The sequence below is a fragment of the Haemaphysalis longicornis genome, unplaced genomic scaffold, assembly GCF_048455015.1.
Source record: "Haemaphysalis longicornis isolate Haplotype H1 unplaced genomic scaffold, Haemaphysalis longicornis Haplotype H1 scaffold_5, whole genome shotgun sequence".
In the NCBI taxonomy this organism is placed as follows: domain Eukaryota; kingdom Metazoa; phylum Arthropoda; class Arachnida; order Ixodida; family Ixodidae; genus Haemaphysalis; species Haemaphysalis longicornis.
The window spans coordinates 113,060,441-113,132,529 of record NW_027526385.1 but is presented as its reverse complement, the minus strand read 5'-3'; the positions used below and the strand labels follow the sequence as shown (position 1 = coordinate 113,132,529).

At 45.5% G+C, this 72,089-nt stretch overlaps 6 non-coding genes across 6 annotated transcripts; all 6 read right to left on the bottom strand.

The window, feature by feature from the left end:
* Positions 1-33,872: 33,872 nt before the first annotated feature.
* On the bottom strand, positions 33,873-33,944 carry Trnag-ucc (transfer RNA glycine (anticodon UCC)). Its single transcript has one exon. It is a non-coding gene; the product is annotated as a tRNA-Gly (tRNA).
* Positions 33,945-34,831: 887 nt separating this feature from the next.
* Trnar-ucu (transfer RNA arginine (anticodon UCU)) lies at positions 34,832-34,903 on the bottom strand. The gene has a single exon. It is a non-coding gene; the product is annotated as a tRNA-Arg (tRNA).
* Positions 34,904-39,581: 4,678 nt separating this feature from the next.
* Positions 39,582-39,653, bottom strand: Trnag-ucc (transfer RNA glycine (anticodon UCC)). The gene has a single exon. It is a non-coding gene; the product is annotated as a tRNA-Gly (tRNA).
* Positions 39,654-40,540: 887 nt separating this feature from the next.
* On the bottom strand, positions 40,541-40,612 carry Trnar-ucu (transfer RNA arginine (anticodon UCU)). The gene has a single exon. It is a non-coding gene; the product is annotated as a tRNA-Arg (tRNA).
* A 1,362-nt stretch (positions 40,613-41,974) lies between these two features.
* Positions 41,975-42,046, bottom strand: Trnag-ucc (transfer RNA glycine (anticodon UCC)). Its single transcript has one exon. It is a non-coding gene; the product is annotated as a tRNA-Gly (tRNA).
* A 5,164-nt stretch (positions 42,047-47,210) lies between these two features.
* Trnar-ucu (transfer RNA arginine (anticodon UCU)) lies at positions 47,211-47,282 on the bottom strand. Its single transcript has one exon. It is a non-coding gene; the product is annotated as a tRNA-Arg (tRNA).
* Positions 47,283-72,089: the final 24,807 nt, after the last annotated feature.

Genomic DNA, 72,089 nt, shown 5'->3' with positions numbered 1-72,089 from the left:
TTATATATACTACAACTGTGTCTGACGCTTGAGGGTGGTAGCCAGCGCCACTCAGACTACACGGGGAGAAGGGGACCTTCTTTTCAACCCCCGGGGCGTGACGCGAACGTCTACAGCCTGTCATAAGCGGGTAACTGCCGGGAAACCCTCTTTTGCTACCTTGGCATCAAGGCTACCAGAACGGAGGGCCTCGCTAAGCTTTCGCATGATAATAGGGTTTGTAAGTGAGGGGCTCGTTAGAAAATACTGGAAGAAATGCCGGCAGTGTACAACACCAAACAAGGCATAGGGGAATGGTTAGAATATTTTTTACCGTTAGTGACGTTACATTAATATTTATTATTATTAATTACGTGAGAAAGAAAGAAAAAAAACACGCGCCTAGAGTGGGGACCGAACCCACGCCTTTCGATTAGATCTTCGAATGCCTTACCAATTCGGCTATCTGGGCGACCGTGTTCCGCTTCTATTTCTGTGGTATTTATATATACTACAACTGTATCTGACGCTTGCGGGTGGTAGCCAGCGCCACTCAGACTACACGGGGAGAAGGGGACCTTCTTTTCAACCCCCGGGGCGTGAAGCGAACGTCTACAGCCTGTCATAAGCGGGTAACTGGCGAAAACCCTCTTATGCTACCTTGGCATCAAGGCTGCCAGAACCGAGGCCCTCGCTAAGCTTTTGCATTATAATCGGGTTTGTAAATGAGGGGCTCGTAAGAAAATACTGGAAGAAATGCCGGCAGTCTACAACACCAAAGAAGCATAGGGGAATGGTTAGAATATTTTTTGCTGTTAGTTACGTTACATTAATATTTATTATTATTAATTACGTGAGAAAGAAAGACAGAAAAACACGCGCCCAGAGTGGGGACCGAACCCACGCCTTTCGATTAGATCTCGAATGCCTTACCAATTCGGCTATCTGGGCGACTGTGTTCCGCTTCACTTTCTGGGGTATTTATATATACTACAACTGTGTCTGACGCTTGAGGGTGGTAGCCAGCGCCACTCAGACGACACGGGGAGAAGGGGACCTTCTTTTCAACCCCCGGGGCGTGACGCGAACGTCTACAGCCTGTCATAAGCGGGTAACTGCCGGGAAACCCTCTTTTGCTACCTTGGCATCAAGGCTACCAGAACCGAGGGCCTCGCTAAGCTTTCGCATGATAATAGGGTTTGTAAATGAGGGGCTCGTTAGAAATTACTGGAAGAAATGCCGGCAGTGTACAACACCAAAGAAGGCATAGGGGAATGGTTAGAATATTTTTTACCGTTACTGACGTTACATTATTATTTATTATTATTAATTACGTGAGAAAGAAAGAAAGAAAAACACGCGCCCAGAGTGGGGACCGAACCCACGCCTTTCGATTAGATCTTCGAATGCCTTACCAATTCGGCTATCTGGGCGACTGTGTTCCGCTTCACTTTCTGTGGTATTTATATATACTACAACTGTATCTGACACTTGAGGGTGTTAGCCAGCGCCACTCAGACTACACGGGGAGAAGGGGACCTTCTTTGCAACCCCCGGGGCGTGACGCGAACGTCTACACCCTGTCATAAGCGGGTAACTGGCTAAAAACCCTCCTAGGCTACCTTGGCATCAAGGCTGCCACAACCGAGGCCCTCGCTAAGCTTTCGCATGATAATAGGTTTGTAAATGAGGGGCTCGTTAGAAAATACAGGAAGAAATGCCGGCAGTCTACAACAACAAAGAAGGCATAGGGGAATGGTTAGAATATTTTTACCATTAGTGACGTTACATTATTATTTATTATTAATAACTACGTGAGAAAGAAAGAAAGAAAAACACGCGCCCAGAGTGGGGACCGAACACACGCCTTTCGATTAGATCTCGAATGCCTTACCAATTCGGCTATCTGGGCGACTGTGTTCCGCTTCACTTTCTGGGGTATTTATATATACTACAACTGTGTCTGACGCTTGAGGGTGGTAGCCAGCGCCACTCAGACGACACGGGGAGAAGGGGACCTTCTTTTCAACCCCCGGGGCGTGACGCGAACGTCTACAGCCTGTCATAAGCGGGTAACTGCCGGGAAACCCTCTTTTGCTACCTTGGCATCAAGGCTACCAGAACCGAGGGCCTCGCTAAGCTTTCGCATGATAATAGGGTTTGTAAATGAGGGGCTCGTTAGAAATTACTGGAAGAAATGCCGGCAGTGTACAACACCAAAGAAGGCATAGGGGAATGGTTAGAATATTTTTTAACGTTAGTGACGTTACATTATTATTTATTATTATTAATTACATGAGAAAGAAAGAAAGAAAAACACGCCCCCAGAGTGGGGACCGAACCCACGCCTTTCGATTAGATCTTCGAATGCCTTACCAATTCGGCTATCTGGGCGACTGTGTTCCGCTTCACTTTCTGGGGTATTTATATATACTACAACTGTATCTGACGCTTGAGGGTGTAAGCCAGCGCCAATCAGACTATACGGGGAGAAGGGGACCTTCTTTTCAAACCCCGGGGCGTGAAGCGAACGTCTACAGCCTGTCATAAGCGGGTAACTGGCGGGAAACCCTCTTATGCTACCTTGGCATCAAGGCTGCCAGAACCGAGGCCCTCGCTAAGCTTTCGCATTATAATCGGGTTTGTAAATGAGGGGCTCGTTAGAAAATACTGGAAGAAATGCCGGCAGTCTACAACACCAAAGAAGGCATAGGGGAATGGTTAGAATATTTTTTACTGTTAGTGACGTTACATTAATATTTATTATTATTAATTGCGTGAGAAAGAAAGACAGAAAAACACGCGCCCAGAGTGGGGACCGAACCCACGCCTTTCGATTAGATCTCGAATGCCTTACCAATTCGGCTATCTGGGCGACTGTGTTCCGCTTCACTTTCTGGGGTATTTATATATACTACAACTGTATCTGACGCTTGAGAGTGGTAGCCAGCGCCACTAAGACTACATGGGGAGACGGGGACCTTCTTTTCAACCCCCGGGGCGTGACGCGAACGTCTACAGCCTGTCATAAGCGGGTAACTGGCGGGAAACCCTCTTATGCTACCTTGGCATCAAGGCTGCCAGAACCGAGGCCCTCGCTAAGCTTTCGCATGATAATAGGGTTTGTAAATAAGGGGCTCACTAGAAAATACAGGAAGAAATGCCGGCAGTCTACAACACCAAAGAAGGCATAGGGGAATGGTTAGAATATTTTTTACCGTTAGTGACGTTACATTATTATTTATTATTATTAATGACGTGAGAAAGAAAGAAAAAAAACACGCGCCTTGAGTGGGGACCGAACCCACGCCTTTCGATTAGATCTCGAATTTCTTACCAATTCGGCTATCTGGGCGACCGTGTTCCGCTTCACTTTCTGTGGTATTTATATATACTACAACTGTATCTGACGCTTGCGGGTGGTAGCCAGCGCCACTCAGACTACACGGGGAGAAGGGGACCTTCTTTTCAACCTTCGGGGCGTGAAGCGAACGTCTACAGCCTGTCATAAGCGGGTAACTGGCGAAAACCCTCTTATGCTACCTTGGCATCAAGGCTGCCAGAACCGAGGCCCTCGCTAAGCTTTTGCATTATAATCGGGTTTGTAAATGAGGGGCTCGTTAGAAAATACTGGAAGAAATGCCGGCAGTCTACAACACCAAAGAAGCATAGGGGAATGGTTAGAATATTTTTTGCTGTTAGTGACGTTACATAATTATTTATTATTATTAATTACGTGAGAAAGAAAGACAGAAAAACACGCGCCCAGAGTGGGGACCGAACCCACGCCTTTCGATTAGATCTCGAATGCCTTACCAATTCGGCTATCTCGGCGACTGTGTTCCGCTTCACTTTCTGGGGTATTTATATATACTACAACTGTATCTGACGCTTGAGGGTGTTAGCCAGCGCCACTCAGACTACACGGGGAGAAGTGGACCTTCTTTTCAACCCCCGGGGTGTGACGCGAACGTCTACAGCCTGTCATAAGCGGGTAACTGGCGGGAAACCCCCTTATGCTACCTTGGCATCAAGGCTGCCAGAACCGAGGCCCTCGCTAAGCTTTCGCATGATAATAGGGTTTGTAAATAAGGGGCTCATTAGAAAATACAGGAAGAAATGCCGGCAGTCTACAACACCAAAGAAGGCATAGGGGAATGGTTAGAATATTTTTTACCGTTAGTGACGTTACATTATCATTTGTTATTATTCTTACGTGAGAAAGAAAGAAAAAAACACGCGCCTAGAGTGGGGACCGAACCCACGCCTTTCGATTAGATCTCGAATGCCTTACCAATTCGGCTATCTGGGCGACCGTGTTCCGCTTCACTTTCTGTGGTATTTATATATACTACAACTGTATCTGACGCTTGCAGGGTGGTAGCCAGCGCCACTCAGACTACACGGGGAGAAGGGGACCTTCTTTTCAAACCCCGGGGCGTGAAGCGAACGTCTACAGCCTGTCATAAGCGGGTAACTGGCGGGAAACCCTCTTATGCTACCTTGGCATCAAGGCTGCCAGAACCGAGGCCCTCGCTAAGCTTTCGCATTATAATCGGGTTTGTAAATGAGGGGCTCGTTAGAAAATACTGGAAGAAATGCCGGCAGTCTACAACACCAAAGAAGGCATACGGGAATGGTTAGAATATTTTTTACTGTTAGTGACGTTACATTAATATTTATTATTATTAATTACGTGAGAAAGAAAGACAGAAAAACACGCGCCCAGAGTGGGGACCGAACCCACGCCTTTCGATTAGATCTCGAATGCCTTACCAATTCGGCTATCTGGGCGACTGTGTTCCGCTTCACTTTCTGTGGTATTTATATATACTACAACTGTATCTGACGCTTGAGGGTGGTAGCCAGCGCCACTCAGACTACACGGGGAGAAATGGACCTTCTTTTCAACCCCCGGGGCGTGAAGCGAACGTCTACAGCCTGTCATAAGCGGGTAACTGGCGGGAAACCCTCTTATGCTACCTTGGCATCAAGGCTGCCAGAACCGAGGCCCTCGCTAAGCTTTCGCATGATAATAGGGTTTGTAAATGAGGGGCTCGTTAGAAAATACAGGAAGAAATGCCGGCAGTCTACAACACCAAAGAAGGCATAAGGGAATGGTTAGAATATTTTTTACCGTTAGTGACGTTACATTATTTTTTATTATTAATATTACGTGAGAAAGAAAAACACGCGCCTAGAGTGGGGACCGAACCCACGCCTTTCGATTACATCTAGAATGCCTTACCAATTCGGCTATCTGGGCGACTGTGTTCCGCTTCACTTTCTGGGGTATTTACATATACTACAACTGTGTCTGACGCTTGAGGGTGGTAGCCAGCGCCACTCAGACTACACGGGGAGAAGGGGACCTTCTTTTCAACCCCCGGGGCGTGACGCGAACGTCTACAGCCTGTCATAAGCGGGTAACTGGCGGGAAACCCTCTTTTCTACCTTGGCATCAAGGCTGCCAGAACCGAGGCCCTCGCTATGCTTTCGCATGATAATAGGGTTTGTAAATGAGGGGCTCGTTAGAAAATACAGGAAGAAATGCCGGCAGTCTACAACACCAAAGAAGGCATAGGGGAATGGTTAGAATATTTTTTACCTTTAGTGACGTTACATTATTATTTATTATTATTAATTACGTGAGAAAGAAAGAAAGAAAAACACGCGCCCAGAGTGGGGACCGAACCAACGCCTTTCGATTAGATCTCGAATGCCTTACCAATTCGGCTATCTGGGCGACTGTGTTCTGCTTCACTTTCTGGGGTATTTATATATACTACAACCGTATCTGATGCTTGAGGGTGGTAGCCAGCGCCACTCAGACTTCACGGGGAGAAGGGGATCTTCTTTTCCACCCCCGGGGCCTGACGCGAACGTGTACAGCCTGTCATAAGCGGGTAACTGACGGGAAACCCTCTTATGCTACCTTGGCATCAAGGCTGCCAGAACCGAGGCCCTCGCTAAGCTTTCGCATGATAATAGGGTTTGTAAATGAGGGGCTCGTTAGAAAATACTGGAAGAAATGCCGGCAGTGTACAACACCAAAGAAGGCATAGGGGAATGGTTAGAATATTTTTTACCGTTAGTGACGTTACATTATTATTTATTATTATTTATTACGTGAGAAAGAAAGAAAGAAAAACGCGCCCAGAGTGGGGACCGAACCCACGCCTTTCGATTAGATCTCGAATGCCTTACCAATTCGGCTATCTGGGCGACTGTGTTCCGCTTCACTTTCTGGGGTATTTATATATATACTACAACTGTATCTGACGCTTGAGGGTGTTAGCCAGCGCCACTCAGACTACACGGGGATAAGTGGACCTTCTTTTCAACCCCCGGGGCGTGACGCGAACGTCTACAGCCTATCATAAGCGGGTAACTGGCGGGAAACCCTCTTATGCTACCTTGGCATCAATGCTGCCAGAACCGAGGCCCTCGCTAAGCTTTCGCATTATAATAGGGTTTGTAAATGAGGGGCTCGTTAGAAAATACTGGAAGAAATGCCGGCAGTCTACAACACCAAAGAAGGCATAGGGGAATGGTTAGAATATTTTTTACCATTAGTGACGTTACATTATTAAGAAAGAAAGAAAAACACGCGCCCAGAGTGGGGACCGAACCCACGCCTTTCGATTACATCTCGAATGCCTTACCAATTTGGCTATCTGGGCGACTTTGTTCCGCTTCACTTTCTGGGGTATTTATATATACTACAACTGTATCTGACGCTTGAGGGTGATAGCCAGCGCCACTCACACTACACGGGGAGAAGGGGACCTTCTTTTCAACCCCCGTCGCGTGACGCGAACGTCTACACCCGGTCATAAGCGGGTAACTGGCGAGAAACCCTCTTATGCTACCTTTGCATCAAGGCTGCCAGAACCGAGGCCCTCGCTAAGCTTTCGCATGATAATAGGTTTGTAAATGAGGGGCTCGTTATAAAATACAGGAAGAAATGCGGCAGTCTACAACACCAAAGAAGGCATAGGGGAATGGTTAGAATATTTTTTACCGTTAGTGACGTTACATTATTATTTATTATTATTAATTACGTGAGAAAGAAAGAAAGAAAAACACGCGCCCAGAGTGGGGACCGAACCCACGCCTTTCGATTAGATCTCGAATGCCTTACCAATTCGGCTATCTGGGCGACTGTGTTCCGCTTCACTTTCTGTGGTATTTATATATACTACAACTGTATCTGACGCTTTAGGGTGGTAGCCCGCGCCACTCAGACTACACGGGGAGAAGGGGACCTTCTTTTCAACCCCCGGGGCGTGAAGCGAACGTCTACAGCCTGTCATAAGCGGGTAACTGGCGGGAAACCCTCTTATGCTACCTTGGCATCAAGGCTGCCAGAACCGAGGCCCTCGCTAAGCTTTCGCATTATATTAGGGTTTGTAAATGAGGGGCTCGTTAGAAAATACTGGAAGAAATGCTGGCAGCCTACAACACCAAAGAAGGCATAGGGGAATGTTTAGAATATTTTTTACTGTTAGTAACGTTACATTATTATTTATTATTAATAATTACGTGAGAATGAAAGAAAGAAAAACACGCGCCCAGAGTGGGGACCGATCCCCCGCCTTTCGATTAGACCTCGAATGCCTTACCAATTCGGCTATCTGGGCGACTGTGTTCCGCTTCACTTTCTGGGGTATTTATATATACTACAACTGTATCTGACGCTTGAGAGTGGTAGCCAGCGCCACTAAGACTACACGGGGAGACGGGGACCTTCTTTTCAACCCCCGGGGCGTGACGCGAACGTCTACAGCCTGTCATAAGCGGGTAACTGGCGGGAAACCCTCTTATGCTACTTTGGCATCAAGGCTGCCAGAACCGAGGCCCTCGCTAAGCTTTCGCATGATAATAGGGTTTGTAAATAAGGGGCTCATTAGAAAATACAGGAAGAAATGCCGGCAGTCTACAACACCAAAGAAGGCATAGGGGAATGGTTAGAATATTTTTTACCGTTAGTGACGTTACATTATTATTTATTATTAATAATGACGTGAGAAAGAAAGAAAAAAAACACGCGCCTAGAGTGGGGACCGAACCCACGCCTTTCGATTAGATCTCGAATTTCTTACCAATTCAGCTATCTGGGCGACCGTGTTCCGCTTCACTTTCTGTGGTATTTATATATACTACAACTGTATCTGACGCTTGCGGGTGGTAGCCAGCGCCACTCAGACTACACGGGGAGAAGGGGACCTTCTTTTCAACCTTCGGGGCGTGAAGCGAACGTCTACAGCCTGTCATAAGCGGGTAACTGGCGAAAACCCTCTTATGCTACCTTGGCATCAAGGCTGCCAGAGTCGAGGCCCTCGCTAAGCTTTTGCATTATAATCGGGTTTGTAAATGAGGGGCTCGTTAGAAAATACTGGAAGAAATGCCGGCAGTCTACAACACCAAAGAAGCATAGGGGAATGGTTAGAATATTTTTTGCTGTTAGTGACGTTACATTAATATTTATTATTATTAATTACGTGAGAAAGAAAGACAGAAAAACACGCGCCCAGAGTGGGGACCGAACCCACGCCTTTCGATTAGATCTCGAATGCCTTACCAATTCGGCTATCTGGGCGACTGTGTTCCGCTTCACTTTCTGGGGTATTTATATATACTACAACTGTATCTGAAGCTTGAGGGTGGTAGCCAGCGCCACTCAGACTACACGGGGAGAAGGGGACCTTATTTTCAACCCCCGGGGCGTGACGCGAACGTCTACAGCCTGTCATTAGCGGGTAACTGGCGGGAAACCCTCTTATGCTACCTTTGCATCAAGGCTGCCAGAACCGAGGCCCTCGCTAAGCTTTCGCATGATAATAGGTTTGTAAATGAGGGGCTCGTTATAAAATACAGGAAGAAATGCGGCAGTCTACAACACCAAAGAAGGCATAGGGGAATGGTTAGAATATTTTTTACCGTTAGTGACGATACATTATTATTTATTATTATTAATTACGTGAGAAAGAAAGAAAGAAAAACACGCGCCCAGAGTGGGGACCGAACCCACGCCTTTCGATTAGATCTCGAATGCCTTACCAATTCGGCTATCTGGGCGACTGTGTTCCGCTTCACTTTCTGTGGTATTTATATATACTACAACTGTATCTGACGCTTTAGGGTGGTAGCCCGCGCCACTCAGACTACACGGGGAGAAGGGGACCTTCTTTTCAACCCCCGGGGCGTGAAGCGAACGTCTACAGCCTGTCATAAGCGGGTAACTGGCGGGAAACCCTCTTATGCTACCTTGGCATCAAGGCTGCCAGAACCGAGGCCCTCGCTAAGCTTTCGCATTATATTAGGGTTTGTAAATGAGGGGCTCGTTAGAAAATACTGGAAGAAATGCCGGCAGCCTACAACACCAAAGAAGGCATAGGGGAATGTTTAGAATATTTTTTACTGTTAGTGACGTTACATTATTATTTATTATTAATAATTACGTGAGAATGAAAGAAAGAAAAACACGCGCCCAGAGTGGGGACCGAACCCACGCCTTTCGATTAGACCTCGAATGCCTTACCAATTCGGCTATCTGGGCGACTGTGTTCCGCTTCACTTTCTGTGGTATTTATATATACTACAACTGTATCTGACGCTTGAGAGTGGTAGCCAGCGCCACTAAGACTACACGGGGAGACGGGGACCTTCTTTTCAACCCCCGGGGCGTGACGCGAACGTCTACAGCCTGTCATAAGCGGGTAACTGGCGGGAAACCCTCTTATGCTACCTTGGCATCAAGGCTGCCAGAACCGAGGCCCTCGCTAAGCTTTCGCATGATAATAGGGTTTGTAAATAAGGGGCTCATTAGAAAATACAGGAAGAAATGCCGGCAGTCTACAACACCAAAGAAGGCATAGGGGAATGGTTAGAATATTTTTTACCGTTAGTGACGTTACATTATTATTTATTATTAATAATGACGTGAGAAAGAAAGAAAAAAAAACACGCGCCTAGAGTGGGGACCGAACCCACGCCTTTCGATTAGATCTCGAATTTCTTACCAATTCGGCTATCTGGGCGACCGTGTTCCGCTTCACTTTCTGTGGTATTTATATATACTACAACTGTATCTGACGCTTGCGGGTGGTAGCCAGCGCCACTCAGACTACACGGGGAGAAGGGGACCTTCTTTTCAACCTTCGGGGCGTGAAGCGAACGTCTACAGCCTGTCATAAGCGGGTAACTGGCGAAAACCCTCTTATGCTACCTTGGCATCAAGGCTGCCAGAACCGAGGCCCTCGCTAAGCTTTTGCATTATAATCGGGTTTGTAAATGAGGGGCTCGTTAGAAAATACTGGAAGAAATGCCGGCAGTCTACAACACCAAAGAAGCATAGGGGAATGGTTAGAATATTTTTTGCTGTTAGTGACGTTACATTAATATTTATTATTATTAATTACGTGAGAAAGAAAGACAGAAAAACACGCGCCCAGAGTGGGGACCGAACCCACGCCTTTCGATTAGATCTCGAATGCCTTACCAATTCGGCTATCTGGGCGACTGTGTTCCGCTTCACTTTCTGGGGTATTTATATATACTACAACTGTATCTGACGCTTGAGGGTGGTAGCCAGCGCCACTCAAACTACACGGGGAGAAGGGGACCTTCTTTTCAACCCCCGGGGCGTGACGCGAACGTCTACAGCCTGTCATTAGCGGGTAACTGGCGGGAAACCCTCTTATGCTACCTTGGCATCAAGGCTGCCAGAACCGAGGCCCTCGCTAAGCTTTCGCATGATAATAGGGTTTGTAAATGAGGGGCTCGTTAGAAAATACAGGAAGAAATGCCGGCAGTCTACAACAACAAAAAGGCATAGGGGAATGATTAGAATATTTTTACCGTTAGTGACGTTACATTATTATTTATTATTATTAACTACGTGAGAAAGAAAGAAAGAAAAACACGCGCCCAGAGTGGGGACCGAACCCACGCCTTTCGATTAGACCTCGAATGCCTTACCAATTCGGCTATCTGGGCAACTGTGTTCCGCTTCACTTTCTGGGGTATTTATATATACTACAACTGTATCTGACGCTTGAGAGTGGTAGCCAGCGCCACTAAGACTACACGGGGAGAAGGAGACCTTCTTTTCAACCCCCGGGGCGTGACACGAACGTCTACAGCCTGTCATAAGCGGGTAACTGGCGGGAAACCCTCTTATGCTACCTTGGCATCAAGGCTGCCAGAACCGAGGCCCTCGCTAAGCTTTCGCATGATTATAGGGTTTGTAAATGAGGGGCTCGTTAGAAAATACAGGAAGAAATGCCGGCAGTCTACAACACCAAAGAAGGCATAGGGGAGTGGTTAGAATATTTTTTACCATTAGTGACGTTACATTATTATATATTATTATTAATTACGTCAGAAAGAAAGAAAGAAAAACACGCGCCCAGAGTGGGGACCGAACCCACGCCTTTCGATTAGATCTCGAATGCCTTACCAATTCGGCTATCTGGGCGACTGTGTTCCGCTTCACTTTCTGGGGTATTTATATATACTACAACTGTATCTGACGCTTGAGAGTGGTAGCCAGCGCCACTAAGACTACACGGGGAGACGGGGACCTTCTTTTCAACCCCCGGGGCGTGACGCGAACGTCTACAGCCTGTCATAAGCGGGTAACTGGCGGGAAACCCTCTTATGCTACTTTGGCATCAAGGCTGCCAGAACCGAGGCCCTCGCTAAGCTTTCGCATGATAATAGGGTTTGTAAATAAGGGGCTCATTAGAAAATACAGGAAGAAATGCCGGCAGTCTACAACACCAAAGAAGGCATAGGGGAATGGTTAGAATATTTTTTACCGTTAGTGACGTTACATTATTATTTATTATTAATAATGACGTGAGAAAGAAAGAAAAAAAACACGCGCCTAGAGTGGGGACCGAACCCACGCCTTTCGATTAGATCTCGAATTTCTTACCAATTCAGCTATCTGGGCGACCGTGTTCCGCTTCACTTTCTGTGGTATTTATATATACTACAACTGTATCTGACGCTTGCGGGTGGTAGCCAGCGCCACTCAGACTACACGGGGAGAAGGGGACCTTCTTTTCAACCTTCGGGGCGTGGAGCGAACGTCTACAGCCTGTCATAAGCGGGTAACTGGCGAAAACCCTCTTATGCTACCTTGGCATCAAGGCTGCCAGAGTCGAGGCCCTCGCTAAGCTTTTGCATTATAATCGGGTTTGTAAATGAGGGGCTCGTTAGAAAATACTGGAAGAAATGCCGGCAGTCTACAACACCAAAGAAGCATAGGGGAATGGTTAGAATATTTTTTGCTGTTAGTGACGTTACATTAATATTTATTATTATTAATTACGTGAGAAAGAAAGACAGAAAAACACGCGCCCAGAGTGGGGACCGAACCCACGCCTTTCGATTAGATCTCGAATGCCTTACCAATTCGGCTATCTGGGCGACTGTGTTCCGCTTCACTTTCTGGGGTATTTATATATACTACAACTGTATCTGAAGCTTGAGGGTGGTAGCCAGCGCCACTCAGACTACACGGGGAGAAGGGGACCTTATTTTCAACCCCCGGGGCGTGACGCGAACGTCTACAGCCTGTCATTAGCGGGTAACTGGCGGGAAACCCTCTTATGCTACCTTTGCATCAAGGCTGCCAGAACCGAGGCCCTCGCTAAGCTTTCGCATGATAATAGGTTTGTAAATGAGGGGCTCGTTATAAAATACAGGAAGAAATGCGGCAGTCTACAACACCAAAGAAGGCATAGGGGAATGGTTAGAATATTTTTTACCGTTAGTGACGATACATTATTATTTATTATTATTAATTACGTGAGAAAGAAAGAAAGAAAAACACGCGCCCAGAGTGGGGACCGAACCCACGCCTTTCGATTAGATCTCGAATGCCTTACCAATTCGGCTATCTGGGCGACTGTGTTCCGCTTCACTTTCTGTGGTATTTATATATACTACAACTGTATCTGACGCTTTAGGGTGGTAGCCCGCGCCACTCAGACTACACGGGGAGAAGGGGACCTTCTTTTCAACCCCCGGGGCGTGAAGCGAACGTCTACAGCCTGTCATAAGCGGGTAACTGGCGGGAAACCCTCTTATGCTACCTTGGCATCAAGGCTGCCAGAACCGAGGCCCTCGCTAAGCTTTCGCATTATATTAGGGTTTGTAAATGAGGGGCTCGTTAGAAAATACTGGAAGAAATGCCGGCAGCCTACAACACCAAAGAAGGCATAGGGGAATGTTTAGAATATTTTTTACTGTTAGTGACGTTACATTATTATTTATTATTAATAATTACGTGAGAATGAAAGAAAGAAAAACACGCGCCCAGAGTGGGGACCGAACCCACGCCTTTCGATTAGACCTCGAATGCCTTACCAATTCGGCTATCTGGGCGACTGTGTTCCGCTTCACTTTCTGTGGTATTTATATATACTACAACTGTATCTGACGCTTGAGAGTGGTAGCCAGCGCCACTAAGACTACACGGGGAGACGGGGACCTTCTTTTCAACCCCCGGGGCGTGACGCGAACGTCTACAGCCTGTCATAAGCGGGTAACTGGCGGGAAACCCTCTTATGCTACCTTGGCATCAAGGCTGCCAGAACCGAGGCCCTCGCTAAGCTTTCGCATGATAATAGGGTTTGTAAATAAGGGGCTCATTAGAAAATACAGGAAGAAATGCCGGCAGTCTACAACACCAAAGAAGGCATAGGGGAATGGTTAGAATATTTTTTACCGTTAGTGACGTTACATTATTATTTATTATTAATAATGACGTGAGAAAGAAAGAAAAAAAACACGCGCCTAGAGTGGGGACCGAACCCACGCCTTTCGATTAGATCTCGAATTTCTTACCAATTCGGCTATCTGGGCGACCGTGTTCCGCTTCACTTTCTGTGGTATTTATATATACTACAACTGTATCTGACGCTTGCGGGTGGTAGCCAGCGCCACTCAGACTACACGGGGAGAAGGGGACCTTCTTTTCAACCTTCGGGGCGTGAAGCGAACGTCTACAGCCTGTCATAAGCGGGTAACTGGCGAAAACCCTCTTATGCTACCTTGGCATCAAGGCTGCCAGAACCGAGGCCCTCGCTAAGCTTTTGCATTATAATCGGGTTTGTAAATGAGGGGCTCGTTAGAAAATACTGGAAGAAATGCCGGCAGTCTACAACACCAAAGAAGCATAGGGGAATGGTTAGAATATTTTTTGCTGTTAGTGACGTTACATTAATATTTATTATTATTAATTACGTGAGAAAGAAAGACAGAAAAACACGCGCCCAGAGTGGGGACCGAACCCACGCCTTTCGATTAGATCTCGAATGCCTTACCAATTCGGCTATCTGGGCGACTGTGTTCCGCTTCACTTTCTGGGGTATTTATATATACTACAACTGTATCTGACGCTTGAGGGTGGTAGCCAGCGCCACTCAAACTACACGGGGAGAAGGGGACCTTCTTTTCAACCTCCGGGGCGTGACGCGAACGTCTACAGCCTGTCATTAGCGGGTAACTGGCGGGAAACCCTCTTATGCTACCTTGGCATCAAGGCTGCCAGAACCGAGGCCCTCGCTAAGCTTTCGCATGATAATAGGGTTTGTAAATGAGGGGCTCGTTAGAAAATACAGGAAGAAATGCCAGCAGTCTACAACAACAAAAAGGCATAGGGGAATGATTAGAATATTTTTACCGTTAGTGACGTTACATTATTATTTATTATTATTAACTACGTGAGAAAGAAAGAAAGAAAAACACGCGCCCAGAGTGGGGACCGAACCCACGCCTTTCGATTAGACCTCGAATGCCTTACCAATTCGGCTATCTGGGCAACTGTGTTCCGCTTCACTTTCTGGGGTATTTATATATACTACAACTGTATCTGACGCTTGAGAGTGGTAGCCAGCGCCACTAAGACTACACGGGGAGAAGGAGACCTTCTTTTCAACCCCCGGGGCGTGACACGAACGTCTACAGCCTGTCATAAGCGGGTAACTGGCGGGAAACCCTCTTATGCTACCTTGGCATCAAGGCTGCCAGAACCGAGGCCCTCGCTAAGCTTTCGCATGATTATAGGGTTTGTAAATGAGGGGCTCGTTAGAAAATACAGGAAGAAATGCCGGCAGTCTACAACACCAAAGAAGGCATAGGGGAGTGGTTAGAATATTTTTTACCATTAGTGACGTTACATTATTAAATATTATTATTAATTACGTGAGAAAGAAAGAAAGAAAAACACGCGCCCAGAGTGGGGACCGAACCCACGCCTTTCGATTAGATCTCGAATGCCTTACCAATTCGGCTATCTGGGCGACTGTGTTCCGCTTCACTTTCTGGGGTATTTATATATACTACAACTGTATCTGACGCTTGAGGGTGCTAGCCAGCGCCACTCAGACTACACGGGGAGAAGTGGACCTTCTTTTCAACCCCCGGGGTGTGACGCGAACGTCTACAGCCTGTCATAAGCAGGTAACTGGCGGGAAACCCCCTTATGCTACCTTGGCATCAAGGCTGCCAGAACCGAGGCCCTCGCTAAGCTTTCGCATGATAATAGGGTTTGTAAATGAGGGGCTCGTTAGAAAATACTGGAAGAAATGCCGGCAGTCTACAACACCAAAGAAGGCATAGGGGAATGGTTAGAATATTTTTTACTGTTAGTGACGTTACATTAATATTTATTATTATTAATTACGTGAGAAAGAAAGACAGAAAAACACGCGCCCAGAGTGGGGACCGAACCCACGCCTTTCGATTAGATCTCGAATGCCTTACCAATTCGGCTATCTGGGCGACTGTGTTCCGCTTCACTTTCTGTGGTATTTATATATACTACAACTGTATCTGACGCTTGAGGATGGTAGCCAGCGCCACTCAGACTACACGGGGAGAAATGGACCTTCTTTTCAACCCCCGGGGCGTGAAGCGAACGTCTACAGCCTGTCATAAGCGGGTAACTGGCGGGAAACCCTCTTATGCTACCTTGGCATCAAGGCTGCCAGAACCGAGGCCCTCGCTAAGCTTTCGCATGATAATAGGGTTTGTAAATGAGGGGCTCTTTAGAAAATACAGGAAGAAATGCCGGCAGTCTACAACACCAAAGAAGGCATAAGGGAATGGTTAGAATATTTTTTACCGTTAGTGACGTTACATTATTTTTTCTTATTAATATTACGTGAGAAAGAAAGAAAGAAAAACACGCGCCTAGAGTGGGGACCGAACCCACGCCTTTCGATTACATCTCGAATGCCTTACCAATTCGGCTATCTGGGCGACTGTGTTCCGCTTCACTTTCTGGGGTATTTATATATACTACAACTGTGTCTGACGCTTGAGGGTGGTAGCCAGCGCCACTCAGACTACACGGGGAGAAGGGGACCTTCTTTTCAACCCCCGGGGCGTGACGCGAACGTCTACAGCCTGTCATAAGCGGGTAACTGGCGGGAAACCCTCTTTTCTACCTTGGCATCAAGGCTGCCAGAACCGAGGCCCTCGCTATGCTTTCGCATGATAATAGGGTTTGTAAATGAGGGGCTCGTTAGAAAATACAGGAAGAAATGCCGGCAGTCTACAACACCAAAGAAGGCATAGGGGAATGGTTAGAATATTTTTTACCTTTAGTGACGTTACATTATTATTTATTATTAATAATTACGTGAGAAAGAAAGAAAGAAAAACACGCGCCCAGAGTGGGGACCGAACCAACGCCTTTCGATTAGATCTCGAATGCCTTACCAATTCGGCTATCTGGGCGACTGTGTTCCGCTTCACTTTCTGGGGTATTTATATATACTACAACCGTATCTGATGCTTGAGGGTGGTAGCCAGCACCACTCGGACTTCACGGGGAGAAGGGGATCTTCTTTTCCACCCACGGGGCCTGACGCGAACGTGTACAGCCTGTCATAAGCGGGTAACTGACGGGAAACCCTCTTATGCTACCTTGGCTGCCAGAACCGAGGCCCTCGCTAAGCTTTCGCATGATAATAGGGTTTGTAAATGAGGGGCTCGTTAGAAAATACAGGAAGAAATGCCGGCAGTCTACAACACCAAGAAAAGCATAGGGGAATGGTTAGGATATTTTTTACCGTTAGTGGCGTTACATTATTATTTATTATAATAATTACGTGAGAAAGAAAGAAAACACGCGCCCAGAGTGGGGACCGAACCCACGCCTTTCGATTAGACCTCGAATGCCTTACCAATTCGGCTATCTGGGCGACTGTGTTCCGCTTCACTATCTGGGGTATTTATATATACTACAACTGTATCTGACGCTTGAGGGTGGTAGCCAGTGCCACTCAGACTACACGGGGAGAAGAGGACCTTCTTTTCAACCCCCGGGCCTTGACGCGAACGTCTACAGCCTGTCATAAGCGGGTAACTGCCGGGAAACCCTCTTTTGCTACCTTGGCATCAACGCTGCCAGAACCAAGGCCCTCGCTAAGCTTTCGCATGATAATAGGGTTTGTAAATGAGGGGCTCCTTAGAAAATACTGGAAGAAATGCCGGCAGTGTACAACACCAAAGAAGGCATAGGGGAATGGTTAGAATATTTTTTACCGTTAGTGACGTTACATTATTATTTATTATTATTTATTACGTGAGAAAGAAAGAAAGAAAAACACGCGCCCAGAGTGGGGACCGAACCCACGCCTTTCGATTAGATCTCGAATGCCTTACCAATTCGGCTATCTGGGCGACTGTGTTCCGCTTCACTTTCTGGGGTATTTATATATACTACAACTGTATCTGACGCTTGAGAGTGGTAGCCAGCGCCACTAAGACTACACGGGGAGACGGGGACCTTCTTTTCAACCCCCGGGGCGTGACGCGAACGTCTACAGCCTGTCATAAGCGGGTAACTGGCGGGAAACCCTCTTATGCTACCTTGGCATCAAGGCTGCCAGAACCGAGGCCCTCGCTAAGCTTTCGCATGATAATAGGGTTTGTAAATAAGGGGCTCATTAGAAAATACAGGAAGAAATGCCGGCAGTCTACAACACCAAAGAAGGCATAGGGGAATGGTTAGAATATTTTTTACCGTTAGTGACGTTACATTATTATTTATTATTAATAATGACGTGAGAAAGAAAGAAAAAAAACACGCGCCTAGAGTGGGGACCGAACCCACGCCTTTCGATTAGATCTCGAATTTCTTACCAATTCGGCTATCTGGGCGACCGTGTTCCGCTTCACTTTCTGTGGTATTTATATATACTACAACTGTATCTGACGCTTGCGGGTGGTAGCCAGCGCCACTCAGACTACACGGGGAGAAGGGGACCTTCTTTTCAACCTTCGGGGCGTGAAGCGAACGTCTACAGCCTGTCATAAGCGGGTAACTGGCGAAAACCCTCTTATGCTACCTTGGCATCAAGGCTGCCAGAACCGAGGCCCTCGCTAAGCTTTTGCATTATAATCGGGTTTGTAAATGAGGGGCTCGTTAGAAAATACTGGAAGAAATGCCGGCAGTCTACAACACCAAAGAAGCATAGGGGAATGGTTAGAATATTTTTTGCTGTTAGTGACGTTACATTAATATTTATTATTATTAATTACGTGAGAAAGAAAGACAGAAAAACACGCGCCCAGAGTGGGGACCGAACCCACGCCTTTCGATTAGATCTCGAATGCCTTACCAATTCGGCTATCTGGGCGACTGTGTTCCGCTTCACTTTCTGGGGTATTTATATATACTACAACTGTATCTGACGCTTGAGGGTGTTAGCCAGCGCCACTCAGACTACACGGGGAGAAGTGGACCTTCTTTTCAACCCCCGGGGTGTGACGCGAACGTCTACAGCCTGTCATAAGCGGGTAACTGGCGGGAAACCCCCTTATGCTACCTTGGCATCAAGGCTGCCAGAACCGAGGCCCTCGCTAAGCTTTCGCATGATAATAGGGTTTGTAAATAAGGGGCTCATTAGAAAATACAGGAAGAAATGCCGGCAGTCTACAACACCAAAGAAGGCATAGGGGAATATTTAGAATATTTTTTACCGTTAGTGACGTTACATTATCATTTGTTATTATTCTTACGTGAGAAAGAAAGAAAAAAACACGCGCCTAGAGTGGGGACCGAACCCACGCCTTTCGATTAGATCTCGAATGCCTTACCAATTCGGCTATCTGGGCGACCGTGTTCCGCTTCACTTTCTGTGGTATTTATATATACTACAACTGTATCGGACGCTTGCGGGTGGTAGCCAGCGCCACTCAGACTACACGGGGAGAAGGGGACCTTCTTTTCAAACCCCGGGGCGTGAAGCGAACGTCTACAGCCTGTCATAAGCGGGTAACTGGCGGGAAACCCTCTTATGCTACCTTGGCATCAAGGCTGCCAGAACCGAGGCCCTCGCTAAGCTTTCGCATTATAATCGGGTTTGTAAATGAGGGGCTCGTTAGAAAATACTGGAAGAAATGCCGGCAGTCTACAACACCAAAGAAGGCATAGGGGAATGGTTAGAATATTTTTTACTGTTAGTGACGTTACATTAATATTTATTATTATTAATTACGTGAGAAAGAAAGACAGAAAAACACGCGCCCAGAGTAGGGACCGAACCCACGCCTTTCGATTAGATATCGAATGCCTTACCAATTCGGCTATCTGGGCGACTGTGTTCCGCTTCACTTTCTGTGGTATTTATATATACTACAACTGTATCTGACGCTTGAGGGTGGTAGCCAGCGCCACTCAGACTACACGGGGAGAAATGGACCTTCTTTTCAACCCCCGGGGCGTGAAGCGAACGTCTACAGCCTGTCATAAGCGGGTAACTGGCGGGAAACCCTTTATGCTACCTTGGCATCAAGGCTGCCAGAACCGAGGCCCTCGCTAAGCTTTCGCATGATAATAGGGTTTGTAAATGAGGGGCTCGTTAGAAAATACAGGAAGAAATGCCGGCAGTCTACAACACCAAAGAAGGCATAAGGGAATGGTTAGAATATTTTTTACCGTTAGTGACGTTACATTATTTTTTATTATTAATATTACGTGAGAAAGAAAGAAAGAAAAACACGCGCCTAGAGTGGGGACCGAACCCACGCCTTTCGATTACATCTCGAATGCCTTACCAATTCGGCTATCTGGGCGACTGTGTTCCGCTTCACTTTCTGGGGTATTTATATATACTACAACTGTGTCTGACGCTTGAGGGTGGTAGCCAGCGCCACTCAGACTACACGGGGAGAAGGGGACCTTCTTTTCAACCCCCGGGGCGTGACGCGAACGTCTACAGCCTGTCATAAGCGGGTAACTGGGGGGAAACCCTCTTTTCTACCTTGGCATCAAGGCTGCCAGAACCGAGGCCCTCGCTATGCTTTCGCATGATAATAGGGTTTGTAAATGAGGGGCTCGTTAGAAAATACAGGAAGAAATGCCGGCAGTCTACACCACCAAAGAAGGCATAGGGGAATGGTTAGAATATTTTTTACCTTTAGTGACGTTACATTATTATTTATTATTATTAATTACGTGAGAAAGAAAGAAAGAAAAACACGCGCCCAGAGTGGGGACCGAACCAACGCCTTTCGATTAGATCTCGAATGCCTTACCAATTCGGCTATCTGGGCGACTGTGTTCCGCTTCACTTTCTGGGGTATTTATATATACTACAACCGTATCTGATGCTTGAGGGTGGTAGCCAGCGCCACTCAGACTTCACGGGGAGAAGGGGATCTTCTTTTCCACCCCCCGGGGCCTGACGCGAACGTGTACAGCCTGTCATAAGCGGGTAACTGACGGGAAACCCTCTTATGCTACCTTGGCATCAAGGCTGCCAGAACCGAGGCCCTCGCTAAGCTTTCGCATGATTATAGGGTTTGTAAATGAGGGGCTCGTTAGAAAATACAGGAAGAAATGCCGGCAGTCTACAACACCAAGAAAAGCATAGGGGAATGGTTAGGATATTTTTTACCGTTAGTGACGTTACATTATTATTTATTATAATAATTACGTGAGAAAGAAAGAAAACACGCGCCCAGAGTGGGGACCGAACCCACGCCTTTCGATTAGACCTCGAATGCCTTACCAATTCGGCTATCTGGGCGACTGTGTTCCGCTTCACTATCTGGGGTATTTATATATACTACAACTGTATCTGACGCTTGAGGGTGGTAGCCAGTGCCACTCAGACTACACGGGGAGAAGAGGACCTTCTTTTCAACCCCCGGGCCGTGACGCGAACGTCTACAGCCTGTCATAAGCAGGTAACTGCCGGGAAACCCTCTTTTGCTACCTTGGCATCAAGGCTGCCAGAACCAAGGCCCTCGCTAAGCTTTCGCATGATAATAGGGTTTGTAAATGAGGGGCTCGTTAGAAAATACTGGAAGAAATGCCGGCAGTGTACAACACCAAAGAAGGCATAGGGGAATGGTTAGAATATTTTTTACCGTTAGTGACGTTACATTATTATTTATTATTATTTATTACGTGAGAAAGAAAGAAAGAAAAACACGCGCCCAGAGTGGGGACCGAACCCACGCCTTTCGATTAGATCTCGAATGCCTTACCAATTCGGCTATCTGGGCGACTGTGTTCCGCTTCACTTTCTGGGGTATTTATATATACTACAACTGTATCTGACGCTTGAGAGTGGTAGCCAGCGCCACTAAGACTACACGGGGAGAAGGAGACCTTCTTTTCAACCCCCGGGGCGTGACACGAACGTCTACAGCCTGTCATAAGCGGGTAACTGGCGGGAAACCCCCTTATGCTACCTTGGCATCAAGGCTGCCAGAACCGAGGCCCTCGCTAAGCTTTCGCATGATAATAGGGTTTGTAAATAAGGGGCTCATTGGAAAATACAGGAAGAAATGCCGGCAGTCTACAACACCAAAGAAGGCATAGGGGAATGGTTAGAATATTTTTTACCGTTAGTGACGTTACATTATCATTTGTTATTATTCTTACGTGAGAAAGAAAGAGAAAAACACGCGCCTAGAGTGGGGACCGAACCCACGCCTTTCGATTAGATCTCGAATGCCTTACCAATTCGGCTATCTGGGCGACCGTGTTCAGCTTCACTTTCTGTGGTATTTATATATACTACAACTGTATCTGACGCTTGCGGGTGGTAGCCAGCGCCACTCAGAATACACGGGAAGAAGGGGACCTTCTTTTTAAACCCCGGGGCGTGAAGCGAACGTCTACAGCCTGTCATAAGCGGGTAACTGGCGGGAAACCCTCTTATGCTACCTTGGCATCAAGGCTGCCAGAACCGAGGCCCTCGCTAAGCTTTCGCATTATAATCGGGTTTGTAAATGAGGGGCTCGTTAGAAAATACTGGAAGAAATGCCGGCAGTCTACAACACCAAAGAAGGCATAGGGGAATGGTTAGAATATTTTTTACTGTTAGTGACGTTACATTAATATTTATTATTATTAATTACGTGAGAAAGAAAGACAGAAAAACACGCGCCCAGAGTGGGGACCGAACCCACGCCTTTCGATTAGATCTCGAATGCCTTACCAATTCGGCTATCTGGGCGACTGTGATCCGCTTCACTTTCTGTGGTATTTATATATACTACAACTGTATCTGACGCTTGAGGGTGGTAGCCAGCGCCACTCAGACTACACGGGGAGAAATGGACCTTCTTTTCAACCCCCGGGGCGTGAAGCGAACGTCTACAGCCTGTCATAAGCGGGTAACTGGCGGGAAACCCTCTTATGCTACCTTGGCATCAAGGCTGCCAGAACCGAGGCCCTCGCTAAGCTTTCGCATGATAATAGGGTTTGTAAATGAGGGGCTCGTTAGAAAATACAGGAAGAAATGCCAGCAGTCTACAACACCAAAGAAGGCATAAGGGAATGGTTAGAATATTTTTTACCGTTAGTGACGTTACATTATTTTTTATTATTAATATTACGTGAGAAAGAAAGAAAGAAAAACACGCGCCTAGAGTGGGGACCGAACCCACGCCTTTCGATTACATCTCGAATGCCTTACCAATTCGGCTATCTGGGCGACTGTGTTCCGCTTCACTTTCTGGGGTATTTATATATACTACAACTGTGTCTGACGCTTGAGGGTGGTAGCTAGCGCCACTCAGACTACACGGGGAGAAGGGGACCTTCTTTTCAACCCCCGGGGCGTGACGCGAACGTCTACAGCCTGTCATAAGCGGGTAACTGGCGGGAAACCCTCTTTTCTACCTTGGCATCAAGGCTGCCAGAACCGAGGCCCTCGCTATGCTTTCGCATGATAATAGGGTTTGTAAATGACGGGCTCGTTAGAAAATACTGGAAGAAATGCCGGCAGTCTACAACACCAAGAAAAGCATAGGGGAATGGTTAGGATATTTTTTACCGTTAGTGACGTTACATTATTATTTATTATAATAATTACGTGAGAAAGAAAGAAAACACGCGCCCAGAGTGGGGACCGAACCCACGCCTTTCGATTAGACCTCGAATGCCTTACCAATTCGGCTATCTGGGCGACTGTGTTCCGCTTCACTATCTGGGGTATTTATATATACTACAACTGTATCTGACGCTTGAGGGTGGTAGCCAGTGCCACTCAGACTACACGGGGAGAAGAGGACCTTCTTTTCAACCCCCGGGCCGTGACGCGAACGTCTACAGCCTGTCATAAGCGGGTAACTGCCGGGAAACCCTCTTTTGCTACCTTGGCATCAAGGCTGCCAGAACCAAGGCCCTCGCTAAGCTTTCGCATGATAATAGGGTTTGTAAATGAGGGGCTCGTTAGAAAATACTGGAAGAAATGCCGGCAGTGTACAACACCAAAGAAGGCATAGGGGAATGGTTAGAATATTTTTTACTGTTAGTGACGTTACATTATTATTTATTATTATTTATTACGTGAGAAAGAAAGAAAGAAAAACACGCGCCCAGAGTGGGGACCGAACCCACGCCTTTCGATTAGATCTCGAATGCCTTACCAATTCGGCTATCTGGGCGACTGTGTTCCGCTTCACTTTCTGGGGTATTTATATATATACTACAACTGTATCTGACGCTTGAGGGTGTTAGCCAGCGCCACTCAGACTACACGGGGATAAGTGGACCTTCTTTTCAACCCCCGGGGCGTGACGCGAACGTCTACAGCCTATCATAAGCGGGTAACTGGCGGGAAACCCTCTTATGCTTCCTTGGCATCAATGCTGCCAGAACCGAGGCCCTCGCTAAGCTTTCGCATTATAATAGGTTTGTAAATGAGGGGCTCGTTAGAAAATACAGGAAGAAATGCCGGCAGTCTACAACACCAAAGAAGGCATAGGGGAATGGTTAGAATATTTTTACCGTTAGTGACATTACATTATTATTTATTATTATTAATTACGTGAGAAAGAAAGAAAGAAAAACACGAGCCCAGAGGGGGACCGAACCCATGCCTTTCGATTACATCTCGAATGCCTTACCCATTCGGCTATCTGGGCGACTGTGTTCCGCTTCACTTTCTGGGGTATTTTTATATACTACAACTGTATCTGACGCTTGAGGGTGGTAGCCAGCGCCACTCAGAATACACGGGAAGAAGGGGACCTTCTTTTCAACCCCCGGGGCGTGACGCGAACGTCTACAGCCTGTCATAAGTGGGTAACTGGCAGAAAACCCTCTTATGCTACCTTGGCATGAAGGCTGCCAGAACCGAGGCCCTCGCTAAGCTTTCTCATGATAATAGGGTTTGTAAATGAGGGGCTCGTTAGAAAATACAGGAAGAAATGCCGGCAGACTACAACACCAAGGAAGGCATAGGGGAATGGTTGGAATATTTTTTACCGTTAGTGACATTACATTATTATTTAATACTATTAATTACGTGAGAAAGAAAGAAAACACGCGCCCAGAGTGGGGACCGAACCCAAGCCTTGCGATTAGACCTCGAATGCCTTACCAATTCGGCTATCTGGGGGACTGTGGTCGGCTTCACTATCTGGGGTATATATATATATACTACAACTGTATCTGACGCTTGAGGGTGGTAGCCAGCGCCACTCAGACTACACGGGGAGAAGAGGACCTTCTTTTCAACCCCCGGGGCGTGACGCGAACGTCTACAGCCTATCATAAGCGGGTAACTGGCGGGAAACCCTCTTATGCTTCCTTGGCATCAATGCTGCCAGAACCGAGGCCCTCGCTAAGCTTTCGCATTATAATAGGGTTTGTAAATGAGGGGCTCGTTAGAAAATACTGGAAGAAATGCCGGCAGTCTACAACACCAAAGAAGGCATAGGGGAATGGTTAGAATATTTTTTACCATTAGTGACGTTACATTATTTAGAAAGAAAGAAAAACACGCGCCCAGAGTGGGGACCGAACCCACGCCTTTCGATTACATCTCGAATGCCTTACCAATTCGGCTATCTGGGCGACTTTGTTCCGCTTCACTTTCTGGGGTATTTATATATACTTCAACTGTATCTGACGCTTGAGGGTGATAGCCAGCGCCACTCAGACTACACGGGGAGAAGGGGACTTTCTTTTCAACCCCCGGGGCGTGACGCGAACGTCTACACCCGGTCATAAGCGGGTAACTGGCGAGAAACCCTCTTATGCTACCTTTGCATCAAGGCTGCCAGAACCGAGGCCCTCGCTAAGCTTTCGCATGATAATAGGTTTGTAAATGAGGGGCTCGTTAGAAAATACAGGAAGAAATGCGGCAGTCTACAACACCAAAGAAGGCATAGGGGAATGGTTAGAATATTTTTTACCGTTAGTGACGTTACATTATTATTTATTATTATTAATTACGTGAGAAAGAAAGAAAGAAAAACACGCGCCCAGAGTGGGGACCGAACCCACGCCTTTCGATTAGATCTCGAATGCCTTACCAATTCGGCTATCTGGGCGACTGTGTTCCGCTTCACTTTCTGTGGTATTTATATATACTACAACTGTATCTGACGCTTTAGGGTGGTAGCCCGCGCCACTCAGACTACACGGGGAGAAGGGGACCTTCTTTTCAACCCCCGGGGCGTGAAGCGAACGTCTACAGCCTGTCATAAGCGGGTAACTGGCGGGAAACCCTCTTATGCTACCTTGGCATCAAGGCTGCCAGAACCGAGGCCCTCGCTAAGCTTTCGCATTATATTAGGGTTTGTAAATGAGGGGCTCGTTAGAAAATACTGGAAGAAATGCCGGCAGCCTACAACACCAAAGAAGGCATAGGGGAATGGTTAGAATATTTTTTACCGTTAGTGATGTTACATTATTTTTTATTATTAATAATTACGTGAGAAAGAAAGAAAGAAAAACACGCGCCAAGAGTGGGGACCGAACCCACGCCTTTCGATTAGATCTCGAATGCCTTACCAATTCGGCTATCTGGGCGACTGTGTTCCGCTTCACTTTCTGTGGTATTTATATATACTACAACTGTATCTGACGCTTTAGGGTGGTAGCCCGCGCCACTCAGACTACACGGGGAGAAGGGGACCTTCTTTTCAACCCCCGGGGCGTGAAGCGAACGTCTACAGCCTGTCATAAGCTGGTAACTGGCGGCAAACCCTCTTATGCTACCTTGGCATCAAGTCTGCGAGAACCGAGGCCCTCGCTAAGCTTTCGCATTATGATAGGGTTTGTAAATGAGGGGCTCGTTAGAAAATACTGGAAGAAATGCCGGCAGTCTACAACACCAAAGAAGGCATGGGGGAATGGTTAGAATATTTTTTACCGTTAGTGACGTTACATTATTATTTATTATTATTAATTACGTGAGAAAGAAAGAAAGAAAAAAAAACACGCGCCCAGAGTGGGGACTGAACCCACGCCTTTCGATTAGATCTCGAATGCCTTACCAATTCGGCTATCTGGGCGACTGTGTTCCGCTTCACTTTCTGGGGTATTTATATATACTACAACTGTATCTGACGCTTGAGGGTGATAGCCAGCACCACTCAGACTACACGGGGAGAAGGGGACCTTCTTTTCAACCCCCGGGGCGTGACGCGAACGTCAAAAGCCTGTCATAAGCGGGTAACTGGCGAGAAACCCTCTTATGCTACCTTGGCATCAAGGCTGCCAGAACCGAGGCCCTCGCTAAGCTTTCGCATGATAATAGGTTTGTAAATGAGGGGCTCGTTAGAAAATACAGGAAGAAATGCCGGCAGTCTACAACACCAAAGAAGGCATAGGGGAATGGTTAGAATATTTTTTACCGTTAGTGACGTTACATTATTATTTATTATTATTAATTACGTGAGAAAGAAAGAAAGAAAAACACGAGCCCAGAGGGGGACCGAACCCATGCCTTTCGATTACATCTCGAATGCCTTACCCATTCGGCTATCTGGGCGACTGTGTTCCGCTTCACTTTCTGGGGTATTTTTATATACTACAACTGTATCTGACGCTTGAGGGTGGTAGCCAGCGCCACTCAGAATACACGGGAAGAAGGGGACCTTCTTTTCAACCCCCGGGGCGTGACGCGAACGTCTACAGCCTGTCATAAGTGGGTAACTGGCAGAAAACCCTCTTATGCTACCTTGGCATGAAGGCTGCCAGAACCGAGGCCCTCGCTAAGCTTTCTCATGATAATAGGGTTTGTAAATGAGGGGCTCGTTAGAAAATACAGGAAGAAATGCCGGCAGACTACAACACCAAGGAAGGCATAGGGGAATGGTTGGAATATTTTTTACCGTTAGTGACATTACATTATTATTTAATACTATTAATTACGTGAGAAAGAAAGAAAACACGCGCCCAGAGTGGGGACCGAACCCAAGCCTTGCGATTAGACCTCGAATGCCTTACCAATTCGGCTATCTGGGCGACTGTGTTCGGCTTCACTATCTGGGGTATATATATATATACTACAACTGTATCTGACGCTTGAGGGTGGTAGCCAGCGCCACTCAGACTACACGGGGAGAAGAGGACCTTCTTTTCAACCCCCGGGGCGTGACGCGAACGTCTACAGCCTGTCATAAGCGGGTAACTGGCGGGAAACCCTCTTATGCTACCTTGGCATCAAGGCTGCCAGAACCGAGGCCCTCGCTAAGCTTTCGCATGATAATAGGGTTTGTAAATGAGGGGCTCGTTAGAAAATACAGGAAGAAATGCCGGCAGTCTACAACAACAAAGAAGGCATAGGGGAATGGTTAAATTATTTTTACCGTTAGTGACGTTCCATTATTATTTATAATTATTAATTACGTGAGAAAGAAAGAAAGAAAAACACGCGCACAGAGTAGGGACCAAACCCACGCCTTTCGATTAGATCTCGAATGCCTTACCAATTCGGCTATCTGGGCGACTGTGTTCCGCTTCACTTTCTGTGGTATTTATATATACTACAACTGTATCTGACGCTTGAGGGTGGTAGCCCGCGCAACTCAGACTACACGGGGAGAAGGGGACCTTCTTTTCAACCCCCGGGGCGTGACGCGAACGTCTACAGCCTGTCATAAGCGGGTAACTGGCAGGAAACCCTCTTATGCTACCTTGGCATCAAGGCTGCCAGAACCGAGGCCCTCGCTAAGCTTTCCCATTATAATAGGGTTTGTAAATGAGGGGCTCGTTAGAAAATACTGGAAGAAATGCCGGCAGTCTACAACACCAAAGAAGGCATAGGGGAATGGTTAGAATATTTTTTACCATTAGTGACGTTACATTATTAAGAAAGAAAGAAAAACACGCTCCCAGAGTGGGGACCGAACCCACGCCTTTCGATTACATCTCGAATGCCTTACCAATTCGGCTATCTGGGCGACTGTGTTCCGCTTCACTTTCTGGGGTATTTATATATACTACAACTGTATCTGACGCTTGAGGGTGATAGCCAGCGCCACTCAGACTACACGGGGAGAAGGGGACCTTCTTGTCAACCCCCGGGGCGTGACGCGAACGTCTACACCCTGTCATAAGCGGGTAACTGGCGAGAAACCCTCTTATGCTACCTTGGCATCAAGGCTGCCAGAACCGAGGCCCTCGCTAAGCTTTCGCATGATAATTGGTTTGTAAATGAGGGGCTCGTTAGAAAATACAGGAAGAAATGCCGGCAGCCTACAACACCAAAGAAGGCATAGGGGAATGGTTAGAATATTTTTTACCGTTAGTGACGTTACATTATTATTTATTATTATTAATTACGTGAGAGAGAAAGAAAGAAAAACACGCGCCCAGTGTGGGGACCGATCCCACGCCTTTCGATTAGATCTCGAATGCCTTACCAATTCGGCTATCTGGGCGACTATGTTCCGCTTCGTTTTTTGGGGTATTTAGATATACTACAACTGTATCTGACGCTTGAGGGTGGTAGCCAGCGCCACTCAGACTACACGGGGAGAAGGGGACCTTCTTTTCAATTCAACCCCGGGGCGTGACGCGAACGTCTACAGCCTGTCATAAGCGGGTAACTGGCGGAAAACCCTCTTATGCTACCTTGGCATCAAGGCCGCCAGAACCGAGGCCCTCGCTAAGCTTTCGCATGATAATAGGGTTTGTAAATGAGGGGCTCGTTAGAAAATACAGGAAGAAATGCCGGCAGTCTACAACAACGAAGAAGGCATAGGGGAATGGTTAAATTATTTTTACCGTTAGTGACGTTCCATTATTATTTATTATTATTAATTACGTGAGAAAGAAAGAAAGAAAAACACGCGCCCAGAGTAGGGACCAAACCCACGCCTTTCGATTAGATCTCGAATGCCTTACCAATTCGGCTATCTGGGCGACTGTGTTCCGCTTCACTTTCTGTGGTATTTATATATACTACAACTGTATCTGACGCTTGAGGGTGGTAGCCCGCGCAACTCAGACTACACTGGGAGAAGGGGACCTTCTTTTCAACCCCCGGGGCGTGAAGCGAACGTCTACAGCCTGTCATAAGCGGGTAACTGGCGCGAAACCCTCTTATGCTACATTGGCATCAAGGCTGCCAGAACCGAGGCCCTCGCTAAGATTTCGCATTATATTAGGGTTTGTAAATGAGGGGCTCGTTAGAAAATACTGGAAGAAATGCCGGCAGTCTTCAACACCAAAGAAGGCATAGGGGAATGGTTAGAATATTTTTACTGTTAGTGACGTTACATTATTATTTATTATTAATAATTACGTGAGAAAGAAAGAAAGAAAAACACGCGCCCAGAGTGGGGACCGAACCCACGCCTTTCGATAAGACCTCGAATGCCTTACCAATTCGGCTATCTGGGAGACTGTGTTCCGCTTCACTATCTGGGGTATTTATATATACTACAACTGTATCTGACGCTTGAGGGTGGTAGCCAGCGCCACTCAGACTACACGGGGATAAGAGGACCTTCTTTTCAACCCCCGGGGTGTGACGCGAACGTCTACAGCCTGTCATAAGCGGGTAACTGGCGGGAAACCCTCTTATGCTACCTTGGCATCAAGGCTGCCAGAACCGAGGCCCTCGCTAAGCTTTCGCATGATAATAGGGTTTGTAAATGAGGGGCTCGTTAGAAAATACAGGAAGACATGCCGGCAGTCTACAACACCAAAGAAGGCATAGGGGTATGGTTAGAATATTTTTTACCGTTAGTGGTTACATTAATATTTATTATTAATAATTACGTGAGAAAGAAAGAAAGAAAAACACGCGCCCAGAGTGGGGACCGAACCCACGCCTTTCGATTACATCTCGAATGCCTTACCAATTCGGCTATCTGGGCGACTGTGTTCCGCTTCACTTTCTGGGGTATTTATATATACTACATTTGTATCTGACGCTTGAGAGTGGTAGCCAGCGCCACTAAGACTACAAGGGGAGAAGGGGACCTTCTTTTCAACCCCTGGGGCGTGACGCGAACGTCTACAGCCTGTCATAAGCGGGTAACTGCCGGGAAACCCTCGTTTGCTACCTTGGCATCAAGGCTGCCAGAACCAAGGCCCTCGCTAAGCTTTCGCATGATAATAGGGTTTGTAAATGAGGGGCTCGTTAGAAAATACTGGAAGAAATGCCGGCAGTCTACAACACCAAAGAAGGCATAGGGGAATGGTTAGAATATTTTTACTGTTAGTGACGTTACATTATTATTTATTATTAATAATTACGTGAGAAAGAAAGAAAGAAAAACACGCGCCCAGAGTGGGGACCGAACCCACGCCTTTCGATAAGACCTCGAATGCCTTACCAATTCGGCTATCTGGGAGTCTGTGTTCCGCTTCACTATCTGGGGTATTTATATATACTACAACTGTATCTGACGCTTGAGGGTGGTAGCCAGCGCCACTCAGACTACACGGGGATAAGAGGACCTTCTTTTCAACCCCCGGGGTGTGACGCGAACGTCTACAGCCTGTCATAAGCGGGTAACTGGCGGGAAACCCTCTTATGCTACCTTGGCATCAAGGCTGCCAGAACCGAGGCCCTCGCTAAGCTTTCGCATGATAATAGGGTTTGTAAATGAGGGGCTCGTTAGAAAATACAGGAAGACATGCCGGCAGTCTACAACACCAAAGAAGGCATAGGGGTATGGTTAGAATATTTTTTACCGTTAGTGGTTACATTAATATTTATTATTAATAATTACGTGAGAAAGAAAGAAAGAAAAACACGCGCCCAGAGTGGGGACCGAACCCACGCCTTTCGATTACATCTCGAATGCCTTACCAATTCGGCTATCTGGGCGACTGTGTTCCGCTTCACTTTCTGGGGTATTTATATATACTACATTTGTATCTGACGCTTGAGAGTGGTAGCCAGCGCCACTAAGACTACAAGGGGAGAAGGGGACCTTCTTTTCAACCCCTGGGGCGTGACGCGAACGTCTACAGCCTGTCATAAGCGGGTAACTGCCGGGAAACCTTCGTTTGCTACCTTGGCATCAAGGCTGCCAGAACCAAGGCCCTCGCTAAGCTTTCGCATGATAATAGGGTTTGTAAATGAGGGGCTCGTTAGAAAATACTGGAAGAAATGCCGGCAGTCTACAACAACAAAGAAGGTATAGGGGAATGGTTAGAATATTTTTTACCGTTAGTGACGTTATATTATTATTAATATTATTAATTACGTGAGAAAGAAAGAAAGAAAAAAACACGCGCCCAGAGTGGGGACCGAACCCACGCCTTTCGATTAGATCTCGAATGCCTTACCAATTCGGCTATCTGGGCGACTGTGTTCCGCTTCACTTTCTGGGGTATTTATATATACTACAACTGTATCTGACGCTTGAGGGTGTTAGCCAGCGCCACTCAGACTACACGGGGAGAAGTGGACCTTCTTTTCAATACCCGGGGCGTGACGCCAACGTCTACAGCCTGTCATAAGCGGGTAACTTGCGGGAAACCCTCTTATGCTACCTTGGCATCAAGGCTGCCAGAACCGAGGCCCTCGCTAAGCTTTCGCATTATAATAGGGTTTGTAAATGAGGGGCTCGTTAGAAAATACTGGAAGAAATGCCGGCAGTCTACAACACCAAAGAAGGCATAGGGGAATGGTTAGAATATTTTTTACCGTTAGTGACATTACATTATTATTTATTATTATAATTACGTGAGAAAGAAAGAAAGAAAAACACGCGCCCAGAGTGGGGACCGAACCCACGAATTTCGATTACATCTCGAATGTGTTACCAATTCGGCTATCTGGGCGACTGTTTTCCGCTTCACTTTCTGGGGTATTTTTATATACTACAACTGTATCTGACGCTTGAGGGTGATAGCCAGCGCCACTCAGACTACACGGGGAGAAGGGGACCTTCTTTTCAACCCCCGGGCCGTGACGCGAACGTCTAGAGCCTGGCATAAGCGGGTAACTGCCGGGAAACCCTCTTATTCTACCTTGGCATCAAGGCTGCCAGAACCGAGGCCCTCGCTAAGCTTTCGCATGATAATAGGTTTGTAAATGAGGGGCTCGTTAGAAAATACAGGAAGAAATGCCGGCAGTCTACAACACCAAAGAAGGCATAGGGGAATGGTTAGAATATTTTTTACCGTTAGTGACGTTATATTATTATTTATTATTATTAATTACGTGAGAAAGAAAAAGAAAAACACGCGCCCAGAGGGGGACCGAACCCATGCCTTTCGATTACATCTCGAATGCCTTATCCATTCGGCTATCTGGGCGACTGTGTTCCGCTTCACTTTCTGGGGTATTTATAATTACTACAACTGTATCTGACGCTTGAGGGTGGTAGCCAGCGCCACTCAGATTACACGGAAAGAAGGGGACCTTCTTTTCAACCCCCGGGGCGTGACGCGAACGTCTACAGCCTGTCATAAGCGGGTAACTGGCAGGAAACCCTCTTATGCTACCTTGGCATCAAGGCTGCCAGAACCGAGGCCCTCGCTAAGCTTTCGCATGATAATAGGTTTGTAAATGAGGGGCTCGTTAGAAAATACAGGAAGAAATGCCGGCAGTCTACAACACCAAAGAAGGCATAGGGGAATGGTTAGAATATTTTTTACCGTTAGTGACGTTATATTATTATTTATTATTATTAATTACGTGAGAAAGAAAAAGAAAAACACGCGCCCAGAGGGGGACCGAACCCATGCCTTTCGATTACATCTCGAATGCCTTATCCATTCGGCTATCTGGGCGACTGTGTTCCGCTTCACTTTCTGGGGTATTTATAATTCTACAACTGTATCTGACGCTTGAGGGTGGTAGCCAGCGCCACTCAGATTACACGGAAAGAAGGGGACCTTCTTTTCAACCCCCGGGGCGTGACGCGAACGTCTACAGCCTGTCATAAGCGGGTAACTGGCAGGAAACCCTCTTATGCTACCTTGGCATCAAGGCTGCCAGAACCGAGGCCCTCGCTAAGCTTTCGCATGATAATAGGTTTGTAAATGAGGGGCTCGTTAGAAAATACAGGAAGAAATGCCGGCAGTCTACAACACCAAAGAAGGCATAGGGGAATGGTTAGAATATTTTTTACCGTTAGTGACGTTACATTATTATTTATTATTATAATTACGTGAGAAAGAAAGAAAGAAAAACACGCGCCCAGAGTGGGGACCGATCCCACGCCTTTCGATTGGATCTCGAATGCCTTACCAATTCGGCTATCTGGGCGACTATGTTCCGCTTCGCGTTCTGGGGTATTTAAATATACTACAACTGTATCTGACGCTTGAGGGTGGTAGCCAGCGCCACTCAGACTACAGGGGGAGAAGGGGACCTTCTTTTCAACCCCGGGGCGTGACGCGAACGTCTACAGCCTGTCAAAAGCGGGTAACTGGCGGGAAACCCTCTTATGCTACCTTGGCATCAAGGCTGCCAGAACCGAGGCCCTCGCTAAGCTTTCGCATGATAATAGGGTTTGTAAATGAGGGGCTCGTTAGAAAATACAGGAAGAAATGCCGGCAGTCTACAACAGCAAAGAAGGCATAGGGGAATGGTTAGAATATTTTTACCGTTAGTGACGTTACATTATTATTTATTATTATAATTACGTGAGAAAGAAAGAAAGAAAAACACGCGCCCAGAGTGGGGACCGAACCCACGCCTTTCGATTAGATCTCGAATGCCTTACCAATTCGGCTATCTGGGCGACTGTGTTCCGCTTCACTTTCTGTGGTATTTATATATACTACAACTGTATCTGACGCTTGAGGGTGGTAGCCCGTGCCACTCAGACTACACGGGGAGAAAGGGACCTTCTTTTCAACCCCCGGGGCGTGAAGCGAACGTCTACAGCCTGTCATAAGCGGGTAACTGGCGGGAAACCCTCTTATGCTACCTTGGCATCAAGGCTGCCAGAACCGAGGCCCTCGCTAAGCTTTCGCATTATATTAGGGTTTGTAAATGAGGGGCTCGTTAGAAAATACTGGAAGAAATGCCGGCAGTCTACAACACCAAAGAAGGCATAGGGGAATGGTTAGAATATTTTTTACCGTGAGTGACGTTACATTATTTTTTATTATTAATAATTACGTGAGAAAGAAAGAAAGAAAAACACGCGCCTAGAGTGGGGACCGAACCCACGCCTTTCGATTAGATATCGAATGCCTTACCAATTCGGCTATCTGGGCGACTGTGTTCCGCTTCACTTTCTGGGGTATTTATATATACAACTGTATCTGACGCTTGAGGGTGGTAGCCAGCGCCACTCAGACTACACGGGGAGAAGGGGACCTTATTTTCCAACCCCCGGGGCGTGACGCGAACGTGTACAGCCTGTCATAAGCGGGTAACTGGCGGGAAACCCTCTTATGCTACCTTGGCATCAAGGCTGCCAGAACCGAGGCCCTCGCTAAGCTTTCCCATTATAATAGGGTTTGTAAATGAGGGGCTCGTTAGAAAATACTGGAAGAAATGCCGGCAGTCTACAACACCAAAGAAGGCATAGGGGAATGGTTAGAATATTTTTTACCATTAGTGACGTTACATTATTAAGAAAGAAAGAAAAACACGCTCCCAGAGTGGGGACCGAACCCACGCCTTTCGATTACATCTCGAATGCCTTACCAATTCGGCTATCTGGGCGACTGTGTTCCGCTTCACTTTCTGGGGTATTTATATATACTACAACTGTATCTGACGCTTGAGGGTGATAGCCAGCGCCACTCAGACTACACGGGGAGAAGGGGACCTTCTTGTCAACCCCCGGGGCGTGACGCGAACGTCTACACCCTGTCATAAGCGGGTAACTGGCGAGAAACCCTCTTATGCTACCTTGGCATCAAGGCTGCCAGAACCGAGGCCCTCGCTAAGCTTTCGCATGATAATTGGTTTGTAAATGAGGGGCTCGTTAGAAAATACAGGAAGAAATGCCGGCAGTCTACAACACCAAAGAAGGCATAGGGGAATGGTTAGAATATTTTTTACCGTTAGTGACGTTACATTATTATTTATTATTATTAATTACGTGAGAGAGAAAGAAAGAAAAACACGCGCCCAGTGTGGGGACCGATCCCACGCCTTTCGATTAGATCTCGAATGCCTTACCAATTCGGCTATCTGGGCGACTATGTTCCGCTTCGTTTTTTGGGGTATTTAGATATACTACAACTGTATCTGACGCTTGAGGGTGGTAGCCAGCGCCACTCAGACTACACGGGGAGAAGGGGACCTTCTTTTCAATTCAACCCCGGGGCGTGACGCGTACGTCTACAGCCTGTCATAAGCGGGTAACTGGCGGAAAACCCTCTTATGCTACCTTGGCATCAAGGCCGCCAGAACCGAGGCCCTCGCTAAGCTTTCGCATGATAATAGGGTTTGTAAATGAGGGGCTCGTTAGAAAATACAGGAAGAAATGCCGGCAGTCTACAACAACGAAGAACGCATAGGGGAATGGTTAAATTATTTTTACCGTTAGTGACGTTCCATTATTATTTATTATTATTAATTACGTGAGAAAGAAAGAAAGAAAAACACGCGCCCAGAGTAGGGACCAAACCCACGCCTTTCGATTAGATCTCGAATGCCTTACCAATTCGGCTATCTGGGCGACTGTGTTCCGCTTCACTTTCTGTGGTATTTATATATACTACAACTGTATCTGACGCTTGAGGGTGGTAGCCCGCGCAACTCAGACTACACTGGGAGAAGGGGACCTTCTTTTCAACCCCCGGGGCGTGAAGCGAACGTCTACAGCCTGTCATAAGCGGGTAACTGGCGCGAAACCCTCTTATGCTACATTGGCATCAAGGCTGCCAGAACCGAGGCCCTCGCTAAGATTTCGCATTATATTAGGGTTTGTAAATGAGGGGCTCGTTAGAAAATACTGGAAGAAATGCCGGCAGTCTACAACACCAAAGAAGGCATAGGGGAATGGTTAGAATATTTTTACTGTTAGTGACGTTACATTATTATTTATTATTAATAATTACGTGAGAAAGAAAGAAAGAAAAACACGCGCCCAGAGTGGGGACCGAACCCACGCCTTTCGATAAGACCTCGAATGCCTTACCAATTCGGCTATCTGGGAGACTGTGTTCCGCTTCACTATCTGGGGTATTTATATATACTACAACTGTATCTGACGCTTGAGGGTGGTAGCCAGCGCCACTCAGACTACACGGGGATAAGAGGACCTTCATTTCAACCCCCGGGGTGTGACGCGAACGTCTACAGCCTGTCATAAGCGGGTAACTGGCGGGAAACCCTCTTATGCTACCTTGGCATCAAGGCTGCCAGAACCGAGGCCCTCGCTAAGCTTTCGCATGATAATAGGGTTTGTAAATGAGGGGCTCGTTAGAAAATACAGGAAGACATGCCGGCAGTCTACAACACCAAAGAAGGCATAGGGGTATGGTTAGAATATTTTTTACCGTTAGTGGTTACATTAATATTTATTATTAATAATTACGTGAGAAAGAAAGAAAGAAAAACACGCGCCCAGAGTGGGGACCGAACCCACGCCTTTCGATTACATCTCGAATGCCTTACCAATTCGGCTATCTGGGCGACTGTGTTCCGCTTCACTTTCTGGGGTATTTATATATACTACATTTGTATCTGACGCTTGAGAGTGGTAGCCAGCGCCACTAAGACTACAAGGGGAGAAGGGGACCTTCTTTTCAACCCCTGGGGCGTGACGCGAACGTCTACAGCCTGTCATAAGCGGGTAACTGCCGGGAAACCCTCGTTTGCTACCTTGGCATCAAGGCTGCCAAACCAAGGCCCTCGCTAAGCTTTCGCATGATAATAGGGTTTGTAAATGAGGGGCTCGTTAGAAAATACTGGAAGAAATGCCGGCAGTCTACAACACCAAAGAAGGCATAGGGGAATGGTTAGAATATTTTTACTGTTAGTGACGTTACATTATTATTTATTATTAATAATTACGTGAGAAAGAAAGAAAGAAAAACACGCGCCCAGAGTTGGGACCGAACCCACGCCTTTCGATAAGACCTCGAATGCCTTACCAATTCGGCTATCTGGGAGACTGTGTTCCGCTTCACTATCTGGGGTATTTATATATACTACAACTGTATCTGACGCTTGAGGGTGGTAGCCAGCGCCACTCAGACTACACGGGGATAAGAGGACCTTCTTTTCAACCCCCGGGGTGTGACGCGAACGTCTACAGCCTGTCATAAGCGGGTAACTGGCGGGAAACCCTCTTATGCTACCTTGGCATCAAGGCTGCCAGAACCGAGGCCCTCGCTAAGCTTTCGCATGATAATAGGGTTTGTAAATGAGGGGCTCGTTAGAAAATACAGGAAGACATGCCGGCAGTCTACAACAACAAAGAAGGTATAGGGGAATGGTTAGAATATTTTTTACCGTTAGTGACGTTATATTATTATTAATATTATTAATTACGTGAGAAAGAAAGAAAGAAAAAAACACGCGCCCAGAGTGGGGACCGAACCCACGCCTTTCGATTAGATCTCGAATGCCTTACCAATTCGGCTATCTGGGCGACTGTGTTCCGCTTCACTTTCTGGGGTATTTATATATACTACAACTGTATCTGACGCTTGAGGGTGTTAGCCAGCGCCACTCAGACTACACGGGGAGAAGTGGACCTTCTTTTCAATACCCGGGGCGTGACGCCAACGTCTACAGCCTGTCATAAGCGGGTAACTGGCGGGAAACCCTCTTATGCTACCTTGGCATCAAGGCTGCCAGAACCGAGGCCCTCGCTAAGCTTTCGCATTATAATAGGGTTTGTAAATGAGGGGCTCGTTAGAAAATACTGGAAGAAATGCCGGCAGTCTACAACACCAAAGAAGGCATAGGGGAATGGTTAGAATATTTTTTACCATTAGTGAGGTTACATTATTAAGAAAGAAAGAAAAACACGCGCCCAGAGTGGGGACCGAACCCACGAATTTCGATTACATCTCGAATGTGTTACCAATTCGGCTATCTGGGCGACTGTTTTCCGCTTCACTTTCTGGGGTATTTTTATATACTACAACTGTATCTGACGCTTGAGGGTGATAGCCAGCGCCACTCAGACTACACGGGGAGAAGGGGACCTTCTTTTCAACCCCCGGGCCGTGACGCGAACGTCTAGAGCCTGGCATAAGCGGGTAACTGCCGGGAAACCCTCTTATTCTACCTTGGCATCAAGGCTGCCAGAACCGAGGCCCTCGCTAAGCTTTCGCATGATAATAGGTTTGTAAATGAGGGGCTCGTTAGAAAATACAGGAAGAAATGCCGGCAGTCTACAACACCAAAGAAGGCATAGGGGAATGGTTAGAATATTTTTTACCGTTAGTGACGTTATATTATTATTTATTATTATTAATTACGTGAGAAAGAAAAAGAAAAACACGCGCCCAGAGGGGGACCGAACCCATGCCTTTCGATTACATCTCGAATGCCTTATCCATTCGGCTATCTGGGCGACTGTGTTCCGCTTCACTTTCTGGGGTATTTATAATTACTACAACTGTATCTGACGCTTGAGGGTGGTAGCCAGCGCCACTCAGATTACACGGAAAGAAGGGGACCTTCTTTTCAACCCCCGGGGCGTGACGCGAACGTCTACAGCCTGTCATAAGCGGGTAACTGGCAGGAAACCCTCTTATGCTACCTTGGCATCAAGGCTGCCAGAACCGAGGCCCTCGCTAAGCTTTCGCATGATAATAGGTTTGTAAATGAGGGGCTCGTTAGAAAATACAGGAAGAAATGCCGGCAGTCTAAAACACCAAAGAAGGCATAGGGGAATGGTTAGAATATTTTTTACCGTTAGTGACGTTACATTATTATTTATTATTATAATTACGTGAGAAAGAAAGAAAGAAAAACACGCGCCCAGAGTGGGGACCGATCCCACGCCTTTCGATTGGATCTCGAATGCCTTACCAATTCGGCTATCTGGGCGACTATGTTCCGCTTCGCGTTCTGGGGTATTTAAATATACTACAACTGTATCTGACGCTTGAGGGTGGTAGCCAGCGCCACTCAGACTACAGGGGGAGAAGGGGACCTTCTTTTCAACCCCGGGGCGTGACGCGAACGTCTACAGCCTGTCAAAAGCGGGTAACTGGCGGGAAACCCTCTTATGCTACCTTGGCATCAAGGCTGCCAGAACCGAGGCCCTCGCTAAGCTTTCGCATGATAATAGGGTTTGTAAATGAGGGGCTCGTTAGAAAATACAGGAAGAAATGCCGGCAGTCTACAACAGCAAAGAAGGCATAGGGGAATGGTTAGAATATTTTTACCGTTAGTGACGTTACATTATTATTTATTATTATAATTACGTGAGAAAGAAAGAAAGAAAAACACGCGCCCAGAGTGGGGACCGAACCCACGCCTTTCGATTAGATCTCGAATGCCTTACCAATTCGGCTATCTGGGCGACTGTGTTCCGCTTAACTTTCTGTGGTATTTATATATACTACAACTGTATCTGACGCTTGAGGGTGGTAGCCCGTGCCACTCAGACTACACGGGGAGAAAGGGACCTTCTTTTCAACCCCTGGGGCGTGAAGCGAACGTCTACAGCCTGTCATAAGCGGGTAACTGGCGGGAAACCCTCTTATGCTACCTTGGCATCAAGGCTGCCAGAACCGAGGCCCTCGCTAAGCTTTCGCATTATATTAGGGTTTGTAAATGAGGGGCTCGTTAGAAAATACTGGAAGAAATGCCGGCAGTCTACAACACCAAAGAAGGCATAGGGGAATGGTTAGAATATTTTTTACCGTTAGTGACGTTACATTATTTTTTATTATTAATAATTACGTGAGAAAGAAAGAAAGAAAAACACGCGCCTAGAGTGGGGACCGAACCCACGCCTTTCGATTAGATATCGAATGCCTTACCAATTCGGCTATCTGGGCGACTGTGTTCCGCTTCACTTTCTGGGGTATTTATATATACAACTGTATCTGACGCTTGAGGGTGGTAGCCAGCGCCACTCAGACTACACGGGGAGAAGGGGACCTTATTTTCCAACCCCCGGGGCGTGACGCGAACGTGTACAGCCTGTCATAAGCGGGTAACTGGCGGGAAACCCTCTTATGCTACCTTGGCATCAAGGCTGCCAGAACCGAGGCCCTCGCTAAGCTTTCGCATGATAATAGGGTTTGTAAATGAGGGGCTCGTTAGAAAATACAGGAAGAAATGCCGGCAGTCTACAACACCAAGGAAGGCATAGGGGAATGGTTAGAATATTTTTTACCGTTAGTGACGTTACATTATCATTTATTATATTAATTACTTGAGAAAGAAAGAAAACACGCGCTCACAGTGGGGACCGAACCCACGCCTTTCGATTAGACCTCGAATGCCTTACCAATTCGGCTATCTGGGCGACTGTGTTCCGCTTCACTTTCTGTGGTATTTATATATACTACAACTGTATCTGACGCTTGAGGGTGGTAGCCCGTGCCACTCAGACTACACGGGGAGAAAGGGACCTTCTTTTCAACCCCCGGGGCGTGAAGCGAACGTCTACAGCCTGTCATAAGCGGGTAACTGGCGGGAAACCCTCTTATGCTACCTTGGCATCAAGGCTGCCAGAACCGAGGCCCTCGCTAAGCTTTCGCATTATATTAGGGTTTGTAAATGAGGGGCTCGTTAGAAAATACTGGAAGAAATGCCGGCAGTCTACAACACCAAAGAAGACATAGGGGAATGGTTAGAAAATTTTTTACCGTTAGTGACGTTACATTATTTTTTATTATTAATAATTACGTGAGAAAGAAAGAAAGAAAAACACGCGCCTAGAGTGGGGACCGAACCCACGCCTTTCGATTAGATCTTGAATGCCTTACCAATTCGGCTATCTGGGCGACTGTGTTCCGCTTCACTTTCTGTGGTATTTATATATACTACAACTGTATCTGAAGCTTGAGGGTGGTAGCCAGCGCCACTCAGACTACACGGGGAGAAGGGGACCTTCTTTTCAACCCCCGGGGCGTGAAGCGAACGTCTACAGCCTGTCATAAGCGGGTAACTGGCGGGAAACCCTCTTATGCTACCTTGGCATTAAGGCTGCCAGAACCGAGGCCCTCGCTAAGCTTTCGCATTATAACAGGGTTTGTAAATGAGGGGCTCGTTAGAAAATACTGGAAGAAATGCCGGCAGTCTACAACACCAAAGAAGGCATAGGGGAATGGTTAGAATATTTTTTACCGTTAGTGACGTTACATTATTATTTATTATTATAATTACGTGAGAAAGAAAGAAAGAAAAACACGCGCCCAGAGTGGGGACCGATCCCACGCCTTTCGATTGGATCTCGAATGCCTTACCAATTCGGCTATCTGGGCGACTATGTTCCGCTTCGCGTTCTGGGGTATTTAAAAATACTACAACTGTATCTGACGCTTGAGGGTGGTAGCCAGCGCCACTCAGACTACAGGGGGAGAAGGGGACCTTCTTTTCAACCCCGGGGCGTGACGCGAACGTCTACAGCCTGTCAAAAGCGGGTAACTGGCGGGAAACCCTCTTATGCTACCTTGGCATCAAGGCTGCCAGAACCGAGGCCCTCGCTAAGCTTTCGCATGATAATAGGGTTTGTAAATGAGGGGCTCGTTAGAAAATACAGGAAGAAATGCCGGCAGTCTACAACAGCAAAGAAGGCATAGGGGAATGGTTAGAATATTTTTACCGTTAGTGACATTACATTATTATTTATTATTATAATTACGTGAGAAAGAAAGAAAGAAAAACACGCGCCCAGAGTGGGGACCGAACCCACGCCTTTCGATTAGATCTCGAATGCCTTACCAATTCGGCTATCTGGGCGACTGTGTTCCGCTTCACTTTCTGTGGTATTTATATATACTACAACTGTATCTGACGCTTGAGGGTGGTAGCCCGTGCCACTCAGACTACACGGGGAGAAAGGGACCTTCTTTTCAACCCCTGGGGCGTGAAGCGAACGTCTACAGCCTGTCATAAGCGGGTAACTGGCGGGAAACCCTCTTATGCTACCTTGGCATCAAGGCTGCCAGAACCGAGGCCCTCGCTAAGCTTTCGCATTATATTAGGGTTTGTAAATGAGGGGCTCGTTAGAAAATACTGGAAGAAATGCCGGCAGTCTACAACACCAAAGAAGGCATAGGGGAATGGTTAGAATATTTTTTACCGTTAGTGACGTTACATTATTTTTTATTATTAATAATTACGTGAGAAAGAAAGAAAGAAAAACACGCGCCTAGAGTGGGGACCGAACCCACGCCTTTCGATTAGATATCGAATGCCTTACCAATTCGGCTATCTGGACGACTGTGTTCCGCTTCACTTTCTGGGGTATTTATATATACAACTGTATCTGACGCTTGAGGGTGGTAGCCAGCGCCACTCAGACTACACGGGGAGAAGGGGACCTTATTTTCCAACCCCCGGGGGGTGACGCGAACGTGTACAGCCTGTCATAAGCGGGTAACTGGCGGGAAACCCTCTTATGCTACCTTGGCATCAAGGCTGCCAGAACCGAGGCCCTCGCTAAGCTTTCGCATGATAATAGGGTTTGTAAATGAGGGGCTCGTTAGAAAATACAGGAAGAAATGCCGGCAGTCTACAACACCAAGGAAGGCATAGGGGAATGGTTAGAATATTTTTTACCGTTAGTGACGTTACATTATCATTTATTATATTAATTACTTGAGAAAGAAAGAAAACACGCGCCCACAGTGGGGACCGAACCCACGCCTTTCGATTAGACCTCGAATGCCTTACCAATTCGGCTATCTGGGCGACTGTGTTCCGCTTCACTTTCTGTGGTATTTATATATACTACAACTGTATCTGACGCTTGAGGGTGGTAGCCCGTGCCACTCAGACTACACGGGGAGAAAGGGACCTTCTTTTCAACCCCCGGGGCGTGAAGCGAACGTCTACAGCCTGTCATAAGCGGGTAACTGGCGGGAAACCCTCTTATGCTACCTTGGCATCAAGGCTGCCAGAACCGAGGCCATCGCTAAGCTTTCGCATTATATTAGGGTTTGTAAATGAGGGGCTCGTTAGAAAATACTGGAAGAAATGCCGGCAGTCTACAACACCAAAGAAGACATAGGGGAATGGTTAGAAAATTTTTTACCGTTAGTGACGTTACATTATTATTTATTATTATTAATTACGTGAGAAAGAAAGAAAGAAAAACACGCGCCCAGAGTGGGGACCGAACCCACGCCTTTCGATTAGATATCGAATGCCTTACCAATTCGGCTATCTCGGCGACTGTTTCCGCTTCACTTTCTGGGGTATTTATATATACAACTGTATCTGACGCTTGAGGGTGGTAGCCAGCGCCACTCAGACTACACGGGGAGAAGGGGACCTTCTTTTCCAACCCCCAGGGCGTGACGCGAACGTGTACAGCCTGTCATAAGCGGGTAACTGGCGGGAAACCCTCTTATGCTACCTTGGCATCAAGGCTGCCAGAACCGAGGCCCTCGCTAAGCTTTCGCATGATAATAAGGTTTGTAAATGAGGGGCTCGTTAGAAAATACAGGAAGAAATGCCGGCAGTCTACAACACCAAGGAAGGCATAGGGGAATGGTTAGAATATTTTTTACCATTAGTGACGTTACATTATCATTATATTAATTACTTGAGAAAGAAAGAAAACACGCGCCCAGAGTGGGGACCGAACCCACGCCTTTCGATTAGACCTCGAATGCCTTACCAATTCGGCTATCTGGGCGACTGTGTTCCGCTTCACTATCTGGGGTATTTATATATACTACAACTGTATCTGACGCTTGAGGGTGGTAGCCAGCGCCACTCAGACTACACGGGGAGAAGAGGACCTTCTTTTCAACCCCCGGGGCGTGACGCGAACGTCTACAGCCTGTCATAAGCGGGTAACTGGCGGGAAACCCTCTTATGCTACCTTGGCATCAAGGCTGCCAGAACCGAGGCCCTCGCTAAGCTTTCGCATGATAATAGGGTTTGTAAATGAGGGGCTCGTTAGAAAATACAGGAAGACAGCCGGCAGTCTACAACACCAAAGAAGGCATAGGGGTATGGTTAGAATATTTTTTACCGTTAGTGACGTTACATTATTATTTATTATTAATAATTACGTGAGAAAGAAAGAAAGAAAAACACGCGCCCAGAGTGGGGACCGAACCCACGCCTTTCGATTACATCTTGAAGGCCTTACCAATTCGGCTATCTGGGCGACTGTGTTCCGCTTCACTTTCTGGGGTATTTATATATTCTACAACTGTATCTGACGCTTGAGAGTGGTAGCCAGCGCCACTAAGACTACAAGGGGAGAAGGGGACCTTCTTTTCAACCCCTGGGGCGTGACGCGAACGTCTACAGCCTGTCATAAGCGGATAACTGCCGGGAAACCCTCTTTTGCTACCTTGGCATCAATGCTGCCAGAACCAAGGCCCTCGCTAAGCTTTCGCATGATAATAGGTTTGTAAATGAGGGGCTCGTTAGAAAATACTGGAAGAAATGCCGGCAGGCTACAACAACAAAAAAGGCATAGGGGAATGGTTAGAATATTTTTTACCGTTAGTGATGTTACATTATTATTTATTATTATTAATTACGTGAGAAAGAAAGAAAGAAAAAAACACGCGCCCAGAGTGGGGACCGAACCCACGCCTTTCGATTAGATCTCGAATGCCTTACCAATTCGGCTATCTGGGCGACTGTGTTCCGCTTCACTTTCTGGGGTATTTATATATACTACAACTGTATCTGACGCTTGAGGGTGTTAGCCAGCGCCACTCAGACTACACGGGGAGAAGTGGACCTTCTTTTCAACCCCCGGGGCGTGACGCGAACGTCTACAGCCTGTCATAAGCGGGTAACTGGCGGGAAACCCTCTTATGCTACCTTGGCATCAAGGCTGCGAGAACCGAGGCCCTCGCTAAGCTTTCGCATTATAATAGGGTTTGTAAATGAGGGGCTCGTTAGAAAATACTGGAAGAAATGCCGGTAGTCTACAACACCAAAGAAGGCATTGGGGAATGGTTAGAATATTTTTTACCATTAGTGACGTTACATTATTAAGAAAGAAAGAAAAACACGCGCCCAGAGTGGGGACCGAACCCACGCCTTTCGATTAGATTTCGAATGTCTTACCAATTCGGCTATCTGGGCGACTGTTTTCCGCTTCACTTTCTGGGGTATTTATATATACTACAACTGTATCTGACGCTTGAGGGTGATAGCCAGCGCCACTCATACAACACGGGGAGAAGATGACCTTCTTTTCAACCCCCGGGGCGTGACGCGAACGTCTACAGCCTGTCATAAGCGGGTAACTGGCGAGAAACCCTCTTATGCTACCTTGGCATCAAGGCTGCCAGAACCGAGGCCCTCGCTAAGCTTTCGCATGATAATAGGTTTGTAAATGAGGGGCTCGTTAGAAAATACAGGAAGAAATGCCGGCAGTCTACAACACCAAAGAAGGCACAGGGGAATGTATAGAATATTTTTTACCGTTAGTGACGTTACATTATTATTTATTATTATTAATTATGTGAGAAAGAAAGAAAGAAAAACACGCGCCCAGAGGGGGACCGAACCCATGCCTTTCGATTACATCTCGAATGCCTTACCCATTCGGCTATCTGGGCGACTGTGTTCCGCTTCACTATCTGGGGTATTTATATACACTACAACTGTATCTGACGCTTGAGGGTGGTAGCCAGCGCCACTCAGACTACACGGGGAGAAGAGGACCTTCTTTTCAACCCCCGGGGCGTGACGCGAACGTCTACAGCCTGTCATAAGCGGGTAACTGGCGGGAAACCCTTTTATGCTACCTTGGCATCAAGGCTGCCAGAACCGAGGCCCTCGCTAAGCTTTCGCATGATAATAGGGTTTGTAAATGAGGGGCTCGTTAGAAAATACAGGAAGAAATGCCGGCAGTCTACAAAACCAGAGAAGGCATAGGGGAATGGTTAGAATATTTTTTACCATTAGTGACGTTACATTATTATTTATTATTATTAATTACGTGACAAAGAAAGAAAAACACGCGCCCAGAGTGGGGACCGAACTCACGCCTTTCGATTAGATCTCGAATGCCTTACCAATTCGGCTATCTGGGCAACTATGTTCCGCTTCACTTTCTGGGGTATTTAGATATACTAAAACTGTATCTGACGCTTGATGGTGGTAGCCAGCGCCACTCAGACTACACGGGGAGAAGGGGACCTTCTTTTCATCCCCCGGGGCGTGACGCGAATGTCTACAGCCTGTCATAAGCAGGTAACTGGCGGGAAACCCTCTTATGCTACCTTGGCATCAAGGCTGCCAGAACCGAGGCCCTCGCTAAGCTTTCGCATGATAATAGGGTTTGTAAATGAGGGGCTCGTTAGAAAATACAGGAAGAAATGCCGGCAGTCTACAACACCAAAGAAGGCATAGGGGAATGGTTAGAACATTTTTTACCGTTAGTGACGTTACATTATTATTTAATATTATTAATTACGTGAGAAAGAAAGAAAGAAAAACACGCGCCCAGAGTGGGGACCGAACCCACGCCTTTCGATTAGATATCGAATGCCTTACCAATTCGGCTATCTGGGCGACTGTGTTCCGCTTCACTTTCTGGGGTATTTATATATACAACTGTATCTGACGCTTGAGGGTGGTAGCCAGCGCCACTCAGACTACACGGGGAGAAGGGGACCTTCTTTTCCAACCCCCGGGGCGTGACGCGAACGTGTACAGCCTGTCATAAGCGGATAACTGGCGTGAAACCCTCTTATGCTACCTTGGCATCAAGGCTGCCAGAACCGAGGCCCTCGCTAAGCTTTCGCATGATAATAGGGTTTGTAAATGAGGGGCTCGTTGGAAATACTGGAAGAAATGCCGGGAGTCTACAACACCAAAGAAGGCATAGGGGAATGGTTAGAATATTTTACCGTTAGTGACGTTACATTATTATTTATTATTATTAATTACGTGAGAAAGAAAGAAAGAAAAATTCGCGCCCAGAGTGGGGACCGAACCCACGCCTTTCGATTAGATCTCGAATGCCTTACCAATTGGGCTAACTGGGCGACTGTTTATCGAATATGTATTCCTCCAATAAGAGCTCCCCCTAAAGATGGGCATGTCATCACGGATTCATTCAGGCTGTACAAAAAATGGGAAAGCCCTTCTCCTGCTACGGAGTAGATAACTCTATTCTGCTGCAAATTTGACCGATGAAAGGACAGGTTGTGTAAGCTCGTATCCACTGTACTCCAGGCCATGAGGATGCGAACATTGCGAATCGGGTCGCGCACGAAGCAGCACAGTGGAGGGTCACTCGTTCCACTCCAACGAACTCCTCCTTGCCCACCCCGCCCACGCCCACGGCATTTAGCCCGCTGCAACGTAAGACGGCAAGTAACATGAATATCGTATGGCGTCTCCGACATGTTACCCCTTCAATGCCTCCAAATCATAAAGAGTAGCTCCCGTTTTCATAACGATGCTTGGTCCTGATGCTGCGTCCATTCACCATGTATTCAGGCATGAAGCTCTGGATCTCAATGACGGGAGCACTCGCTTATTCAATCTTGATGTCAAAGATGATATAAACCATCTCATTTGGCCTTGCGTATACTACGACAAACCAAGAACGCTGCTCTGTCAAGTCACACACAGGTTCCCTTGCCTAAAATATCAAACAACATAGACTGACTTGAGTTTCTTTAAAAGCTCGCTAGCTTTGCATGTATTAATGGTCTGGCACAGGTTACCTAGCGTGTTTCTCCCTAGTCTGTTACACTGCGAAACTATTAAGTGCCACTGAGGACTGCAACTGTTCCTACTCTATATATCCCTTCCCTCACAACCTCAACCATCCCATCATTTGCTGCGGCCTTCTCATGAAATAAAAACTGCAACTAAAAACATAAAAGACATCTAGAGTACAGTGGTAACGGTTGAGCAAGCTTGGCCAGTGGAGTCAAAACGCATTAAAAATACGACCATACAGATTCATGTAACGTGCTCGAATGTGCGTTGCCTCGATGTGCGCTTGTATTCAGGAATTGTATTTTTATGTAATTGTAATTGTATTTATCTGGACATTCTCGCCCACCTATATTTACACTACTATACTTAAACAACTAATCTCGTTTTAATGAACCCAATCTATCGTATACTTCTCTAGAATCTTCGTTCGTTTGCTGAGCTAAGTCGTATTTTCAGGACGCCACGCGTGGCTATTATTGAGGGGACCGTTGCAAACGTTTTGCACTGATAACGTGGAGGAGAATGAAGCCATGGTTTAAAAGTAGCCGCAAGATGGCAGGAAACATCATGTCAAAAATTTTGGTGCACCGATGGGAAGCGTTCACAGTTCAATTAAACGGGCCCCGCAGTTTCTATAAAATGGCATTGCGTGAAACGGCTTCGATTAAAATACGATGATGGCTTTGATGATGAAAACTGCTCATGCCCGGTGTGATCCTGGCCCGGTGTGGGCCAGGTCGATTGCTAGCCGAAAATAAAACTCGAAAAGCGCTACACGCTTTGTGTTAAGGTCGTACAAGTGGATAGGCATATTTTATGCTATGAACACCAGCTTAGGCAGTGAATCGCTTTCTTTGCGCTGAAAAAAAGGGCATTCGGAGTTTTAGGGATGAGTAACTTAGTACCGCACAATGGCCGTCCGCATCCGTGCGCATAGCATTTACAATCGCAAAAAATCATAGAGGCACCGGTAGCATTCGAGCATGTGTCTGGTACACCAGACAGAGTTAGCTTCAGTCGTCTTACCATTGAGCTAAGGCCGTGGCTTTGTACTAGAGAGTCAAACGGCTTACTCCCTCGCCCGTAACGGTGCGCAGTACCTTAGGAGCTCCCAATGTCCATCCGCGTCTATCCGTGCACACACCACCATCAAGCAAAAATTAAGAAAAATTCCATTGGAGCCGCCAGTTGCTCTATCATTTAGAAAATATTAAAGGTGCAACTCACGGCTCAAATCAAACGACGGTAGGGATGCAAATCGGTTGTCATTCGGGGCGCTACTCGGATGTCATTTCGGCTCCCCGTACGCCGCGACTCGCATCATCCACAAACTGAGGATGCTGGCATTGTTTTCTTTTCGGTACTTATAGAGTACATTGAAATTTTGTGTAACAACTAATATAAATGAACGCAGTTACTTATATCTAGTCGTAATGACCGCCGACACAAAGTGAAAGGTACCGTGCAATTACACCCATGTTTTACAATTTCTTTTTGTGGTTACCATTAGGCATTGGAACCGGCTGCAGGATTCGTGAGTTTGGTGTGTGAATTCAGTTTTTTCTAGGCTGTAACCTCCTCCTGTAACGGCTTTTTGGCGAAATTGGGTACTTACTGAAAAAAGAATAGAATTGCCGCTTGCACACCTCTCGAGTTCTTTAGCCGGATGAATCCACCACTAACTGGCACTACAATAATAGGAATGATATAAACGCCACTCTGACTGAGTGCTTTCAACTGTACCTCCTACATACAAATAGAGCCGCCCAGTGGCCACAAATCTAGCCGGGGAATCAAGAGACTTCTATACGTTGTTATTACGAACACCGAACAAAAAGTAAGAAGAAAGGCGCGAAATACCAGCTACACCATCTTAAAATTGCCCCACCACCTGCAAACTAGAAAAACTGCAGACCAGTCCACTTTGATGATAGCTACCACACTGGCTCACACCTCAGCTGTTCGAGCAACTCTGGAGGAAAGACTCCCCATCTTCCACATTCCCGCAGTCATGATTTTTTTTGGCACATTGATATACGCCTACGGTTCAAAAGCAATTTTTCGGTGCATTGTTGTAGTTTTATGTTTACCTGTGAGTGGGAAATGCTTTATTTGGTACATGGAAGCCTTTACACTGTATGCACAATAATGGCCGGCTTTCGGAACCATTCGGAGCCGCGTGATTGCAGCAGTAAACACAATGCACACCGTACAAGAATATGACCCGTTTCCTCGAATTATCTCCCCCAAAATTTCGGTCTGCGCGCTTTGGTTTTAAGGTAGGCCATAAGTGGCCTTCACGCCAGAACCAGAGCAGACAAACAATAACATTGCCGTTGAACCTCTGTAGTTTATATATGTAACGGGCAAGCACATTACACTACATTGATTCAGAAGAAGTAACGAAATGTACTGCGACTTTCATAGGCGTGCTTATGCATCTCCTTTCTGGTCCTCACAACCAGGAAGCTTGGCCTAATGTACGTAAATGCCTTTTTGTGGCAGCCCTGCTTTGCTGCGCACCCTGTTTTACAACACGTTCAGGCGGAGGCACCCAAAACACAACTGATTGCAACAGCGAAGAAGCAAGTGGGGATGCGTGCTTCTTCTTGCAGCTACGATGGCAACATAGCCATCATTGCGCAGCTAATTTCGGTCCACACTTTTAGGCACTTCGTTGGTTTTTCTGCAGACAGATAAGCGGGCTTCGTTAAAAAAAGCAAGGCCAGCTTTGCCCACTCAACCCAGACATTGCTCACAAATGAAGGACAGTTCCCAGATGCCACCATGCACGCCCTTTTATAAAAATAAAAGGGTCCAAATGGTCTCAAGAAGAAATAACGGTCTGAAAGATGGCCTCAGCCAATTGCTTAGAAATAGTTACCCTAAGTAGTAAGTCTCACAACTCTGACGACAGTGATTTTCTACTCCTTGAAGTCTTATCTAAGTGGTCTAACATTGTGGTATAAAAATATATTTTTATGCAATCCCGGTTCTGTAGCATTACAAATATTCTGTAGTATGTTACCCAAAGTTCTGGCACTCTTTTGGCTTGTACCACTAAATACAAACATGGTAATTTTTTTATATTTATTTATTTACATCACCGTCAAACCCATAAGGCATTGGAGGGGGAGTGGTTTAGATACAATACAGTGACGACAAAAGGAGTAAATGGCATTAAAAAGTTACAAAAATAGCTTTTAAACATACAATTACAGCTGACGCATATTAAGCCAAGTAGAGAAATGACAAATTGACTTCTTAATATAAAATGTTAGCTAATTCGCAATGAAGGGAAAGGACAACAAAAGAACCTATATTTACACAATATTAGCTATAGCATATTTGAATTACTTATGATCAACAATGCAGCTGCTGATAAAGGAAGGTGGTTTCATTCAACAGAAGTTCTGGGTATAAAGGACTGAAAAAGTGCATTGGTTCTTCACGATGGTATTCTATCTCTACTAGCATGATCCAGATGAGACGAGATAAAATGGGGAGGCTAAATAAGCTGATGTCGTACGTGTGGGTGATCAAAATTTTTATGAAACAAACAGACACTCAAAACTTTCAGGCGGCAAGATAAAGTTGGCAGTTGAAGGCTACTTTTCATCAAAGTGATGCTAGCAGTGCGATTATAATTTTATAGAATGTAACGAAAAGAATTATTTTGTACCATTTCTAGCGATTGTGTTAAAGTAACTATACTTCGAAGCCACACTGATACGACGTACTCAAGTTTAACACAACCTAGTTTTTTTACATTGGTAATTTAGGTCTAGAAGGGGCCTTTGAAAAATTGCGTCGGAGGTATCCTAACGTGCGCTTAGCTTTTGCAATTACATACTCGGTGTCATTGGTTCATGTTAAATCAGCTGAAATGTTAACATCACGGTATTTGTAAAATGACACATGATCTGAACGGGAGTTAATAATAAAGTATGTAGGTAAATGGTGAGCTATTCTGGCGACATGTAAGTGCTTATATTTGTTAGAGTTAGGTTCCATGAGCCAAGTTTCGCACCACGACGAGATAGCTTTTAAGATCAGATTGCAAGGCGTTTCTGTCATTGTCACACGTTCTTTGTTGGTACACAACACAGTCGTCGGCGAATAAATTAATGTTAGAAGAAACGCATGCTGGCAAGCACGTAACGTCGATAAGAAAAAGAAGAGGACCCAGCACTGAGACTTGCAGCACACCGGAGTGGACTCGTGTTAGCTCAGAGTGAAAATTATTAGCGGATGCAAATTGCGAACGGTTAATAAGAAAAAACTTAAGCGAAGATAAATGTTTGGAATCATAAGAAGCTGATGCAGTTTAAACAAGTATAATTTGGGACACACTTTATCAAATGCTTTGGAAACATAAAGAAAAATGCAATCGGTGAAAGAGGACTGGTCAAGAAACGTACGCAGTTCATGGGTGAAAAATACAAGCTGTGTTTCACAAGAATCCATTTTTCTGAAGCCATATTGTGATACAGAACAGTAGAAATTAAATTCAAGAAACTCGACAAAATGTTTAATACCAATACATGCTCAATACACAAAGAATACTTGTTCAATTAGTTTAAACGGAATACTAAGTAATGAAATAGGGCGAATATGTAAAACTTCCAAAACACATTGCATGTAGAGGAGAGCTACGAAGAAACGGAATGCAATTTGAGAAGAATTTTAACCCTTAGCTTGTAATTTAACGATTGGTAAGAGAGCACATTTTATTTTCGCTATCAAGGTGCCCAGTACAGCTGACTGTATCTGTTGTTCGTGTTACCCATGTAAGATGTCCCAACAATATTAAGTCCTAATCGTGTAACGGCTGGCGGGGAGTTGACTGAAAATAAAGCTGCCAATAAAAACTGAGGGCAGCTTTTTTTCAAATTGATTTTGTAATTAGTCAGATTTCGAAGTATTTGAGCATTTAAAACGATATGCTGTCGGGGTATACTAACTGCTGGAGACATCCAGAGAATTCATCTGGCAACTTGCATTCAACGGAGCACTCATATGCAATTTAAGTCTAGGAAGAATATGGCATATTGACTCATTTTGTTCTTTCAAAATACTGGCTAGTCAAAGTATTTGCCGAATTCTTTTTCAGTTGGCTTCTGCAAATTATTTAAAAGAATATAACACTGGAACCCTAAACTATGAGTGGGAAACCACGACCCATGTAATTAAGGCGCGAACAGATAATTACGCTGCTCGCATAGTAGACTTTCAGGTAAGTGCGTTTGTTTCCGCTCATTTAGCTTTATGATTGCGTACTCGTGATAACACGTTTTGAAAAATACGAAATAAAGTATTTCTTCCAGAAAAGTATTTTGTTTACGTTTTAAAAACGACAAACAAACGATCCCTTTACCATTATGTATTTTAAACCAGTTGTGCGGAGGACACCAAAATGTTTCTTTTAGTTTTTGCGAAGCATTTGAAGGTAGAATACCGCAAAAGTGTTCGAAAACAAAAAAGGCTTCAATCCACCCGGTGAAGGTGGTTGGAACGCAAAGCTTTAAACGACACCCACAACAATTGCCCAAGCGATGTCACATGAATTCACACGCGTTGCTATAGAAACAGTAAACCCGACATTCTGCCAGCCGTTACCCGGAATTCGCGCGGCGTTCCCAACACCGCAGCAGCATCGGCCATGGCCTGGTTAGAGCGGTGCGGCCGTGGCCGCTGTAGCCCGGCCGTGAGTTGGGCGAAAGAAAACGGAGGGGCGTCTTTCGAAGGGTGACAAAATGGAACGTAGCCATCCTGATGTGCTAGCTTAGGGCTACGCCAGATAAGACGCCGAAACAATTCGGAATTAAAGCTTAGTGATTCCCATATATACCGATTGAAGCTGGTGTGTGGTGCAAAAATCAGATGCTAAAGTGTGTGCTACACGGAGAGAGTACACGTGCGTGTCACGCGGCAAAGTCACATTTTTGCATTGCCGCCAGTTTTCGCAAAATTGAGGAACGAATGGCGAGGGGAAACGTTTTGGAGGAGGCGTCGTGGTCCCCTGAATTGCCCTCGTGGACATCCTGCGGCCCGCGAGCCCCCATTTGAGAACCACTGGCCCAAGGAATCCCGTCGCTAGAGTTGAGATATTTGTGAAAATTTAGGGGACGCCTACTGCATGAGCAGTATTCAAGAATTGGTTTTCTAAGTGGCTTTTATTGAAAGAACCTAATAAAAATGTAAACACGCTACGCAATATATACTTTATATTTTCAGTCGTGTTAGCGCTTGCTTGTCGCTGAATAGTTTGGGGCTTGTTTCGCCATCCGCAAGTTCGGATCTCGACACCGCATGTTTATTACTTTTTTCAAATTGGTTTATTTGTTTTTTGAACTCTAATTTTATACCGAAGTCCACATTTTGGAGGTGTGTTGTTCATTGCTCCATCAGCAAATCCGTAAACGCGCAGACGGACCCTGACGGGCTGGTAAGTGCTCCTTGGCCTGGTGGTGCCACAATCATCGACCGCTTGCTGGCACAGTCCAGAATCACCCGACTCTTGGCGTGGTGCGAGCACACCTCTTACAATACACGCACGTTCCAGGCAAACCCTAAAGATAGGGTAATAGCTCATAGCATTTCAGCGTCTCTGATGACGCGAAACATAAAAAAACCTTCGCCTAACTTCGAAAGAAACGTCTTGTAAAATGAATGGGAAAAAACCTGATGCAATGCAGATTTTTGTTCTTTAAATAAAAATGACCCTAAAATTAGCATTTCGATTCATAGATAACTTGAGCAAACGAAATACAACGCACGCTGTGTTTTATGAGCGTATTACTTTCCCTAAAAATACGAAGCCTGTCGCCTTGATATGTGTACTGGATGGCAGGATTTATCCATTCGTTTGCGATCAAGGTATGCGCGTAGGGCTCAGGGAGCACGCCATCCATGGCGTGAGCCAGAAACCAAGCCCATGAAGCTTGCGACACAGCAAAGATTTTGTGCTCTTCCATTGTGTATTTGTCTACCCTTTGTTTCCATAGACTCAATAGGCCCATTTTTCTCATATATCACTTGTTAAACCTTTGTTCAGTGACATTGCTAGATTCCGCTAAAGCTCAGACGTTCCGCGGAATATAATCCTCCATGCTCACACCAGAGTCCACCGGTGTGTAAATCGAGAATATCCTGATGAACCATGCTCAATCACCAACAAAGGTTCATACTCACGCCGGCTCTTTGCCCTCCGCTAAGCTTCATCTGGGTGGGCATTGGAGAACCTTTTCATACTGATCTTATATTAGGCTTCTTTTGGTCCACAGAACGCTTGAAATTACTTTTTCCCGAAAGTAGGCTTGTGCCTGATCCGGAAGTAACCATCATCCCTGATACCTTAGAGGCTAAACCTGATACCAGAGGCTAAACCTGCAAAATGTGTACGTGACTCAGCATTTATAAAACAAATGGGAAAACCTAACAGCACATTGAAATAACTACTCGCCAATCATACGAACGTCAATGTGCCAGTGCTGTGGACTAAACTGGGTTAGCGGTGCTGTCTAAATTGATTAACAGAGGTAAAACAAATAGACATTTGTGCTAAAAATTGGCAGTGATCGAAGAAACGTTGCGAATATGGGTAACCCTAAACGCAACTAAGCGAAAGCTAGCCGTCGTTAAAGACAGATTATCTGCACTCAAAGACGAGCAGCGAAACATTATGCGCAACCCGCAGGAGGCAATAAAGTTAGCAGTACAATTTCACCAGACCGTATGCCAGAGACGTTACATCAGACAATGTAGTGAGAGTACAAGCTTAAGTTGTAATATCGAACTAGCTACTAAAGGGGAAGTACGAAATGCTACCATGGAGGTAAAAAGAGCAAACGCTGTAGGCGAAAAAAGCATACTCTTGGGTATATTTAAGAAGAGAGGAGATGTAGTACTAAAAAAACTTTCCGCAATATTTTCAGAATTCCTGCTGACTCAATAAGTTTCCATAGCCTGTAAAAACACAAAATAATATGATTCTTAAAAATGGAGATATCAAGAAGCAGAAAAATTACAGACTGCTCAGCCTCCTGTCAATTGTTTACAAGCTGTTTAACAAAGTTATAGTTATTGGAGACAGCCTGACTTTCCAACAACCCAAAGAGCAGGCTTGATATATAAAGCGGTCGTCAATAATAGATCACATACATGTTATCATTCAAGATATAGAAAAATCGGCTTAATACACTAACCCCTTTACATTGTATTAATAGACTATGAGAAAGCGTTAGACTCAGTACAACGCGAAGTAGTATTATTAGCATTATAACAGGGAATAGTAGAGACCTACTTAAGACTTCTAGGCGACATAAAGAAGAGATGTACGCGCAGGATGATACTTCATGAGCAAAGCGATAAATTTCCTGTTTGGAAGGGGGTAAGATTGGGAGATTCTACATCCCCAAAAGTGTTCACCGCATGTGTTAGGTGGCGAATTCAGAAAGCTTGACTGGGAAAACAAGATTAAGGATAAAGAGAGAATACTTGAGTCATTTCAGGTTTCCCAACGACATGCATTGCGCAGTGAGACAGCGATCAATTGCAAATAATGCTTGAGGAACTACAATTGGAAAGATTGGACGTAGGAATAAAAATAAGTATGAATAAATACAAAGTAATCAGTAATAAGCATGCCGTAAGCGCCAACTACAGCTTAGGAAACGAAGTGCTAGATAAACTACAACAGAACAAAACCACCTCAAAAAGTTGTTTAGTGCTTACCCCAACCACGAGAGAGAAATCTAGTGCAGAAAAGGTATAGGCTTCGGAATACTCCGGAAGCATTTCCAAATAATGAAGAGTAGGCTGCCTATATCATCAAAACAAAATGCGCAGCTGAAATAGTCAGCTGAGACTTAACACAATTGGCCATGAAAAGAATAATGTTATCTCTGACACCATGAAACACAATCGAGTACATGATATAGTTCAAGTAAAATAATTAGTGATCATCCCCTCTGTGAAGAAGGATGAACTGCAAAGCTGGACGCAGTCCACGGAGTGCACGAAACAAAACATGATGTTCTAATTGGCGGAGAAGCACACTTCCTAGCCACTTCCGGTGGAGGAAACTTTTTATTAGCTGAATGAACCAATGAAGGATAAAGCTTTGTTCTTGCAGCAAACATAAAGCTGCCTGTCTCCACCACCCGAATTCTAAGCATGTTGTTGTTTTGTTTTACACACAAACCTAATCCGCTCTAGCACTATGGGCTTCGGATAGGTTCCATCTGACAGTTTAAATCCCTGTTTAACCATCGCCCCAGCACAACAAACATACCAACCATCAGTACGGGCATGAAACCTATAGCTGCGCGTGCATGCCCACGCCTCCCCCTCTCCCACTCTTTTCTACTACAAACCTGCGCACGCATAACCCGGCGACCTTTCTGTGAGCGCGCTTAGAAATTACAGACGCGGTCGAAAATACGTCCTAAAAGCCCTCGGAAGAAGTGATAGTGGCTCACGCTGGCGTTGCAAGCGGGCAAGTTGCTGTTCATCCGAGAGGGATTCACCGCTACTCGACGAAATGAACTTTGGACGGTAACGGCGGCGCCCGCGGCTTTTCTTTGTTTTTGATCCCGTTCGCACTTGTATTCAGGCCAACGCTTCAATTCGTGCTCTCCTCCCTCCAAACAAACGGTATGTATTCGTGTAATAATGATTCAAAACCTGGAAGCCCTTGAGCTCCATTCTCGCATGCAAACATATGGCGGCCCAGTTCCCTTCCCCGTCGTAGGCATCTTACTGCCTATGTAATATGTCTGCGTAACGCATCAACCCCCATCCGAAGCACTCGATTAAAGAGTACAGCCGACTACGCGCACTGAGCGAAGTAATATCGACATCTCTCACCACTACAACCGGCTTTTCATCGGAAGTGGCATGAAGCCTATCTGTTTTTCCACGCCCCACGTTTTCCACCCGCAAACCGCGCACACAGTAGGAAGGAACTGGTGATGGCGCATACTTAGGCGTGAAAGGCACCGGTAAGAATATTGCTTGGAAGGCCTTCTAACCTGAAAAAGAAATATGGGCTCACACCGGTGTTCCAATTGGGAAAGTTTCTCTTCAGCCGGGAAGGATTTGCAGCTACGTGGCGAAGTAAAATTTGAGCGGAAACGGCGGTGGCGGGTTTCGGTAGTTTTAGGGGCAGCCCTTGGAAGCTGTCACATGGGATTCGCGGTAGCGGTGTCTATGTCCGCTTAACCGAGTCAGGGAGCACCGCAGGAGCACCGCAGGTGAGCTGGAGTGCGACACATGCAGCGACGATGTAATCTCTGTCACTGCCTTTCCCTCACACCTGTCTCATGCGGCGCCACCTCTGAGCACCTTCCCCCTGAATGTTTCCCCAGACGGTGTTCCTCCATCCTCGGCTAATTTAAACCACGTGGCATTTGCGCGGTAGGTTCCAACACGATTTGGAACATGCTGGCTGGCAGGCGGTGGCGCACTGCTAGCAGCTTAAGAAAAGCACATGCCGGCGTACGGTCGATGATCACGCGAGCACTTCCTGAGACGCAGCAGAAATGCTCCGTGACCGGGAAGAATAGAGCTCGCGCTGTGCACACATTTTATGTTAGGGAATGTAGTATTCTTGAGTGCAATTTTTCGCCCATCCCTGCTTTTGTTTATTTGGCGCATTCTAATGATAACCGCCTTACCATAGTTACCTGCCGTCTGCGCAACTTGCCAAAAGGTCATCGGTGGTGGCGAGGGGGAAAATAGTCAAGAAAGAGATGTCAGCGGTGGTGAGGAGCCGCGGAGCGGCGCCCAGTAAATAGATGACACCGGAAGTAAACCTGCGGTGGGGGGGGGGGGGATTAGACATATACTGCTTTGCAGAAAAAAAAGAAGTGGACTTGGGCTGACCGTGTGGTCACCGACCTCGTGTGGACAATTAGGGTAACAGAGTGGGTACCAAGAGATAGACGCAGAAGAAGAGGAGGGCCGATAATACGATGCACAGGTGACATACGAAAGCTCTGTGATCAGCAGTGGACTGGAACCGGTCCGGACAGGAGGTGTCGGAAGTCAACGAGAGAGGCCTTCGTCTTGCATTGGGCCTGAGCACGCTGTTGATGATGAGGGTGGTTAGTTTGCTCTACCGCCGGAAGTCGAAAGTACGACGTCCATTCAAAAAACGAACAAATCATGCCCGCGCTACTTTTGAATGCTGTTAGAACAAAATGGCAGATGGAATCGGTACCACTAACGTTCAGCCATTGAGCGCCCATAGCACCGCAAACTCAATTACAGTATCAATCTAGTCACCAGTTCCACTCGAACCCGCCGTGGTGGATCAGTGCCGAAGGTGTTGTTCGGCTGATCACGAGGAGGCGAGTTTCATTTCCGGACGCAGCGGCCGCTTTCCTGATGGAGGGGGAAGCAAAAAAGCACGCGTGTATGAGATTTCGGGGTACGCAAAAAACCCCAGGTGGTCCAAATGATCATAGAGCCATCCACTACGACGCGCCTCGTCGCCTAATTTCCGTGAGCGCATTAAACCCCATATTCAATCAAATCCATCAGTACCACTCGTCGACAACACGGGGCCCTCCTAGGGATTAAAAAAACCGACAAATCCGACTTGCTCTCATTCAGCCTCGCTGCAATAAAGCAAATGGCTTTTACAGAGCCTTGAGGAGCTGTCTTAAACAAGCCCGGTGATGGCGTAATATAGAGCGTAGCAAAGCTGAATTAAACAAGCCAGATGCCACTGCAACGCAGAAATGTATATCAGAAGCATTTTCAAAATAAACCAGGTAATGAGCGATTTTTGCATCATATAAAGTGCATTACTGCTTGTTAATGACAGAGTAAACACCAATCATGAAACTAAGCAGTTTTGCCTCAGGATTTTAAACCACCAATAGAGCTTTGTGTCCAAAGTACTTGAGAGTAGTAAATTCTTAAAAAAAATAAATGATGCTGGAAAGAATGTAATATTGTTATTACGTACGTCTTGAAGGTCATTGCAAATTGATGAGGGGGCGTGTGATGGTCTGTAACAAATCCATAATATTACGATTATGTATATGGCGAACACCTGCAGAGAATATTGAAAAGAGAGGAACCTTAAAAAGAAAACACTTTGCTATCCCTTTCTAAAACCAGTTATCGGATGCGGGAAAGCTTTCTGACATCGACACTGTCAAATTGTGCTTCAAACCCTTCGCTACAATTGTGACGTGTTGTCAATGAACAGCGTCGAAATGATCGTCAACCCTCCAAAGGCCAACATTGCAAACGAAAAACAAACTCATGCATAGATGTTTCCTCCAATATGAAAACGCATCTATGAACGACCTAACCGTATAGAGATCCTTGGTTTTTAAATAAACAAAAACTATCGTGCTCCTCCTGTTTTATGAGGGTTTCGTGTATGGTCTCCCTTTTTCGCAGTTTTCAAGTAACAGTTTTACCACAATTGAAGCCCGGTTTCAAGTACGCTGCTGTTTCCAGAGCTCTTACGAAATCGTTTCAGTCGACCAACCGCTTTACGGGGAATTTTTTTGTTTTAGAAATGATGACTGGGGCTTCACACACAAAGCTCAAGTTTCACAAGTGCACAACCACTAAACCAGAAAGCATTCCGCAAAATGTTCAGACTTATATCCCTCTTTTCATCCACTGCCGCCTTACATATTGATTGCCCTTTTCGTAGCGACCCATGTACACATTTCTTCATTCATTCATAAAAATGGCAGTGTTTTCTGTTTTCTTTTATGGTAGCCTAAGTTTCGCCAATTTAAGGGCAATTCTGAATTTTCACAAAGTAATATTTTTCTGTTTTGAAGTTAGTGTTTTATTTTACTTAACATAAAAGTGTGAAAACACTACCTAGAACATGGCGCATGTACAACTCCAGCGTGACGAAAGTTGATTGGTGCATCGGGGAGCATATGGCCACAGCCTTGTAACTGTTGACTGGCAACAGGACGAGGACTTCTTTAAAAACATTTCTAAAAATAAATTCTGTCATTGTTCTATGTAAGGCACGTTTATTAAAGTTGTTTTCGGAATATAAATGTTTTTGGACCAATCGACAAAGGCTATTGAGCAGTCTACTACAGAAATCCGTTACTGGATTGCACAACAAGGCTAGTCGCAGCAAAGCGTGTTATAAAAATTAAGCAACTACAGAAAACTATACGTGTTGATTACGCAAGTAAAATATTTTGTAAGCCCATTGAATTTTTTTACGAGTTTAGTATCTAGTGGTAATAAATGGCATATATTCGTAATAAAGTGTATTAAAAATTGCATACGTGATTTCTGCTGAGGACTCCAACGCGGGTAGAAAAAATGTCTTGTACTGCAGAAAAATAACTATTTCAGGAACGGCACGCGTGTAAACGCGATATGAGTACGAACGTACAGCATTGTAATAACAAATAAAAGAAACCATATTTCTTCCTGTTCTTGATCACAGTAAAAGCTGACATGTGTCAGTGGTCTCTAAAATCTTAAAGACGAAAACAAACAATCAAAATAACACACTAAACATGAAGTAGCGTTATTGCAAAAGTCACGCAATCTAGCACCGTTACTTCGTTTAGTAAGACTGAAAAACGGGAAAAACGGGAAACAAAATCACAACTATTTCCTAATCGAGTGCCCTCAGGCATAATAATAAAAGTAAGAAACATATCACACAAGACTGGAAATACAGTAACGAAATTATTATGGTCAATATAATGAAGTGAGCTTACGTGGTGAGCGGAGGTAAAGTGCTCACGGGTGATGTTTGTTTTTAAAGCGATCAAGGAGGCATTATGTTCATTCAATGCACAAGCAGCGTAACAAAGTTTTTTTTTCCATGAGAAAGAAAGTCGCCGAATTGTTGTATGATTTCTACTCAAACTGGCCCAGCAGAATGGGTGAAAAGGCTATATATATATATATATATATATATATATATATATATATATATATATATATATATATATGTCGTGACGAAGTGCGCAAGGGTCTAGTTGCCACAAGGTACAAGACTCATTAGTACAATGCACTACGACGACTTGCCCTCGAATATGGAAATTAGGGTTCGGATCATCAATCTTGTCTCCTCATCTGAAATACATAAATGATTATATTGAAGCCATACAAAACCAGTTTGCGTGATTCAATTGTCAAAACTATATCCGGCAGCTTTTCGTCACACAAATAAAAAGTTTTACAACCTTTGAACTCTTGGACACCCCTCGTTCTGTTGCTATTGTTTGCATACTGCACAAATGTGTTAACTCTCCTTATCTTTCTCCATCACTCAGGAAAGTGCCCACCCGCATATCTAATCAATTAAACTATCTCCGCTGTTTTAACGTATATATGGCTGCACCGAAGCTTTCAACTCTACCCACTGCCCAGAGCAACATTAATATTGAAAGACATTTCCAAAGCAATCGATTTAATGTTCCTTCATGCGTCATTCTGCTACCAAATGCACAAGCATTTCTTTATAGTAATGCTGCCTAATTGTCTCTCTACGATGGTTCGTCCGATTTGCGATCTGGCCATCCTTATGGTTTCGTTTGTTCGCCGTAGAAGCACTTCCTGTGGAGACTATTGTGAGCGTATCGTAGACGCTGCATGTGTCATTTTTTTAGTTTTACATTTTTGCATTTCTTTGCCTCTATAGCAGCCACCTGTTTGTAAATTTAGGGTGATTTCCGTGCGCCCCGTGATTTTCTTGTAATGCGTAGCCAAATTGTAATGTTTATAGTAAGTTGCCTCTCTTAATTTTTGAAATTGCTGCTCTCGCCACACCGCCTACTCTATACTCCTAATGGAATCTGTAAGGACACTTGAATAAATATTCATTGGACGTGTTTACCTATGACGACTTAACAATGACCTATGACGACTCTGACGAGTTTACATGTGACGAGGTCTCCTAGAACCTTTCCGAGAATATTTCGGGAAGCAGCAGGGACTGTGGATGATGACGGCTGTGGTGTAGGTTCTTACGGTCACGTACAAGGTCACGTGAGGCTGAACTACATACCACTCACCAGTACTGGTGCAAACACTCGTGTTGGAAATTATCGTGTATTTTTACACGTCCACCAATATCACTAATATTGCTTGTCTTCCACCTTTAGCAGTAGTGCTTTGACCTCATTCTTAAAGTAATAACATTTGACGTCTTAGACTGGCGTCGACATCGTACTTTTTGTGGAATTTGTTAATGTTTACCAGCAAAAACACAGTAAAGAATACCATGTTGCCCTAAATGTAGCTCTAGAAGCATTATTAAACTGGTACTTTTATTGCGAAATCATGCTGAATATAAAAATATTTGCATTACACAGTAGTTCAACAAAAATAAATGGTTACAGTTATTATGTAGCAATAAGAGGAACTCATCATCTAGAGAAGTTGTCTAGAGAATTCATCATCCTCCCCATTACCAGCGATCTCATAAGAGAGGCTCACATAACTCTTGTTACGTCAGCTGCTTTGAAACGATTATTCTTACTGAAACAATGCGTATCTCTAACGCTTTCTAAAATAAATTTTTAGCCTAAAACATGTATCAGAGATCTATTCTTGAATACTAAAACATAGCTTGCGGTACAAAAAACATTTTGCGTGACTGAAACTAATACAGAAAATCAGAGCGTTGCATACTCAGCCAGTTTAAACACACAGGCACGGTAAAAAAATGCTTAGAAAGAAGTTAAGTCAGCACTCCGAAACCAAGCCCAACTAGCACACCTACAGTTCATCTATTAGTTCCAACCTAATAAAACCAACACATGCGCCTCCCACAACATTACACTAAAGAAATCAAAATGTGCACGTAAACAGCACCTTGAAAAACTTCAAGGATACTCCTTCTGACTGGCCGTTTTCAAACACTCATTTCTCCATCAGCAATAAGTGAGTGGAAACATATAGTTTTTAGTACGTATATTACAGATGAAACTGCACCTGGAAATCCATGCCGTCGGTGGGTGGGTTCTGGGAAGACTACCACTTCTGGCTTCGACGAAGTATGACAAGCGGAGTCTTAAGCGGTTTTCGGGGTTTTCTTTCTTCACAATGCCTTCAACAAGTCTACAAGTAATAGCCAAAACCCTTCCTGTTCTGTGCCCTTATCCAACCTGTAGCAAGTGCGTGTTCGGTGAAAGAGCAGGCTCTGCGTGATCGTACCAAAAGTTGGTCATGCCGGAATCAAAGGAACGTATGACTGAGCTGGGAATATGCCGCCGTGAAAGCTGTAGCTGCCAAAAAAAAGAAACCAAACGTACTTCTGGGAAAACAACTTACGACAGATACGGGCGCCTGTACCCTTATCTTCCCTTTCTCATCAAGTGCTTCACACCACGTTTTCTTTTTTCTTCAAGTATGAACCAACTCGATGAGCATTAGGTTTTGTTAACATGTCGCAGTGGTCGGTGCACCGGTTCATGGGAAGGCAACGTCTTTATAGGCACGCTCAGAAACCTTTTACAGCGCTTCAAACAAACATAATGGGAAAATTAACAAAACAGGTGTCTCTAATGAGTTTCCCGCCAAACATAACATTGTAACTACCAGCTTGGCCTGCCGAATAGTAGGCACAACCGTTCCAGAAAAAGCGCGTTATTTTCTTTTTTCCTTAGCTTTGAAACATCCTGTTTTATTTTGACTTATATAATAACACACCATTCTTTATGATTTTGTGGCACAGTGTGCCAATAAATAGTTGCAATGCAAGGCAATCGCTAAACAAAGGCGAGAACACGGTACAATGGCGGCCTAATAACGACACAAATGGCTTAATTATAAGGCGCATGAACCCTAGCGGCAGATTCATCTTTTGTGCATATAGTAAGAAGGATTATGAGTGGAACACCAAGCTGCCACGATTATAAACGAAATTATATATACATTTTCACTTCACGTTTAACAACACTTCCGTTTAAAGCCTAGCAAGGTGCTAGTGGAGCCATTTTAGAAGATACAGATTGTGGTTTGCCTCTTTTTTCTTGTTTGATGCCTGGTACGCTGCAATTACGAGATTAGACAGTAATTTTATTATTGCCTCGTTTATTCTGTCCGGAAGGTCAAAATCATATTCCTAATATTGTAAATGGTTGTTAAGCATAGTAAATGTTACCCCAACATTCATGAATACAAAATTTACAGACGTGTTTTTTATTTCCGTTCCCTCTACATCCTTCCTCTTTAAATCTCAAAAAAGGATTGGCTCTAATAAGAAAAAACATGTAAAATAAGTAAAACAGAGTTGAGAAAGTTATGAAACGAATAGGATTTTGTTGACAACCTCACCCTTACAAAGGAGCATATAGAAATGGAGACGCTAATAAAAGAGGCATAAATAATTTGAAATGACTTCCATGTCGCAGCGAAAACGCTGGACAGGTGATGCAATGCGGAGTCAATTGCTTGTTTGAGAGGCCTGAAATTTCTGTTGAGCAATCTGTCTTTACAAAAGGAGCTCCGCATTATAATTTTAATTGCCCTACATGTGTAAAGAACTGAAACTGCTGAATTTTACTTTTAGGAATGGCTCAGTTTTCACAGGCGCATTAAAATTTCGAACAGGCTTTGTTGAAATTGGTACCCGTGTAAATTTCTAAAAGCCGGTCTACAAAGTTTTCTCCAAATCACTGCCTATTGGCCGGAGTCAAAAGGTTCGGTGCTAATAAAGTGATTTGTACCTTTTTTATTAACCATGGGCCCCCGTGGAAATATAGAAGTGGTGTTCGTTCAGAAATGCTAGACTTAGACATGTCGAAAATACCATTTCGCCAATATTTTGTCGTGCATGTAAAGTGACAGCTGGTTTTCACGCCTATAATGCAGAAAACGTTCTCCAATTTTCACCCAATCCTATTCCGCGCAGAACATCAGTTTTGAAAAGCGGAGATTTTTTTTTGTCGCAAAACAAAGCTTTCAGCATCTATAAGCCAAAGTGGTCGTCGTGGCGTGCACGCCAAACAACTTACAACACAACTCCTGAGGGGGAGGCCGCAGTTCACTAACGGGGCACAGTGTATATGGCTCGAAAAACGGGCGCTATTACCCCTCCTTCCCGGTGGTCACCACGGTGTGCGTGTAAGCGGTTCCCTTCCGTCGGGTTTATCGTCTGCTTTAGCAACGGTTGTTTTGAGCATGTTATGGATCAGCTCCTCGTTCATGGCGCGCTTCTTTCGCACGACTCCATTAAATTGTTCGACAGCACCTTCTGGGTAACCCGCACCCGACGAAATTAAGCGGTCGTGCACCCAGATACGTTTATGATTGGTTTGCAGGGTGGGAAAAGAAAATGTAGAGACCACCTACAGACATCTGGCTGCTAGAGAAACGCTACCTTTCGGGCACTGCTTTCCATAAATGGAAGTCCGTTTTATAAATTGGTGATAGCAATTTGGTTGTATTTTAAGAAGTATTACAAAATGCTAAAAGAGCAACTCCTTCTGGTAAATATCGATTATGAAAGTTTCCTCATCTTGCTTGCAATTCTGAAACTAAATGAATAGACCTAAACCAGTATAAAAGGGAATCACTAAGCTCCCATCCCGAATTGTTTCGGTGTCTGCGCTTGTGCCGCGCGGTGCTGTAGCCACGAGCTAGCACATGAGGATGGCTACACATAAGGGGGGCTACAGCGGCGGCGTCCGTCACTCTAGCCCGTCCGTCGCCGACGTTGCTGAATTCACGACACGGCCTCCACAAATTTCAATAACGGCTGGCAGAATCTTTGGTTTCACTTTTTGTAGAGCCACATGTGGGAATTGAAGTGACTTCGCATAGGCGTAAAGTGACGTCGTATGCAGATTTGCTTTCTAACCACCTTCACAGCGTCGATTAGAGCCCATTTTTTGCATAACTTTGGCTAAGAGATATCAAAGAAACCTAATTACGTAATTTTTTGCGAATGTAGTCTCACCGCAAGCACGTTGCACCATTTGTTTTCTGGTTGGTTAAGAAAACACCAGTTCTCTCTGCTGAAGTGCAGGCCTTTTATTGTGAGTAGGCAGGAAACTCATAATTGTGTTTAATTATACAGACAACTAGTTAAAACAAGAAAGGAGAACGGTTTGTATTGTGCTGATTGGAATTCTGTACAACCCTCGCATCACCAGCACTACGGCTAAGACGTACATTGGCTGGAAACCATTTCTTTCAGATTCGCAGAAGCAGGAAGTGTTTCATTCTTGAAGACATTGGAGAAGACACCGAGAGGGTTTACTTCGATGCTAACAAACATAGCGGGGAAGGAAATATTTACCCTCTGATGTACCACAATGCCATTAGTGAAGCTCTGGAAAAAAAATACGGCAGGGCTTTTTGAAACCCTTGGTTTCCCTAAGGTCAACCTGAGTGTCCTGATTTGGCAATTCATAAATCTGGTGAAAGAATTTATGACTTCAACGCCGGATACTGTAAAAAAGAAATAAAATTGACTAAATCACTTGAATATTTTCATGTTGTATGTGCAATTTTTTCCTACGCCAGGGAACTGTGTTCATTGGAGATCAATGTTTTATGGTGTAGGATACTTTTTTGTCTTCTTCAAGCTTTTAGTTTGCTACGGTGATCTAGCTTGGCTTGCCTGAAGGTGGTTTACTACACGAGATGCCGCTGCAGGCTGCAGTACTGGCCACGCTACTGGCAGGGTCCGGGAAACATCCGGCTAAAAGACTACGCTAGTGTTCCTCAGATAGTTTGTTTATGCCGTCATCTGCTTTTGAAGCTGCAGCTAAAGAGCGTGCTACCGGCAAGATTGTGTTCTTTGCACAGCGAAATGTTTTGCACACCACCACTGTATGCGGCCTCAAGGATCCGTGTGCTGTTCAAAATTATCGTCTTCCCTTCACAAAGGAACCTACTGAAGACAGAGAATGCAAGGTTGTTTAATTACGAGAGCTAAGGAACTAATAGGCGGTCATCAATGGCAACGGACATTCTTTGCTGTACACTCAGAATTGTAATCTGCAAAAAACTGGGACAAAGTGCGTTGAGAGCCAGGGTCAGTGTGGCATCGTCTGCCTTAAGGTAAACGCACTCCTGGACAAATACCGCACGCTTTCGAGCCTTCTTTTCAGCGTTTCCGTGGATGCAGAAGTATGCCTACACCTTACATTTATTCAAGTTGACAAGTTATAAGTTGAAACTGCACTTCAAAACGATTTACACCTAGTCGGTGAAGTTGTTGTAACGTGCCGTTTTAACTTGTTACACCAAAATTATTACATAAAAAAGTTATTTCAAGAAAAAATTGATATTTTGAATATCAAATAATAGTTTAAGTAGCACTTGTAAATACTTGATCAAGTAATCAGTAAGTGTACAGTAATAGGTTTTCGAAGGTAGCATTTGCTTTACGAAGTTTTCAAGAGAAAACCTGCAAATTGTTGTATCGCAACACGAGCCCTGTTTTAATATGTATTTTTATAGTGATTCCTAGAACATTTTTTTCAAGTCTTTTTATTGGTTCGGTACAACTGGGTACGAGAGCACGATATTCTCAACCTATACTTCACCGGAGCGAGACCGCAATCTTACTGCCAAATCAGGGAAGCTGTGGGTATATGTCATGTCAGGAGTAAAAAAAATATAAAAGCCTACCACGAGGGGAAAGTTCAGCGTAAAAAAAGATGACGCCAAAAAAAAAAAAGACAATCTTTTCAGGGAACAGCAGTGCACAAGTGCACAGCAGAAAACCTAATACTTCGTAAACTTTCTACTAAACCAAATTTCCGACCCTCGATAAACCATAACATAACCAATTTTGCGCCGGGAGCTCGCGCGGAAGACGGCGTTAGCATGTGTTTACCTGTGTGTTCGTGTGTGACGACCCTCGATTAGCCATAACATAACCAATTTCGCATAGGGAGCTCGCGCGGAAGACGGCGTTAGCATGTGTTTACCTGTGTGTTCGTGTGTGGGGTGCCATCTGCGGTCTTTCTGCAAAAGGCACATGTGGAATGCTAAGTAATGATTTCGCTAATTTTACAATTTGTACAGCTGATATTTTTTCTCCTTTGTGAAATATTACCGTCCCAGCTAATGATCTACCGTTAAAGCCGCTGTTGTTCTTAATATTCTTGTTTTTGGCTTTCAAAATTTTCTGCCATTTCTGTCTATAAAAAGTGGACAAAGTGAAAATTCGGCCACTGGCAAGCAGGCCAGACAGCTGCGGGCGAGGACGTGTGTCCGGCCGCCAGTTGCACCTGAGGAGAGGAGGGGTTAAGCAGAACGTTTCTGCGCACAACGCCAACAGCGACACCGGAGGTGGCCCGAATAAACCAACACAAGATACTGTTGCCACACTAGCTGAAGACGCAATGCGCAGAGTTGCAAAGGTCAATTACCGGGGCTAAGGCTCTCGGTAATCGATGTGGGAACAGGAGCACGCACTGGACGCCAGCCGTTAAGGAGCAACGTGCGACCGCAGTCAGTGAGGAGTTTTGATCTTGTGGTAAAGAGGCTGTGTAAAGTGTGACCGGGACGCAAGGCGATTGGGAGCCCGGACCTGTGCTACGTTAAGTAATTATCTGCAACAGTCCTCTGCAGACAGCTTCCCAGTAAAGCCAGTCCTCTCTTCGAGTATCCGAAAAGGGCAGCTCGGAACGCAAGAGAGCTGCGTTTGCGACGTGAGCGGAATCTCGGAATACGCCGTACTACTGGAGACCCTGAGGTGAGACCTGGCCGCGTGGTGGCGTCGCTTCACGAGCATGCTCCAAATAGCGTAAATGTGGCGGCCGACTCGGGCGACGAAGCAACACGAGTTTCTTTTTCTTTATTATTAGCCTCTTGTCGTTTGTATTTGTTCGTGTTTGTCTTTAGGTTCGATGATCATGCGGCTTTTTCTGAATCCAAAATGTGCATACTTATTTACAGAGTTCCCTCTCCTTATTATTACTGGTCATAATTATCTGTCTCCAAGAATACTCTGGCAGCAGGAGCGATATGTAGAACCAAATGTGATGTAATATAAACGAAGCAAAACCATGTGGTCAAAACATTCAGGAGAAAATAACTGATTCTTTTAATTTTTTCCCTCAGAAGTATCTGAGATAACTTGCTTTAACTTGAATCTCTCAGTCGCCAATAAGTTCACTTACACTAAGTTTAAGAATGATCAGTGCTTTATCCGAGAGCTCTATCTACAAGACAGTGAAATTCCATTATCTTTTACGGCTCCGGTTCAACGCAGCTCACCTGATTTTGGGGGACGGCTGCATCGATATTCCTACGTGTGATATGTTGTTTGAAGGTTACGTTGGCCAAAAACACTTTTGTATATATGAATAAATTGAAAGCTATTTTGTATATGTGGGATATATGATGTCTCTAAAATAATATCGTTTTACGTGCTAATGAAAAAAAGCAACTTAGCTACGTTTAGGGGGAAGGATGCCTTTGGCAATGTGAAAAAAGGGACAGATATGTTGTATTTGTCTTGTGTGGCAGCCGGACAGAAATATCCGTAAATGTGGTAGATTATGATCCAGTATTTTAGTAAAAAGAAGGATTATATTTACAATTCCGCCATAATTGATGAAGCTTAGCCCGTGCTCCGCAGTAATTCATCGTCTTCGTCGTAAGTATTATGAGGCGTTGTGCCAGTGTCCACTTCGGAATCCCGTAACTTGCCCATCCTCAAAAGAGACCGTTTATGGCGAAGCCACAGTGCAGCGTCGGGTGGAGGGCAAGGAGATGACAGAAGAATATGCGGTGAAGTCCATGCCACCGCATATAACAATGGTCAGCTAAACACCGGCCCCCGAACAGCAAATTCAGCCAGCGCCACGAAACACTTTTCATAGCCCTTGGAGATGCGACAGAGAACGGGGTCAGACAACGTCTTTTTTGAGGGCTCTTGTTGAATTTGGCTGGTCTGGTAGCTAAAATTGGCTGGTCTGGTAGCTAAAACGTTGAACACACAGACTTCGGATGTGTTATCCAACTCACCGTGGCTGGGCCTGCCTTCAATACCGAAGGACACGGGGAGCACCGCTTCAGGAACCATGACAAACTGGTCAGCCAGAATAAGGATACACCCCGCCCACTCCAAAAAATAAGCGGCGGGGAGGCAGGACAGAAGCGATAGAATTCATGGCAGATGATAAAACAATATTTCATAGAGAAACAAACGTGTTTACACATAGGTCATGACAGCTCAAGACAAGTCCTTACACCCATGTGCGCTTACGCTTTGCCTAAGGTCAGATATGGAACACAAAGAGACTGTAAGAACAAGAAGAGATTGTAAGCTACGCTACGTTGATATTACACATAAACCACAAAAATACAAAGATGGAGAGACACTGCAACCTACGGGGAAATAAAGCAAAAGGGTTGACACATCAGCATAACTATGGGAAAATGTATTAAAGGGGTAGACAGAGCTCCATCAACTTTTTAAATAAAGGCTTATAGTCTAATTCTCGTGTCGCAGGGCAAATTTAATGTCTCCCCATAGAATGTCATTGGTTCAAAGTTACATTTGTTTGCTGCCACACGAGAAAATATCACGACATTCCATCAAAATATTAGGGTACGTACTAGTTTGCGGAACCTATTCGACTTCGTTCTGCCTGCCACACGAGAAAATTTCGCGACATTCGATCAGAACATTAGGGTACAAACGAGTTTGCGGAACCG